The 67,728-nt window shown below is 61.8% G+C and overlaps 2 protein-coding genes and 1 long non-coding RNA gene across 5 annotated transcripts; 1 reads left to right on the top strand and 2 right to left on the bottom strand.

The window, feature by feature from the left end:
- Nucleotides 1-12,639: 12,639 nt before the first annotated feature.
- Nucleotides 12,640-15,892, bottom strand: LOC113936902. Of its 2 annotated transcripts, XR_003524410.2 has the most exons (4): nt 15,791-15,892; nt 15,588-15,652; nt 15,434-15,506; nt 12,640-13,038 (listed from the first exon to the last, which is right to left on the bottom strand). It is a non-coding gene; the product is annotated as an uncharacterized LOC113936902 (long non-coding RNA). The 2 variants fall into 2 exon arrangements; XR_003524409.2 differs by having other exon boundaries at nt 15,434-15,652.
- A 3,469-nt stretch (nt 15,893-19,361) lies between these two features.
- On the top strand, nt 19,362-31,552 carry CHRNA4 (cholinergic receptor nicotinic alpha 4 subunit). Of its 2 annotated transcripts, XM_027620394.2 has the most exons (6): nt 19,362-19,717; nt 21,047-21,198; nt 22,738-22,782; nt 22,882-22,991; nt 27,029-28,397; nt 31,116-31,552. In XM_027620394.2, exons 1-6 carry the CDS (start codon nt 19,630-19,632, stop codon nt 31,239-31,241), a joined length of 1,890 nt encoding a protein of 629 aa, XP_027476195.1. In that variant the 5' UTR covers nt 19,362-19,629; the 3' UTR covers nt 31,242-31,552. The 2 variants fall into 2 exon arrangements, with proteins under 2 accessions (XP_027476195.1, XP_027476196.1); XM_027620395.2 differs by lacking the exons at nt 19,362-19,717; nt 21,047-21,198; nt 22,738-22,782 and having other exon boundaries at nt 22,883-22,991; nt 27,165-28,397; nt 31,116-31,547.
- Nucleotides 31,553-39,803: 8,251 nt separating this feature from the next.
- On the bottom strand, nt 39,804-67,496 carry COL20A1 (collagen type XX alpha 1 chain). Its single transcript, XM_027620393.2, has 36 exons — nt 67,422-67,496; nt 66,331-66,422; nt 64,253-64,363; nt 60,093-60,236; nt 59,800-59,943; nt 58,403-58,561; nt 57,956-58,075; nt 57,310-57,474; nt 56,409-56,567; nt 55,997-56,166; nt 55,546-55,675; nt 54,663-54,808; nt 54,447-54,570; nt 54,146-54,285; nt 53,555-53,684; nt 52,930-53,072; nt 52,635-52,767; nt 52,173-52,315; nt 51,841-51,970; nt 50,444-50,479; nt 49,598-49,736; nt 47,600-47,742; nt 47,262-47,371; nt 46,623-46,781; nt 46,457-46,534; nt 45,800-45,892; nt 45,146-45,199; nt 43,769-43,822; nt 43,597-43,650; nt 43,274-43,327; nt 42,441-42,512; nt 41,784-41,819; nt 41,624-41,672; nt 41,241-41,387; nt 40,404-40,481; nt 39,804-39,960 (listed from the first exon to the last, which is right to left on the bottom strand). The coding sequence occupies exons 2-36, from the start codon at nt 66,410-66,412 to the stop codon at nt 39,935-39,937; spliced, it is 3,855 nt and encodes a 1,284-aa protein (XP_027476194.2). The 5' UTR covers nt 66,413-66,422; nt 67,422-67,496; the 3' UTR covers nt 39,804-39,934.
- Between the last annotated feature and the right edge of the window lie 232 nt (nt 67,497-67,728).

Raw genomic sequence — 67,728 nt, 5'->3', positions numbered from 1 at the left:
AGCTCAGGTCCCTTCATGGAAACCTCTCTTCTCTAACAGAAGCATCGGACTGTAACTTCCCCCGAGCACGGCTCTACTTGCCTCCCACAAAGTTTGAGAGGTTTTTTTTCATTTTCATTTTAGTTCAAAATAGTTCCAAATTTCCCTCGAGACTTCCTCTTTCCTGGATTATTTTGGAGTGTGGGAATATTTGGGGGAGGGTTTCAACATATCATTCTGTCCCTGACTTCTCCTTCGATGCCCTCATGTTCTCAGACGGCACTTTGTATGGTTCGTATGATTGCTCTGCTTTTCAGTTTGCTGGGGTTTGTGTTATGACCCAGATACAATGAGTCTCCGCGGACGCCCAGAATACAGTGTGTCTCGTGTCCGCATGCTGCTGCTGGTCCAGAAGCGTCATCGGATCAGGTCAGTTGATGGTGCTGTGCGGGCCATCCGGGCAATCTCGCGGTCACCGTGGGCGGGCCGTGGGGCGGACAGAGGATGCTCAACAAGCTGCTGAATGGTGGGCAGCCTCCTCACTGTCTCCAACAGCACCGAACACCCGTCAGGTGCTCAAACACTTACCACGAACCCTGGGCCTGGCTTCCAGTAAAGATGGCAGCAGCAGGAGGTCGACACACACAGGCCAGCCTGGGGCCCCTGTGTCCCCTGGTCCAGCACCTCTGGGGACGGGCCTCCCCTCACGGTTCCTCCTGCAACTTGGCATCTGTGAGTTCTGGGGTGTACTTGGTGTTCCCAGCGCTGGGGTGGAGACGGGCTTCCAGACAGTTAAGGGCGGTCCAGGTGCTGGGGGAGGGGCCCCCAGACTTGGATCTCCTTGACCCCGAAGTCAGACAAGAACGCGCGCCTCAGAGCCTGGTCCCAAGAACGGGCTCAGAGCCGCAGGGAAGATTCAAGGTCACCACTGCTACCTCTGGCAAGTTCCCCACCTCTCAGGGGAGGAGAAGTGTCCAGGTGTGAGGCCCAGGCTGCAGCTTGCCCCCTTTGTGCCTCTCGGCTGCAGTCCCTGCCTGGGGCGTCTCACGAGATCATGGTCCCCTGCATGTGTGTGGGGAGCTGGGCTGTCCTAGGGAGACGGGCTTCCCCAGCCCTAGGCTGCAAGGAGGCTGATGAGGGCTGGCCTGGGGGCAGGCAAGGGCTACACTGTGCCCAGGGCTTTCCCAGGGCTGCACCAGCAGAAGCAAGGAGGCTGAGTGGGGACACCGCTCGCCCAGGCAAGCAGCAGGGGCCAGGGGCCCCATGCTCCCTGCACTTGGCACCCCTAGCTCTGCACTCCCAGCCGCAGGAGACCGGGGGTGGAGGCAGGCTCGCCCGCCAGGAGCAGATGGTGGGACGTGGCCGGCAGGAGCAGTTGGAGAGAATTTCCAACCCCACTGCTCTGTGGAAATGGTCACAGGCATGAAATGCTGGTTTTGTAATTTAAAAACACCAAACAAATCTTCAGTCATTTCACCACCGAGGAAGCAGAATGGAAGAACAAGGCAGTCAAGGCTGGGGCCCCTGGCCAGGCAAGCGTCTGGGGGGCAGGGTGGCCAGAAGGGCCCCCCGCAGGCCTCAGTCCTCACTGGCTGGCTGGCCGTCACCTCCCCAAGCGGGAGGGACTGCAGCCGCTGAGGATGTGACTCCGTTATATTCTTCAGGCAGCAAGAAATGGTCTCGTCAATATTTTACGTCCCTTTTAAGAAAATTGGGCTGAGAGAGGCCTCCGTCTGTCCCACAGGCTACAGGCAGCGGCAAGGCCAGCAATGTAGACGTCTCCAGGGGGAGGGCGCCTGGCCATCCTGGGTGGCTTGGGCCGGGGAGGGGGTGCCGTTGGCTGCAGGAGCCTTCATGTGAAAGGAGGGGGTTAGGTCAAGGGCGGACAGGACTGCCCCTTTGGGAGAGGCCCAGCCCAGGTGACAGGTCCACACAGTGATCGTGGGCAGGGGTCCAGCTGCAGAACGCACAGGCAGACGGGGGATTCTTGGTTCTGCCCAGCCCATCTGCCTCCAATGCCACCAGGGCCAGCAGGGCCGTGCTGCCCTCCCCCGTGGGCAGGGCCTGAGCTAGGTGAGCGCCCCAGTCCCAGGACGGCAGCCCTTCCCCGTGGGCAGGGCCTGAGCTAGGTGAGCGCCCCAGTCCCAGGACGGCAGCCCTTCTGTCTTGGTAAGGCCAAGGGGGTCCCCACGCTCCAGCTTATCCATTTTTCCTCCCAACAGTCCTACCGCCTCTGTCCAACACACGCTCTTCAGCACAAGGGCACAGCCCTTGACAGTGGTGAGCAGTCAGGATCCATAAACAGCCAGCAGCGAGTCCAGGGTCCTGTGGTGACCCGGGCCCCGGACTGCTGCCTGGCTCCAAGCTCCCCCTCCCAGGGGTGCTGCGGGGGCATGGGCCCTCTGAGCCACGTGGGGGCCTGGAGCCAGCGGTGGGGGGTGTGCGGTGGGGGGCTGGCTTCTGCTGAGTCAGGAGCTCCCACCAGCAGCCTGGGGTGGGACCTCGGTGCTTCTCCAGAGTGAACCGTCTGCATCTGCCTTGTCCAGCAAGGAGGCCAAGTATTAAGGGCCTAGAGGGATAGCCCATCTCCCTCCTATACTTGAAACTGGCTTCTACTTAAAAATGTCCAATTTGGGCCAAATCAGCAACTGAGGAAGCAGATGACAAGGGCCTCCCTTTGGAAGGAGATTTCCAGGTCAGCCTGCTCCTCCTGAAGCCCCCTCCACACTCTGCTCCATCTAGGAAGAGCCCCATCCCAACCTGGCCTCACAGAGGAAACAAGGGTCCCTTCCTTCCCGGCTCCCTAGATGCAAGAACAAAAAGACAGGGGTAGAGGCTGTAATAGGACGGAAGCTGGTGCTTGAGCAGATGCCCCTGGAGTCGAGCAGGAAGCAAAGCTGGGGGCTGGGAGGATGTGGAGGTGGGCAGTGGAGCCCACAGCTTGCTCACTGTTTCTCTGAGTTGAATGTTAAGTGGGGGCCAGGTAAGGCCAGACGCTCCGACTCCTGGGTTCACAAATATACGTCTAGTTTTTCCTTCTTTCTCTGATAAATGTCGAAGACCACTGGGGAAATGAGGCTGACCCCAAGATTCAGATGAGCTTGAACTTTAGCTCAGGGTGACCCAAGAATATGGTACTTCACACCCGACCACCGGTCCATCTGTTCCCATGTGCTCGTGTTTCAACCTCCCTTCAGGTGGACTGCAGACCCCTCACGACAGATCCCTACTGCCACCCTCCCCAGGGGTACCCCTGTGCATATCCCAGCTGCCCCCGTACGACTGTGGGGCTGAGTAAACTGGTCTGCAGTGAGTAGGCCGGCCTGGAGGTCCGTGGACTGGTCGGGAGCTGAGCGGGCTGGGGAAAGGCGGACATTGTCTGTGTGTGGTTATCGGCCTCTCAGAGTGCCACAGGGAGCACAGGTGGCCTGGCCCCCCTAGGAGGCTTCCCCTATGGGGCTGACCCCTGGTGCTTTCCCACTCCCGCCACCTGGCCTTCACTGTCAGGCACCCTGTCCTGGTTACAGGTCAGCCCCACGTTCCCGTCTCCCTCCCTGGGGGAGCAGACGGGGTCAGCACCGAGGACAGCGCCACCACACCGCGGGCCGCGGGCCGGGAGCTCCAGGCCTTCAGGCCCCTGCCCTCCCTCGCAGCCTCAAGTTCCTTCTCCAAGCCGGGAGATCCAAGTCAGAGCCCCGTGCCCCACAGCCCAAGATGTCTTCGGAGCACCAAGATGCCCCACGCACTTTGCCCCATACCAGCTGGAAGGTGGATGGGGGCAGGAGCGAGGGCGTGGCGATGGAGGGAAGAATGGGGGGGCGGGCTGGAACGGCCCTGGGGTCATGGAAGGACAGATGGCTCCGTTTTTGTTCAGCCAAATTCCAGCAGTGTCTGAGGGTTGAGAAATTTGCCTCAGAAATAATGATTTTACAATCAGAAACGGAAACGTAGGCCCGTGTGTGTCTGAAATACTAGTTATGCCTCGCCCCGGGGAAAGAACATCCAGGAACCGACAGAAGCCTTTTCCGCTTGCTCAGCATGGGGAAGCCCACCGGCTGGAGCAGGGCTGTGCCCGTCACCCCCGGGGCTGGGCCTTGCGGCCATCTGATCCCCGGCATGGAGTCAGCCCCTCCCCACAATGCCCCAGATAGTTCCAAGGTAGACGCGGGGATGCCAGAGAGCCTTGCTTTGAGAGGGACGCCCAGCACGCAGGAAAGCAGCTGCTGCAGAAATGTCGCTGCCCTAGGAGGGCTGATGCTGCCGCCCAGCCCGAGCAGAGAAGCCAGCTCCACGGAGGGTGCTCTGGGTGCGGAGGCAAGGGAAGAGCAGGGCCCGCCCCACACCCCCACTCAGAGGGCCTGTCGCTGGTCCATTTTCCTAGGAGGGGGTGTGGATGTTGCTGGGCAGAACCATCTCCTCGTATGGCTGCTGCATGGGAAGTCCCTCCTCCGTGCCTCAGTTTCCCTGTTTTCAGGCTGTCCTCCGGAATGAATGAGGTCATGGGCATGCGGCTCAGAGCCCAAGCTCCCTGGACCCCCATCCCCCATGTGATCCAGGTGGGTCCCCGCCTTCAAAGAGCTCACGCTGGGAGGCATGTGCAGGTTGCCACGGAAACACGCAGAGCCTGTGGGCTGGAGGGTGGGTCCCAGAGGGTCTCGGGTGAGGTCTGGAAAGATGGAGTTTCTGAGGAGAGCAGGTCGCGGAGGAGGAGGGGTGGGGACACATGACCTTCTGGGACACCAGAGGCAACCTCACACACGCCGTTAACGAACCTGGGTCCACACAAGGCTCCCGGTGACTGCTCACTTAAACCTGTCGAGCAGAACCGGCCGCGGGGCTCCAGCCAGTGTCCTCACATGTAACCTCTATCCGCCAGGCCTGGTCACTTAGGTCAGGGGTAGCTCTGGCCTGGAGAGGCAAGGGCGCCCTGTGGTCAGCCAGGCCAAGCCCCAAATCCTGAGTGCTTCTTGCCCCTCCCCCCCCCCACCAGGGACTGCTTGGTACTCAGCTTCCCTGGGCCCCCGAGGTCACCGTGCCAGGGCCTGTTGGGTGGGCTTGTGCACTGGGCACATGAGGTCCCTGCTCTGCGTCTGCTCTCACGGTGCTGACTTCCTGCTATGTGGCTCTGGCCAGCTCATCCCGGATTGCAGTGGGATGGGGTCCTTCCCAGGCACAGCTCGGTGGTGTGTCCGAGCGTGGCCCCTGGCAGATGCGTGGGGAGCAGATGGCCATTCTGCTGGGGCTGTGGCCCAGGGGGAATTCTGCAAGGTGAGGGGTCTCACCTCGGGCCCGACATCAGGGTCCCTCCAGGGGCTGCTGTCTGTCACTGCTCCCTGGGTGAGGTTTGCTCAAAGGTCGTTGATCAAGACCGAGGAGTGTTCTCTTGTCCCCACGAAAGCCCTGACTCTGACCTTCGCATATTTCCTTTCCCTCTGCCCTGACACATCATCTTTTAAGTCATCGGATTTCTCAGGAGGCCTGAGTGGGCAAGGTCGCCCAGGGCACCTCCTCCGGGCAGGACGCGAGCAGCTGGGGCCTCACCGTCTGTGGCTGGCTTGGTAGCTCTTGCCCGAGGTCCTGGGTGTCAGGAGGGTTGGGGTGCTCTGCAAGGGGAGCAGGGGACGCCGGGCTGAGATGGGCCAGCTCAGCTCCCAGGCCCTCACCACCTCTTCTGCTAGCTCCTCCCTGTTGCCTAACCCTTGCAGAGCACACGGGGAAGCTGGAAGGGCAGAGCGGGGTGGCCGAGGGCACAATGTGGGGGTTGACGGGAGCTGAGCTGGCACCACGGACCCTGACCGCACCTTGGGCCTCTGGCCTCCAGGTCCCCCTGGAGCCGACAATGCATCTCCTGGGCCCCAGAGCAGAGCCAGACCCCCCTGTCCATCACAACCCTGGGGTCCGGCCTTTCCCAGAAGGCACCCCGAGAGGCCTCCAGACGGCTCCGCATTCATATCAACACGGTCAGTGATGTCCCCCGGACCACCCCCACCTCCAAGGAGCCACAGGAGTATTAGTCCCGTGCGGGCTTTGAGAAGTTGGGCGGCAAAAAGGGGCTGAGTAATCAGTTTCCTTTAACCGGGGTCCACAAACGTATTTGATCAGAAGTCACTTGTCCCGAGTGGTCCCTCTAAGTGCCACGTGTGCATGGCTCATGTGGTGGGAAGAGCACCAGGGCCAGCTCAGATGCAGGACTGCTGCCGAGACCCCATACAGGACGGCACGGGGAGGGGCCCCATCACCTTTAGTCTCATGGTGACCCGAGACAAGCATGCCTTTCAGGGGCCAATGAGGACACAGAGCCTGAGGCTGGGTCACCGTCCGCCCCCGGACAGTCCGGCCCTGGTACCACAGGACCACTCTGGGCATTATCTTTACCTCTAGATCTCCGGGGCTCCCCCTCTGGCCCATGAGTGGTCTGTGGGATGAGGCTCAGGAGCGGGCCTTTCCTTCCCGTCTGTCTGAGCTGGGCTGGGCAGCGGGGGGCCCCAGAGGGCAGGCGGGTGGGGACTGTGCCTAGTCAAGCTATTCCTGAGAAGCCAGGAAGGGTGAGGCTACGGCTGGGGGTGACCTGGAGTGGATGCCAGGTGTGTCTGGGCCCTGGTGAGGGGTATGCTCTGCCCAGACTCTGGGTGTGTCCTGAGGCCAGGGGCAGCCTGACCCTGTGCCCTTGCCTGGGCACTAGCTCTGGGCCAGCAGGGAGGTGGGGGCGGCAAGGCCGGGGGGCACGACGCTGCCTGGGGACCTGTCCCTCCTCCTGGGAGGCCTCATCCAGCAAGGACAGCTGCGGGCATAGAAATCCCATTAAAATCTCTGCTCCGTGGGTTGGTAATCTCTCGCACAGATCACCACACCTGCCCAGCTGGTGAGTGGAGTGTCCGCTGGATCCTGAGCTGGGAGATAAGGATCCACATGCCCTGGCTGCTTGAGCTCAGCCTTGGGCGTCTCTGGATAGGGCGGGAGAGAGCTCCCTGTGAGCAGAGGGGGCAGCTAGTTAGCGGGAAGGAGAAGAGTGGGGACCTCCATTAGCCGCAGCTCCCCCACCTGCGGGCGCCTCGCCCAAGTTTCACCATTAGCAGCAGCTCCCCTCACCTGCGGGCGCCTCGCCCAAGGTTCTGGGAGGCGCTCTGTTGGCACAAGTGTGGTTTGGGTGAGGGTGTGCGCTGGAGGCAGGAGAGCATCCTGGCAGCCTGGCCCCAAAGCCCCTCCTGGGGAGCTGGGTCGGGCCCCTTCCTTCCTACTTGAGGTCTGCTCCTGGGATGCTGGGGGCAGTCCATTTCCCTTCGGGTGCGCAGCCCGGGAATTTAGCACCCCGAAATCCAGGGAAAGCAGAGAACAGATCCTTGGAGCGCCCCTCCTCTGGACCTACATTTTAAAAGGTTATCTGTCCACTCCTTGGGGTGCTGGGGTTTTTCTAGAATCTGGAGTGCACACCCCTGCTGGTGGCTGGCCGCCTGAGGTGGCGCCCTGACTGGGAGCTAACAGGATTGGCCTGGAGGTGGGGAGGGCATGCCTGGGGACACTCTCCCTGATCCCAATGCCTCGGGGTGGCCTCTCCCTGGCTGGGCCTCCCGTCGTGTCCCCCACTTACCTGGCCCATCCCCCTTGGCTGGTGTCTGCCGGCGCAGGGCCTGGGGTCACTCTCAGGCCTTGGTCCTGAAGATGGGCTCTTTTCAATAGTGCACCTGCTAGGCAGGGCATGATTGAGTACCGGGTGGGGCCACCAAACGGGGTAGCCGCAGGAGGGGTCTGTGTGGGGGCCTCGCGAGAGCAGGCCCTCGCAGGCCCAGTCAGCGGCTGCAGTGAGCCCGGCAGGTCCTCTGGCAGAACGGATGAGGCAGGAGGCAGCTCTGTGGGCAGCACTCCCCCACGGCCTGCGGGACAGGCTTTGGGGGAAGGACTCAGGGGGATGCCCCCCGAGCTGCTGGAGCTGCTCACACAGGGAGAGTGGCCAGGTATGGGGCGGAAAGAGGCTGAAGGGGTGTCTGTGCTCTGGGGGTCCCGGATCCTGGGCTGATTCTGGGGAGGCGGCCGTGGCCAGCTTGCCCATGTCCTCCAAGGCAGGCATGCCCCTCTCAGCCCAAGCAGGTCTGCCGAGATAGCCAGGCAGCAGGGCGCAGCCGGGGCCTGTGAGGGGAGCTGGAGGAGAGACCATCTGGCCAGTGGGGCCAGAGCCCTCTGGGCTCATGTCACCGTGAGTCTCGCTCTCCTGGTCACTTTGTGAAGGTGACCATCCAGAAAGAGGACAAACTTGTCACACAGGGAAAGTGAAGGGTTGCCGGGTAAGGTCTCAGAATCAAGATGAAGGGCCTGGAGGCCGCCCCCGGGCCCTGATTGACGGCGGCTGTCTGACCACCCCCTCCTGGGATGGAAGAGCCCAGGCCCAAGGCGACCCGCTGTGACCGGGGCTTCAAGGAGTCCCATTCCCCTGCAGCCCAACAGCACAGGCCACCCCTGCCCACTGAGGCTCTGGCCCCTCCATCCACGGGCACCACCTGGGCCTTCAAAGAGACATCAGGCGCCCAAGGCCCTCGGCCGCCCCGGGGGCTCTGCCTGCCCCACGTGTGCTCAGAGGGGGCCTGAGGCACCAGCAGCCCGACGGATCAGTGAGGGCCAGAGCAGTGTGGGGGGCACCTGTGCCCAGCCGCGCATCCCTCCCCACACAGCGCCAACCCTCCTGATACCCCGCAGGTCTCCTCCCGGGGGCTTTGCTACAAAGGGCGGCTGTTCCAGGAGCTGCGGCTGCTCAGCTCACCGCCCCGGCCCTCCCTGCGGCCGCGCGTCCACCCCCAGCACAGCCCGGAGCCTCTCAGGTGAAAGCCAAGCCAAGGACACTCTTGGGACACCCGCACAATGGTGGGGAGCGCCCAGGTTGTGACGAGCCCAGCTTCTCAGCTCCCACCCCCCTGTCTGCCTGGATCCCAGGCCCCCATCCCGTGGCAGAGTGGGTGGCCGGGCTCCGTGTGGAAGCACAGGAACAGCCCCCTTCTCGGGCCAGCACGGGCCACGTGGGGGTGTCTGGGCCCTGGGCGGGGCATGACGCCCCCCAACCAGCAGGTTCTGAGAACAAGGTGCCACCGCGTGTGTGTCTGCACTGAGTCCATGCTGGTTGCCTGATAGAGACACCCAGCCCCTCAGTGGCGGAAGCACCATCCCGGATGAGATGAGCCCAGGAACGGACTCACGCCACCCTCCACAGCTCCCATAGCCAGATCTGTCGCCAGTCCCAAGAAAACTCTGCAAATGGATGTCAGGGTAATTTTCTCCTCCCAGGACTGGGACAAGGGCCAGGGTCTCCTTGAGAACAGGCCAGGGACTTGTCAAGTGCTTTGGAGAGAGACCGTGGGCTGGAGCGGGGTGCTGGCACGGGGACAGCCCAAATGCTGCTGACCCCACCCCGGAGCAGAGAGGGAGGTCCCCGTTTGCCACCACCCCTGGCGCCCGAAGGAGGTGAGAGGCTGGGGAGGGACTGAGGGTCAGAGGGACTGGAGCCTGCACAGAAGCTCAGCTGGCTTAATTCACGCTAATTAGGAGGGTTCATGAATATTCATGAGCTGGCAGCCTTGCCCAGGTAGCTGAGGTGGGGCTGGCCCTGGGGCCGCTGCCACCAGCTCCTGTCTCTTGGGATTTGGAGCCACGAGGAGCTATTTGCAGACACGTCTTTGTGAACAGGATGCAGAGCTGGACCTATGAGCTCTCCTGAGCAGTCAGCTCTGGGCGCAGCTCAGGGAGGACGTTGGGGAGGGGGCCCCGGTCTGGGAAGCTTTGGGCATCGAGGCGCTGTGATGCTGGAGGTGGCCAGGTGACCTCAGCTTTGTCATCACAAAGGCAACAGAACAGTCATGTGGCCCCAGATGCGGGGACAAATGTTAGAACGTGCCGGAAATCAAGAGTACTCCATGCTGCAGATGAGCACCCTTTTCTTTTCCTCTCCCACTCCCCAAGTGTTACCAATGAGCTCCGAAACGCAAAGGCAGGTGCAGCGGGACTCCTGGCCGCTTGGCAGAGCGACAGGTACCTGTGCCTGGTTCGGGATGTGGCCAGCTGGGTCCCAATCAATACACTAATTGGTAAGGACTGATCAATAACTCCGTTTCCTCCCATGGGCGTCTTCAGCAGTCCTGGCTCCTGGCTCCCCGTGTGGAGGCACAACCTCCGGCATCTCTTCCAGAAAGGCACTGAGGCCTCGGCAGGGAGGGCTGCGCCTTGGGGTCCTGCGAGGCCCCAGGACCTGGCCTGAGGACACAGCAACCACCAGAGCGCGGTTTTTGTTTTTGTGCGTGTGTGTTTTTTACATTTTATTATTATGTTTCTAGCTTTACTGAGCTAGAATTCACGTGTAACATTGTGTCAGTCTAAGGTGTACAACGTGTTGATTTGATACAACTTTTTTTTCAAATGTAAGCCCTATGCCCAACATGGGGCTTGAACTCACCATCCTGAGCCAGCCAGGTGCCCCTCAGAGCTTGCCTCTTGCTCTCCGGGGCTTCCGCCTCCAGGCTGCCCTCAGCAGCCCTGCCCACCTCGACCTGAGCCTGGGGTTCCTCACCAAAGCACCTGGGGACCCAGAGCTGGCAGGTCTCACTTCATCCCACCTGCCCCGCCGCAGAGCTCCAGCCTCGGAGCCCCTGTAAGAGGCGCGTCCATCCAGGGCGTCCCACAGAGGGCGGGATCAGCAGCCTCCACTGGGGTGGGGGGCCCGCGTCCCGGTTTGCTGCCAGTTCCTGAGCTGTTTCAGACACCCTGGGCACCCGGAGCTGCTGGACAAGAACAGGACGCGGAGGGTGGGGCCCTGCCCCTGCCCTTGCCGCACCTCCAGAGGAATGTGCTGGTTTGAAAGTCCAATCGCCTGGCCAAGGAGCCTCTGCTTGGTTACGACATCCCGCTCTCAAAGCCTGGGGAGTGAGGGGCAGCACCCTATTTTATGGGAGGGAGGCCGAGGTGGGGAAAGGGATTGCCTAAGTCCCTCTGCCAGGAGGCGGCAGGATCAGGCCTGGGCCTAGGTCTCCTGACTTGGGGTCCCAAGGCTCACACGTGCCTCTCCAAAAGTGGGGTCCCAGGCCACGTGCCCAGGGGTGGGAGTGACAAGCTGGGGAGGGTCTTTAGCTCTGCCCCAGATCTGCAGGGAGCAGAGCCCTCCTCCCATGTCCACGGGCCAATGGGAGTGTGAACTAGGCCTCCTCTCCCTTCCCCTGGCAGATGGGGCCAGTTTTTGAGGCTCACGTCTCAGTTTCCAACTTCAGGAGGTGCTTCTCCCTCCCTTGGAGGTCCCTGGGCCTGCCCAGTGGGGCTTTGTGGGCAGTGACCAAGCCTGGTCCAGGCAGGATGCGCCTCTGGCCCGCCCGGCCCCTCCTCTAGGATGGGCTGGCAGCCACCCACCTCGAGGGTCTCAGGGTCTGGTGGGGAAGAGGGATACCCACAATCAGCAATTTTGGTCTCTTGTGGATCAGGAGGGTTGGGCTAGTCCTGCATCAGCAGAGTTGGGCTAGCCTCAGAACTCGCACACTGCTGTGCTCTCAGCAAGGAAGTACCGCAAGGGGCCTGGGGACACCGGATTGTTGGGTCAGGCTTGGGGCCTCCCCTTGTCCTGATGTGGTGCTTCCGTCGGCCCGGAAGGGGCCAGGCCTTGGGGATCTCACGGCCCCAGGCAGAGCTCCTTCTGGAACCACAGAAGTCTCTTCTCTGCCCTGTGCCAGGTTTGGGGGCCGGGAGAGGGCAAGCTGACTCAGAGGTGAGGGAGACAGAAGAGGCTTTGCGGAGAGGATTAAACATTCTCTCTGAAGGGTCATGGAATCTCCCACTCGGCCGTTCTCCCTCCACACAAAGAGCCATCTAACCTGCGGCCCACCCGCCTGCCCCTCCTCCGGAGCCCCCTCCTCCCAGGAGCACAGCCTGGATCCATCCTGAAGGCTCAGGCTAGGAATCAGCAGGCGGCCAGCTGGCTGGGACAAAGGGCTTTTCTGTGCCGACAGCCATCAGGATGCAATTCTTCACACAGAGCTGGACTTACTCCTTCTCCGAAAGTCTGCTCAGGGGCTTCTGCCAGAGGGCTCGATGCATCTGCCAGCTCAAGGGGCAGGCATGCGTCCAGAGGCCCACTGTCTGGGTCCTGGGTTAGGCCACCTGGACAGAGCCCCATCTGGGTGTCCTCAGCCCCTGAGTTGAGCACGAAGCTGCTGGGTTGTTCTGCAGCCCCTGGGGCAGGTGGCAGGGTCCCCAGAGTTAAGGTGCAGGCTCTGAGTCTGTGCTACCATTGGCCCAGCCTGTGAGCTCCATGCCTGGACTCTGCAGGCACTTGAGCTGCGACCCCAGGTCTAGCCCCTTGGCTGTCAGCATAGGGACCCTTCCCTTGAGGAAGAAGAGCCATTTAGCAGTCATTTAGCAGCGGCCCAATTCGGCAGCTGCCAGACCCTGAGCCAGGTCTCACGTGCCCGGCTGTCAGCCTCCCTCCATCCTCACAATGACCCCGTGAGTTGGGGACTGTTGCTGTCCCCACTTAGCAGCGGAGGAAATGGGCTCAGAGAGGCATCGGCCAGGGTCTGAGCCCACGTGTCACCGCCCTGCCGCACAAGCCCCCAATCCCTTTGCTCAGGACAAAAGATCCCTCACGCTGCATTCTTTCACTTGGAGCTGGAGCCTCCTCTGGAATGTGTTTATAGATAATTAACTACTTAGCAGAGAAGCAGGCAGGGCTGGGGCGGGGGGGCGGTGGGGAGAGAGACACTCAGCTGTGAAATTGGAGTCTGGCCAGTCGCGGATCAATATTCTGTCTAAAAAGATCTTGCAGAGTGGTGAGGGCAAGAGCCGGCTCACAGGACACCCAGCTTGCAAGGGTGCTCTTGAAAGTCGGGGAGCAGGGCCAGCCCCACTCATGTTGGCTCTGCAAAGAGACTCAGCTACGGGACGCCAAGGGCGTGGGGGCCCGGGGAACCAGCTAGAGCAGGAGGCCCCAGTCCTGGAGCAGCACAGCTTGTCCATGACTCAGATCCAGAGCTGGGGTGAGAGTCCGTGTCTTGGGGAGGGGTCGGTATTCCTTCCTCTGCTACTGCCCACTCCTCTCCTCTGAGGAAAACATTTGGGTTTAAACTGCAATGCTTAGAAGGAATCGGGGCCTCCCTGCCACCTTCTCCCCTCTGTCCTGCGCATCAGCATCTGTGTGGCCGTCAGGGGACCTGCAACGGTGTCTCTATGAGGGGTCTGGTTGGAAACATCTGCGGTTGGGGACAGAGGAGGGCATTGCCCCTTTGGAGATGAGGGCCCCAGGGAAGCCATCCGCGAGAAGCCGGAGCAGGGAGGCAGGGCCATGGAGCCCTCTGGCCCAGGAGGATTCTTGTCTCCATGTAGCGGTCAGCATGGCCTGGGGGCTGGACACAGCATTCCCTCAAGGCCTCACTGGTAGTGTGTGCTGGACCAGGGCTCCTGCTGGGGGATTCAATCCCAAGGCCAGGCCAGGGTCCTTCTAGTAGCCCCAGGGAAAAAGCAGCCAGGGCCAGCCCAGGGCTCTGGTGGGGCAGGGTCCACTGTGCATCAGGGGAGGGTCCCACGGTCAGGACTGACTGAGAGGAGTGTTTCAGGGGAAGCCAGGGGGCAGGCATGACCCCCGACCTGAGGGAGGGCAGTGTGGCCTTTCCAGGCCCCATGAACTGAGAGCCACTAAATCCGGATTCACTATTGATCCACTCCTGATAGATGACAGAAAAATCAATGAGGTGAAAGGGGTGGCTCTGAACCCTCCCCAGTTCCCAATGTCCTTGCTCCTGTCTGATCATTTCTCCCTCCCAGGTATCACATGCCCAGAAGCCCAGGACCAACCCCAAACACCTGGATCCTCTCAGCCTGAGTGTGCAGGGTCCAGCCTAGAGTGGGGTTGATGGGTGGTGCAACAGGGCCCCATCTGGGCCTGGCTTCCCTTCTGCCCTTTGACAGGTATCCATGAGCCCATCCACCATTCACCTATCCACCACCCACCATCCATCCATCCATCTATCCATCCACCATCCATCCATCCATCCACCATCCATCCATCCACCCACCGACCCATCCATCCATCCATCCACCCATCCATCATCCATCCATCCACACATCCACCCACCATCCATCCACCCATCCATCCACACATCCATCCATCCATCTATCCACCCACCATCCATCCATCCACCATCCATCCATCCATCCACCATCCATCCATCCATCCACCATCCATCTATCCATCCACCATCCATCCATCCATCCATCCATCCATCCATCTATCCATCCACCATCCATCCATCCACCATCCATCCATCCATCCACCATCCATCCATCCACCATCCATCCATTCACCATCCATCCATCCATCCACCATCCATCCATCCATCCATCCACCATCCATCCATCCATCCATCCATCCACCATCCATCCATCCATCCATCCATCCATCCACCATCCATCTATCCATCCATCCATCCATCCATCCACCATCCATCCATCCATCCACCATCCATCCATCCATCCATCCATCCACCATCCATCTATCCATCCATCCATCCATCCATCCATCCACCATCCATCCATCCATCCATCCATCCATCCACCATCCATCTATCCATCCATCCATCCATCCATCCATCCACCATCCATCCATCCATCCATCCATCCACCATCCATCCATCCATCCATCCATCCACCATCCATCTATCCATCCATCCATCCATCCATCCACCATCCATCCATCCATCCATCCATCCACCATCCATCTATCCATCCATCCATCCATCCATCCATCCACCATCCATCCATCCATCCATCCATCCATCCACCATCCATCTATCCATCCATCCATCCATCCATCCATCCATCCATCCATCTATCCATCCACCATCCATCCACCATCCATCCATCCACCATCCATCCATCCACCCATCCATCCATCATCCATCCACCATCCATCATCCACCCATCCATCCATCCATCCATCCATCCATCCATCCACACATCCATCCATCCATCCATCCACCATCCATCCATCCATCCACCATCCATCCATCCATCCATCCATCCATCCACCATCCATCTATCCATCCACCATCCATCCATCCATCCATCCATCCATCTATCCATCCACCATCCATCCATCCACCATCCATCCATCCATCCACCACCCATCCATCCACCATCCATCCACCATCCATCCATCCATCCATCTATCCATCCACCATCCATCCATCCACCAACCATCCATCCATCCATCCACCATCCAATCATCCATCCATCCATCCACCATCCAATCATCCATCCATCCATCCACCATCCAATCATCCATCCATCCACCCACCCATCCACCATCCATCCGTCCACCATCCACCCATCTATCCATTCACCCATTCATTCACTCATCCATGCATTCAACATGTTTACCCAGCTCCTACTAAAAACCAGACACTATGTACAAGACCTACAGCACCCCCTCTGAACTTACTTTGTTGGCAGAGGTGCAGGGTGGGGTGAGACCCATGTACAAGGTACAATAAGCTTTCTGGTGGTGAGAAGTCCTAGGAAGAGAAACAAAGTCTGGCTTTGGGGTAGAGTGTGGGGGAGCACCCTGAAATTTTCTTTTCCAGTGGAGTACTGACCACACTTTTCATGTGCCCCCTTCCTCAGTGGTATTTGGGTTTTGAAGGGCCTGGTGTGGTTGATCCTAGAAAGAATGGAGGGACATCATGTGCAGTGTCGCCTGGGTGAGACAGGGGGTGGGGAGGTCAGGGTGTGGCTAGTGAAATTTGGAGGTCCCCTAGGGTCGTGGGAGTACATACACCCACATCTAGACTGAGCTCACCAGTGCTGCCCCCTCCTCACGGGGCACCCTGGAGCCCCACTGGGTCCTGGTACTGATGGGCCCCTCCTGGCCCCCGCTGCGGGTCCTTGCTGCCTCTTTCTCAGGGCTGATGGGACTGGAGACCCGGCTGAATCTCCCACCTTTAATTCAAATCCCTGTTTATGCCATCAACTGGTTACCATGGAAATGTCCTTGGGACAGGGTGGAGGGTGGAAAGGGCCACGGGAGGGAGGGGCACAGGCTGCTCCTGCAGAGATGACCTTCCACTTTTGCCAGCAGCAATCTTTATTGTTGGCGTGACACTGGCTGGGGGTGCATCTGGCGAGGAGTCTTCGAAGAGCCTGTTCCTTCCTCTCCTTGGCCCCCACCAGGGATCACCCTCAGAAGACACAGCGCTCCTGCCACAAAGGCTGTGGGACTCGGCCCGTGGGGGTGCCCCTCTTCCAAAGCTGGTCTCATTTGTTTGTGAATTGGGGCTTTTCCTTTCCACTGAGACAGCAGTCTGAGGAGCAGTGGAAGGAGGGGCCTGGGGGCCTGGAGTAAGAATCTAATTTAGCAGCAGCTACGGTGATGATTTCTAGGCTCCCGCAAGAGTGCTTTCCAGCTGGGTGCAGGTGGGGGGGGCCTTGCAAATTAATGAGTTAGACCCGATTAATCTTGCTGCGTTAGCAAATCTGCAGGGAAAGCCAAATGAGGTTGGACAGATGTGTATGAGTGTGCACACGCCAGCCACAGGGCTGTGTCCGCCAGAGCCTGGCCCTAGGCACCAGGAGAAACAGGCCTGCTGCCCTCCGCTGGGCTCCCTGGCTGAATTTGCCCATGAGAATGGCCATCAAGGGCTACCATCTTGGCCACTCGAGCTGACCAAAGTGAAGGGAAACAGAAGGTAAAGCTGATTTAGCCTATGAACTGCTGCAGGCTTCTGCCCAGAGCCAAGAGTCTCTTTCCCTGTATAGGTGCGTCACCCCCCACCCCCCCGCCACAGCCGTTCCAGGACCTGCTGCAGGCCAGGACGCCAGGCCGGCTCCAAGCCCTTGCTGGGGGCTCGGAGCCTGGCTGGACCCTCCTCATGAGTCTTTGGGCCTATGTTCTTGTGTGCTCCTTCTTCCAGGAAGCCTTCACGGATTGGCCCAGCCCCCCATGCACTCCCTTCTCATCTGACCCCAGCCTGACAATCGTAGGAGCACCCAACTTTACCAAGGCCCAAGGAATGAACCTAAATGCAGAGGCATGAGGGATCCTCCTCAACCCCAAAGCTGTTGTGTTTGCCGTGGGATAATGGGATGAGGCAAAGGACACTTCACCAGCTAGTGACAAATCTGTTTATGGCTCACCTTCCTAGATGGCCGAATGAGGGTAACGATGACCTCTGCTTCATAGGGATACGCTGAGATAGCTGGAAGAGATTTCCAGAAGGACCCAGAGCATGGCTGGCCTCTGTTACTAATAAAGGAGTACGGAATCGGCTCAAGATTGTCAAGCAAGGCGCTGTTCTATTTGTTCTGGGACAGCACCGAACAGGGGATTTCTCAAGACTGGAGGTAAAAACAGGGGGCCACAGGCGGCTTCTCCAATCCGCCGGCACTCGTCACCCTCCCCGGTCCCCTCTCTGAGAGGGGAGGCTCCAGCAGGTTCTAAGCCTCCTGTGGCCTGTGTCCTGGGGGAGGAGATGGCTTTTGCCTGGTCCAGGTGAGGCACGGGGTCAGCCGAGGTGCCTTCCTCCCTCCTTTGCATCCAGCCAGGGATAAGCCAGGCTGTTCACCGGCTCCTGGGTCAACCCAACTCTCTGATCAGGTTGGTGGGCCTTTTAGTGCTCAGCGCAGAGCTGGCTTGTGGAAGGGGCTAATACCAGAGGAATCCAGGGTCTGGCACTGCTGGGGGGAGGGGAGGCTGGTGGCTGTGAAAAGGAGGAGGGAGGGGTGAGGGGTCCTGCCTGCAGAAACAGGACACCAACGAAACTAGACCAGGCTCTGGGTCTGTGGGGGTGGCCGAAGGAGAGCCCTGTGCTGGGCTGCGCAGTCCAGGTTTCCCAGGGCAGGCTTCCCTCCGCTCCAAGGAATGACAGACCATGTGGTGCTACCAGGAGGCCATCTCAGTAGGGACACACTCTGCTCAAGGACTGAAGGTCTTGAAGCCAGGGGGGCTGGGCTACCCTCTACCAGCTGCATGACCTTGGACATTTGGCCTAACCTCTCTGTGCATCCACCTCCTTTATCCAGATGCAGGGATTACAAGAGCCCACCTGATAGGGGTGTTGTGGGTGACAGCTCATCACTGCTGAGATTGGCCACTGCTCAGGGCTGAGCATTTTGAAATCTCTTGTTTGTAGGCACGTGTAGGCGAGCAGACAGAGGGCTCCGGTGAGAAAAGCCCCTGGAGGTCTCAAAGCAGGTGTGTGAGGTGTAAAGAGCTCAACCTGGAGCCAGAGTGCGGGTGGGCTGGGGAGCAGGGGCAGGAAAGGTGGGGGAGGGGAGACCAGCTTGGAGGGGCTCTGGGGAGACAGGGAGGGGTATGGGTTGAGAGAGATGGGGAGGGGGCAGGAGCCCTTGGGACTGATGTCTGTCACCCAGGAGCATCCCCAGGGTCTGTGTGTGTGGGGGGGGAAGAGGCAGGAGGCTCCTGACAGACATTCTGCCCCTTCAAGGGCGGGCACTAGGCCAGGGAGCTCCGTGAAGTCTGCAGCCTCTTCTCCGCTCCCATCCCTGACCCTCCATCCAGGGATGGCCGTGGGTGCGTGTCTGAGCAGCGTCCGCCCTCTCCTCACTGCAGACTGGGGTTGCCAGCACAAAGCGGCCACTCCCAACCCTCCTCGGAGCACCTGCTGCAGGGTCGGCGGCCACCTTGACCCACCTGGGGCAGAGCCCTTGCCAGGGCACCGAGCATGGTCGCACCAGGCACCTCAGCTGTGGGGCACATTGTTCCAGACCTGTCCGCCAGCCGGGGCTGCTGGGCTGTTCTCCAGTCCCCCAGGCCGAGACCCTCGGCCGCCGCCCCTCAACCACTGTCCACAGACCGTGCTCCAGGCCGGAGCTGAGGCATCAGGGTGGCTGCGCCCGGGCGGGGGCTTTAGGGTTCTCCCCCAGGAGGGCCGGCCGCGACGCCTGAGCTCCCCCACCGGACGCTTTCCGGTCCGCGGGGGACAGGCTGATAGGGGGTGGTCTTTCCTGAACGCCTCGCTGGGGAGGAAGATGAGGGGCTAGTGATTTCTGAACTGCGGAGCGGGGCGCGGGTGATGGAGTTAACCAGGCGCGTGCGGGCCGCCGGGGGCCCCTGGGAGCGCGGCCCCCATCCAGGCAGGCGGTGGGGCGCCAGGACTGGGGACGGGAGTGGAGGTCAGTGTGTCGTGGTCCGGAAACCAGCCCGGCGCCAGGATCCCCCAGTCGCACGCAGTGACTTCGGGCCCCCACCCCTAGCTCGGGCACGTCCCCAGCCCCGGGGAGGACGAGGGAAACTTTACCCAAGCGTCAGCAGAGCTCAGCCTCCGCGCCCCCTCTCAGCTGGCGGTCTGCCCCCCGCCCCACCCACCCTCCTCCCTTCACGTCCCCGCCCGCTTTCCCCCTCCTCTCCTCCCCCCCTCCCCCTCTCCCTCCTCCGTCTCCTCCTCGCCGGCTGGAGGCGGGCAGGTCCGGGCGGGGCCGCGCCGCGGAGCCCACAACCCCGAGCTCCCCTCCCGGGCCGGGTCGCCGCTGCCGCGCCCCGCGGGAGGAGCGGCGGAACCAGGCCCAGTGGACGGAGCGGCCCGCGCGGCGCGGGGGCATGAAGTTGGGCGCGCGCGGGCCTGGGAGCGGGGGCGCGGCGGAGCCGGGAGCCGCCCGCGTCTAGAGCCCGCTCGGTGCGCCATGGAGCTCGGGGGCCCCGGGTCGCCGCCGCCGCCGCCGCCGCTGCTCCCGCCGCTGCTGGTGCTGCTGGGGGCCGGCTTCCTACCCGGTAAGTTTCGGGGCGCCAGACGGGCCCCCTTTCGTCCAGCTCAGGGCGGCCTTGGACCTCCAGAGCCAGAGGAGGGGAGGCTCCTGGCCGCGGGTGCGCGCAGCGGGGCGGCCGCCCAGGCTCCCCCACCCCCAGACGCAAAGGCTGTGCTGCGGTGCGGATTGAGCGGGGCAAGGAAGGAGTTAATTCGCCCGCGAACGCCAGAGAGGGGTTTGGGTGGGGGTGGGGGGCTGCTGTTTTGGGAGCTGGACCCAGAAGCTCCAACTTGGGTAGAGAGAGGCGGGGACGTCTCTCCGTCTTCATCCCTCCGGCCAAATTTCCCTGCAGACACCCCCATGCCTGCTCCTGGTTTGGAGGAGCAGAGGGGTGGCTTCCGTCCTTGGCCGCGCCCCATCCAAGCCTTTTCTGCTCCCCCAAGCTCACTGGGACAGGGGAAGTCCTCGCCCCCTGCGCCCCCCGCCCCATCCCTGGGCAGACCTTGCTATTCATAGTTTGGTGGAGGGAATTTCAGCCCCTGGCCTCCCCAGTGAGGAGTGGGCTGTACTGTCCTGGTGCAAGGGACCAGGAAGAATAAGGCTGGGGGAGGGGGGCCTCTGGACTCAGAGTGAAGGGTCCCCGGGGGTCTAAGACTGGCCCTAGGGTGCTTGTGAATCCCCTCTTAACATCTGGTCTAGGACATACAGGTGAGCAGGATCGAGCTGAGTGCAGGCAGCTGGTACCCTGTTCCCCTCCCCACACCCCCATATGGTGCAGTGACCCCAGTGCAGGTGCCCAGGAGAGACAGAGAGGCCCTCGGACAACAGACTGGTCAGTGGGGCAGGGCTGGATCAGAGTAGCCTCTCCTCAGGAAGCAGAGTGTGTATGTGTGGGGGGTCACCCTTGACTCACAGAAGGCCATCTGTCCAGGAACCCAGGGTGCTGGAGTTGGCAGTGTCTGGTGAGAACTCAGGGCCACCGGCAGCCCCAGGAAGTAGGCTCTCCGTGCCCCCATTTGGGCCTGTCCTGGAGTCCTGCGGTTACCTTCACCTTGTGCTTTGAGCCAGGGTTTCAGCTGAAGATCCAGCCCCTCCTTCCCAGTCAGCACTTACCGTTGTCTTTGTTTGGGGTGCTGTGCAGGGCACCTGAGGGGTCTGGGAAGGCTTCCCTGAGGAAGTTACACTTTTACCCAGAGGGTAGGAGAGAAACTGAGGCCAGGAGCGGGGCAGGATGTGCAAACGTCCTGAGGTGGTTGGAGCTGGAGGAAGCCAGGGCCTAGTGGGAGGTCCGAGGGGCAGCCTGGATGACTGCCATCCTCTGCCACTGAGCTGCACCGATTTCCTGTCCCCATAGTAAGCAGCCACGTGGAGACCCGGGCCCATGCAGAGGAACGGCTGCTGAAGAAACTCTTCTCTGGCTACAACAAGTGGTCCCGGCCCGTGGCCAACATCTCGGACGTGGTTCTTGTCCACTTTGGGCTGTCCATCGCACAGCTCATTGACGTGGTAGGTGCCAAGGGTGGGGAGCGGGGAGCTCTGAGCCTCGGCCCATCACACACAGCCGCGGAGGCTCGTGCTGGAGGGAGCACCCCCCTCCGAGGGGAGGCCGGCCTGGGGGGGGCCGCCATCAGCACTCCACGCAGGCTCTTTGTGTCGGTCCTGCAGGAGCCCCACAAATGTGCCCTTGTGGTGGAGCCCAGAGGACAGGGAGGCCCCCCACATAGGAAAACCCAAATGCCAGATTTTCAGCAGTAGGTCAGGGCCATCTCCCTCAGAAGCAAAGAGCAGAAAATGCCTCTGTGGGGTGGGGGTGGGGGTGGGGGGGCAGGTGCCGAGGCTGCAAGTGGCTGGAGGAGCTTGTGTGCTTTGTGGCAGTGAGTGGGGGTGGGGTGGGCCTTGAGCTGCCCTGGCAGACCTCACCTAGGAGAGCCCCCCTGTCCACTGCTCTGGAATACGGTGTCCCAGCAAGGCCCAGACAGGTTTGGGTGTGTTTACCTCCCTGGTTAGGACCCGAGAAGGCTGCTGGGTTAGGGTGCTGGGGGTCCCGCCTCCAAGTGGCTCTGGAAGGGCTGAGGCATCCGTTGGGGGGCACTAGGTAGTGGGTTCACTGGGGTGGGACCCCAAGTGCCGGGGAGTACGGACTGCAGCCTGTCGAGGAGGGGGCCTCCGGGAGCTCGGTTCGTGCACGTGAGGAGGTCCCAGGCCTGCTGGGTTTCCCACACTAGGATGCAGCCTGCTCTGGTGGCAGGGAGGGCACTGGAGTTCATCCAACTGTGGGGGCCATGGATCTCCCCACATGCCCACCTCGCTCCCCTCCCAGGACCCCAGGCTATGTCAGCTTGTGTGGGGGAGGAAGCTGCTGGTGGAGGGGTGTGACCACACGGTGACCCTGAGACGGAACCAGCCGGGTCTCCCGATTCTACCTCCCCTGCTCCAGCCCCTTACCTGCCCACCTTAGGGTCCTGAGACCCCGGTCCTAGAGGGGCAGTCTGTCCAGGGGCCAGCTTGGTGAGTGAGTGGGACCTGTGCACACCGGGGTTGCCCACCTAGGAGCCTGCAGACGGGCTGCCCTGACCAGCCGGGAGGGCCGATGCAAGCTGGCGGGCGCTCTCCTCTAGCAGCCTGGGAGCCCCCCGCCGCACGTCCCACACATCTGACTGTAGCTGGGGGCGGGCCAGGCGCTGGCCACCTGCCAAGTCAGACAACCCTTGTCCCCACTCTCCTTCTGGAGAAGCTCAGGGGCCTCGTCCCCGCCTCTCTAAGTCCCCTCGGGCTGACCATCCTGGGCTTGGTTGCCTCCAGGGTCAAGGTACTCATTCCTTCCTGGGGTCACCGGCTCCCCATGTTCATCTCAGGCCTGTCTTTGTGGGCGAGGAAACTCAGGGCCGAGAGAGAGGGAGGGACACACACACACGCACACACACGCGCACACACACACGCACACGCACACGCACGCGCACACGCACGCACGCGCACACGCACACACACACGCACACACGTCTGTCCCCCAGGGGGTCACAGCCACCATTCTCCTTTGTGTCCTAGGATGAAAAGAACCAGATGATGACAACCAACGTGTGGGTGAAGCAGGTGAGTGAGTGGGGGACCCCTCCGGCCCTCGTTCCCCCCCACCCCCTCCCCTCCTCGCCCCCCTCACCGGCTGTGCTTCCTTCTCCCGCCCTGGCCCAGGAATGGCATGACTATAAGCTGCGCTGGGACCCCGCTGACTACGAGAACGTCACCTCCATCCGCATTCCCTCTGAGCTCATCTGGCGGCCGGACATCGTCCTCTACAACAAGTGAGCCCCGGGGACGTCGGCGGGCGGGGGGCGGCAGGCACCTGGGTCCAGGTGTGAGTGACGCAGGGGATCCAGGCATGAGCAAGAGGTGGTGACCTGTGTGTGCCCCGCCGTGGCAGCCGGTGCGGAAGCCTCTGGGAGGAAGTGGAGGGGGCCGAGGAGGGGGTGGAGGGTCGGGGGGCGGGCCACCGGTGAGCACAGCAGGGACAGGGGTCCTGGGCGCAGCACGGGTCCAGCCCCACCTGGACTAGCCAGCCCCGCTCTGGCATCAGTCCCCCGCCCCGTGGGGGCAAGGGGACCGCAGGACGCACTGCGGCACTCGTGTTTTCCGGATCACCCCTGGCCGGGCGGTGGTCCTTCCATGCAGGAAGCCCCCAGACTCCCCGCCCCACGCCAGCCCCACCTCTGCCCGCTGCCCCTGGCCTTTGGGTGCCTCTTCGCCTGGGTGCTCGGCCCCTCTCCAGCCCTGAGCAAGCAGCCTGGGGGACAGAATGCTGGATCTGCTCAGTACACCATCGTTCTGTGCCGGCAGCGCAGAGGTGTTTGCCAGGCATGGCCGAGGCAGAGGGTGGGATCCAAACTGTCCTTTGCCAGGACCCTTTCTGGGGCTCCTGAGCCTGGGGCAGCCTGACGTCCGCTTGTGTCCCCAGGTCACTGCTGGGTCGTAGCTGGGCGGTTGATCCTGTCTCAGGCTCGGGCCCGAGCCGCAGCTCCCACGGAGCCTACAGATAAAGCAAATGGAGGCACTGAGCTCCCTGCAGACCCCTGCCCCCCACTGCCAGACCCCGATGGGCTCCGGCACAAAGCCCCTTCCAGGGCCCCGGGCACTGGGCCTGACCTATAAAACGTTGCTATTTGATTAAGAACGATTGGGCTCTTCTTCCAACTTAATTGATTCCAGTAATGGCAGTGGGAAGAGCTTGATGGTTTTCGGGGACGCATTAGGGGGGTCGGCTTCGTGAGCGGGAAGGCAGTGGTGCTGCTCTTCCCGCAGGGCAGGCTCCCTGCTCTCCACAGCCAGCCCCACTGAACCACCAGCCTGGGGTTCTTCAGCCTCCCCGGCCTTCCTGGGGTCTGCACCCAGCTCCCCACACCCCCCGCCCCGGGTCTCAGAGGCCGTTTGACTCAGAGAACATGGTATCCATGTCCTGGGACTCAGGGGAGCATCCGTGCTGTGGGGACAGCTCCGCCCTCCCCAGGCAGGACGGTGCCAGCTGAGGAGCAGCTCTGGGGCCTGAGCGGACCCCCCAGGACTGCGGCCGGGAGATGGGGCTGCCACCTCAAATTGCCTCCTCTCTCTTCTTCCAGGCCCCGAGGGAGGGGGTGGGCCCCCAGCCTGTCTGTGGGGCTGTGGTCGGCATAGAGGTTCTTTCTGGACAGGGCCACGGGGTGGCTGACGCTGGTCAGGCCCGTGTGCACTTGAGTGCGGCCAGGTGACCAGCCGGAGCTACTGGGCGAGGGGAAAGATGGGGGGCAGCTTTTCAGATGGCTTTGGGGAGCCCCCTGCATGGGAGGCTGTGCTGTCCACTTGGGGGCTTCTCTGTGGTGGCCCTTTGGGGAGGAGGGTCTCGCAAGGTCTCTTTCACACAACGCCACACGGATGGGGGTTCGCGGGGCCTGGGCAGGAACCTGGACGGGCCAGGAAGTCTCCTCTGCTCTGCTGGGGCCACAGCTCCACGCAGCGAGGCCAGCACGTGCTCAAGATCTGACCGTTAGGTCCCAGCGTCTGGAGCCCTGTGGCTTCCTGGAGGCACAGTGCTGCTGGGGGCAGGACGTGGGGCCGGAACCTGCTGGCGGGTGCTTCCTCTCCCCTGCACCAGCCCCTTCACAACTGGGGGCCTCGAAGCCAGCATGGGGAGGAGGTTGGACCCCGCCGGGCTGCCTTCTGAGATCCTCTACCTCCTCGAGAAGTGGACCGGTGGAAGTGAGATGCTGCACCACGGGGCCCACGTCTGCCCACAGGTCCAGACCCCACGTCCCGAGGGGGATGCCCTCCTGGGAGGGTCTCCAGGATCTGAGCCAGGTCTGCACTGGGTGAGGACACAGTAGCCCCCCAGGCTGGGGGCATGGGGCGGAGGGATGCACAGCCATGGGGGTCTGCGGGCTGTGCACCAGGAGAAGACTCGGATCCTGTCTGGGCATCAAGACCCCGAGGCCTGGGTGCACATTCCTAGTCCTGGGCTGCTTTCAGTGACCTTCTGGAACATTCCCTTCCCTTCCTGGGGATCAGGGTCCCCCGGGCTCACACCGCTGACTGGAGCCTCTAATCTCCCTGCAGAATGTTTGTGCATTTGCTTTGTGCCTCAGAGGGACAGGCTTTGGGTTTTGGAGCGAGGTTGCGGAGGGAGGACAGTCCACCTCATCGCGCCCCAGAGAGAGCCTCAGCCCCACGCTGGAGTGCAGGCTGTGTGTCCCGCATGCGAAGCCCCTGTCGCTCTTCCTGTGGATGCATCTGCGGGTCTCCGCCAACCGCTGACCTAGACGTCAGCCCAGAAGGGTTCCTGGAGGTCATAGGATCAGATTGGCACCAACTGAGACCGTTGGGACATCTGAGCTCGATGTCTGGGGGCTTCTAGGCCGTGGTGGGTGTGGGCAGGCACGGACGGCCGAGCTCTGAGCCCATGGCGGGGCACCTGACTCATGTCCACAACCTGTGCCGGCAGGTTGTGCAGTGACCCCCCTCCGTGGTGTCAAGGCACGTGGCGCCCACGGGTGCTGTCCTGGGGGGTCCATGGGGCTGTGGGGAGGTTCCCCGTCAGTGCTTCAGAGCCAAGCCACGGGGCCAGCCACTGCCTCCATCCGTTCATGGTCAGAGTGGACAGCCCAGCCCGGGGGGAAACTGAGGCCAGGAGAGCGGTATGCACACAGTTCAGGTTGCACCTGCTGGGGACACTAACCTGCGTCCAGGGGCTTCCAGCTGTGGAGCAGAGCAGGGCCGAGTCCAGGAGCCGATGAGGGCTCGGGGTGGGGCCTGTTAGCAGCTGTCCCTGGCTCCTCACTCCACAAGGCACCAGTGTGGCCCGCCAACTTGTGTGCATCCGTGCGGAGACACTGAGGCGGACGTTGCTGTCTGCGAAGCCCCCGGCCGGGGATAGCGGTCCCCCGTCTGCCACCCACCCGGCCACGGATGGGCACCAACACCCCTGAGGCTGAGGGCAAGTCAGGAGGGTGGATGGCCAGGGGTGGGCCCTGTCCCCTCCTGCTCAGGCAGCCCAGGGTCCTCACCTGTGCAAGAAAGGGGGTCCTCACCTGTAAGTCGTGGGGATAATGGAGAGAAAGGTGCTCAGTGGGGTTGCACACCTGGTCTGTGGCAGGAGATGGTGGCTGGGCAGGACCCCCCCCAAGTTTGGCCGTCCTCCAGTGTGACCTGCAGGGGACTCGGCTCTGTCCCAAGAGCCACTTTCATGTACGTGTCCTCGTCCATAGGGCGTGGATGACCAGGTGCGCAGTGATGGGTCCCAGGAGGGGTTGCTCAGCCCCCACCCCACCTGGATGCAAATCTGCGTGGGAGACGGGTGGGAGCTGAGACCTTCCATCCCCTCTGCCCTGGGCCCAGGGGCAGGAGAGCATGGGGCTCTGTTCTCCAGAGTCAGGCCCCACTTGCCCTCACACCATGGACAGGAGCTCCCTGACCTCGGACCCTTTGCAGGGACGTGACCCCCCCCCCCCCCCCGGCTGCCCGCTCGTTTCCAGCGCAGACAGTTGGTAGCTCCAGGACAGAGATGGACCGTGTGCCTCCTCACCCTGGTGCTAACAGTCCCTGCTCTACCTGCCAAGTAATCGCCACTGTCACCAACAAGCTTGTGTGTCAGGCATGGCGGGGGCCACTTAGATGTCCTCCAAGCCACGTGTCCCTCCTAGGGTAGGGGCGATAAGCTGAGGCAGATGAGGAAAGTGCCCAGGGCCGCCAGCCCAGCTCCACCGAGCCCGGTCCCTTGCCGGGTCCCCCGCCTTTCTTTGCTCACCTGTGAAGCCAGATGCGTGTGAGAGCTGGGCTGCGGTTTGGGTGGGTCTCACGCTCCTCTCTTCCTGCACAGCGCGGACGGGGACTTTGCGGTCACTCACCTGACCAAGGCCCACCTCTTCCACGATGGGCGGGTCCAGTGGACACCCCCCGCCATCTACAAGAGCTCCTGCAGCATTGACGTCACCTTCTTCCCATTCGACCAGCAGAACTGCACCATGAAGTTCGGGTCCTGGACGTACGACAAGGCCAAGATCGACTTGGTGAGCATGCACAGCCGCGTGGACCAGCTGGACCTGTGGGAGAGCGGCGAGTGGGTCATCGTGGACGCTGTGGGCACCTACAACACCCGCAAATATGAGTGCTGCGCCGAGGTCTACCCGGACATCACCTACGCCTTCGTCATCCGGCGCCTGCCGCTCTTCTACACCATCAACCTCATCATCCCCTGCCTGCTCATCTCCTGCCTCACGGTGCTGGTCTTCTACCTGCCGTCCGAGTGCGGCGAGAAGATCACGCTCTGCATCTCCGTGTTGCTCTCGCTCACCGTCTTCCTGCTACTCATCACGGAGATCATCCCCTCCACCTCCCTGGTCATCCCGCTCATCGGCGAGTACCTGCTCTTCACCATGATCTTCGTCACGCTGTCCATCGTCATCACAGTCTTCGTGCTCAATGTGCACCACCGCTCCCCGCGCACACACACCATGCCCACCTGGGTGCGCCGGGTCTTCCTGGATGTGGTGCCCCGCTTGCTCTTCATGAAGCGGCCGTCTGTGGTCAAGGACAACTGCAGGCGGCTCATCGAGTCCATGCATAAGATGGCCAGCGCCCCTGGCTTCTGGCCCGAGCCCGAGGGGGAGCCCAGCTTCGTGGGCGGAGCCCAGAGCCAGGGCCCCTCGCGCTCCCCGTCCTTCTGCAGCCCCCTGGACGAGCCAGCCGAGCCCCAGCCAGCCTGCGAGTCACCCTCAGACCAGGTCCCTGCGTTGCCGCCCTCAGAGGCTGAGAACGGGAGCCCCTGCCCCTCGCCTGACCCCCGCCACCCACCCACCAGTACCCAGGCCCCAGGGCTCACCAAAGCCCGGTCTCTGAGCATCCAGCACATGTCCAGCCCTGCCGAAGCCGCGGAAGTTGGTGTTCGATGCCGGTCTCAGAGCATCCAGTACTGCGTTCCCCAAGATGATGCCGCTTCCCCGGCTGGGGGCCCTGCGGCCGGCTCCCCTGCCTTTCTGAAGGCCGGCTCCGCCGAGCTCCTGCCCCCAGACCAGCCCTCTCCGTGCAAATGCAGGTGCAAGAAGGAGCCATCCCCAAATGCCGTGCTCAAAGCCCGGGGCACCAAAGTGCCCCCCCCGCACCTGCCCCTGTCTCCGGCCCTCACGCGGGCGGTCGAGGGTGTCCAGTACATCGCAGACCATCTGAAGGCCGAAGACACAGACTTCTCGGTAAGTTTCTGCCTGTGGCCGGACAGGCTCTGTCTGCTTCCCTTTCCTCTCTGGAGGAGGGTGTGGCCGGTGAAAAATCCCAAGACCCGGGCCCAGACCCGGGCTACTAAGCTCTGGGGTGCGTGCAGCCCGGCCCCCACCCTGTCCTGTTCTCTCTTCCCCGAGCGTCTGATTCTGGCAGGCGGTCGCTGGGGTGGCTAATGGGAGTGTACTGTGGGGGTGTCCTCTGTGTTGCCCAGGACACGGGGAGCCCGCAGGCTGCAGGGCGGCCTTGCCCGGGAAGTCTGGGCACCGTTGCTGGCCACCGGGAATGTCCCCTCTGGGGCCAGGAGTGGGCCTCTGGGGCGGGACGGGGGGTGGCTGGGCCCTGGTGCAGGGTGGAGGGGTAGCGAGAGGGGCTGAAAGGAGGCCTGATGGGGAGGGGTGGACTGGGGTCTGGGGCACAGCCCTGCCTCTCTGGCCAGCACCCCGCGTGTCAAGCTGGGGAGGAGGAGTTGTGGGTGTAGGGGCAGTAATGCTGGTCCAGCCGCAGGGACCTGGGGACCCAGGACCCCAGGGAGCTGGTCCTCCTGTGGGGGCTCCTCACTCACCAGCAGGGATCAGAGGAGCCCAGACAGTGTCCCCAGTCCCTCTGCCGAGTGTCAGCCCTGAGGGCAGAGACAGGATGCTCCTGTTGTTCCCAGTTCCTGGAGGAGAGGTGACCAGACGAGCCCAGGCCCCCAGCTGGTGGGCAGTGGGTCTGGGGTCTGGCCAGCTCTGCTGACCCCCCACCAGGAAGGGAACGTTCCTCTTTCCTTCTGCTGATATTTGTCCACCTGTCATGGGATTGCGCCGGGGGCCAGGGGTCCCAGCTCAGCCTGGGCTGACACTCAGGACCCCACAGAGCTGGGAGGGAGGGAGGGTGTCTACATGGGCCCAGGTTGGTGGGGAGTCCTCAGGTCAGAGCACGGGCAGAAGTGAGGGGGCCGCCTGCCCTGCTCAGTCTGTGGGGCTGTCACTTGGGGGCAGCCCAGGGAGCCCAGGGTCACGGCCCCAATTGTGTGTTGGATACACACGGGGACCACCTGCCCCGCGGCTGAGCGAGCCCTGGACCCATGCAGCACACCCCTGGGACTGGGACACCCTGCAGAATCTCAAGAGGCTGTGAAGACATTCTGGAGGTTTCCGGAACATTCTGCCTGGGAGAACCTGCTTCTGGGGACCCCATTCTGCTGCCAGCTCTTGAAATAGCAGGCCGCCTCCTGACTCGATGTGCAGTCTGAGCGCCGCTGAGGAGTGACTAATGCCTGTAGAAGTGTGACCAGAATCCTGAGGGGCTCCGGCAGCCGGGCACACCTGTCCGGCCGCGGCCCAGCCCGGCATTTGCCCGCGTGGCACGACGGGCCGCCGCGACCTGGTTCTGGCTTCGGAGCAGCGCCAGGCTCTGGGGAGTGAAGCTGCCTTGACGTGGCTGGACCTCGGATGCTCTGGGCAGCTTTGTCCACGAGGCCTTTCATCCTCAGGATGGGGGACGCGTCCAGCGGGGATCAAAGACAAAGCAGCGGATGAGGCCACGGGCTGCTTCTCAGCCTTCCTGGAACGGAGGGTCCTGGAGGGACTTTTTATTTATAAGTGACCTTGTTTGCTCTCCGGTTTTGGTCTGGTTTAAAACCATCAGGGTGTCTCTGATTACTTGAGAAATCAGAGCAGAAAATGGCAGTGGAGAGCCCTCTGTACCCATGACGCCCCCAAACGGGAGGGCTGAGCCTGCCCCTGCCTCAGCCGTCCTGCCCTCAGTGCCCGGCGGGCCTGAGCCCGGGGGCCGCCTGCTTTCCTGTCCCTCAGGCGCCAGCGGGCTGCCCACCCAGGACGTGCTTGTGGCCACGGCCTCCATCCGCCTCGCGGAGCCTCTGCCCTGGGGGAGGCCGAGGGCTGGGGGCGGGGGCCAGGACCGTGGAGCGGTCGGCCTGGGCTGGGATCTGGGATGCATGAGCGTGGCCGCCCCCAGCCACACTGTGCCGCGGGTCCCCATCGACACACGGACGGTACCACCGCCTTTCTTCAGGTGGATGACCACAGGGGACGTGGCCCACTGCCCGCCCTCCGGCCTCGGTGTGCTGGACCCCACCTCAAGCCAGGGCCTCTCCCCCACCCCCGCTGAGGGGCCCTGTTCTCTTGGGCAGCTCCGCCCCACTTGGAGCCGGCCCGCAGTGCCCAGGTCTGTGTCTACCTCGAGGGGCTTCAGGGGCGGAGCTAAGAGATCCCGTTGACCCAGGAGGGCAGCTGACCTGTGAGCACTGTCCCTGGAGCAGGGTGGGCAGGTGCAGAGGGCAGCTGGGCCTCAACCGTTGCTCTCTGGATGCCGACCACCACGGGGCCCCAGCAGGACGCTCCTGGCCCTGAATAGCCAAGGTGTGGGCGCCCGCTGTCTGGGCCTCACTGTCCTCACCTGCACAGTGGGGGTGCACTGGATGACCTCCATGGTGCCCTTCCCACGCTGCTCTCCCAGTGAGAACAGACGTCCCCAGGAAGCAGCCTAGAACCCCGTATCCCCAAAGGCACTCCCTGTCTCCCCCTCCCTGGCACTCGGGCTCCCTGCCAGCCTCCCGTGGTTACCTTGGTGTCAAGGAGGGGACATGGAGAACCTGCCTCAGGAAGCATCAGGTTCTAGAAGGTATTCGTGGCCTGGAGGCCCAAGGGCGGCAGGCTGGGAGTGACCGTGTGTGTCTGTGTTTGCAGGTGAAGGAGGATTGGAAGTACGTGGCCATGGTCATCGACCGCATCTTCCTCTGGGTGTTCATCATCGTCTGCCTGCTGGGCACCGCGGGCCTCTTCCTGCCACCCTGGCTGGCCGGCATGATTTAGCGGGAAGGGGCCAGGCACCCGCAGGACACCCGCGACGTCTATGGGCAGCTCGCCGGGGCTCTGTGCCTGGCCGTCCAAGGGACTCCTGCATTCTGTGGGGTCACATCATTTGCCAAATTGTCCCCCCATTTTCTGTCGACTGCAAGACGGCCTTGGGAAAGGCCACTGCCCCCAGGGGGGCCGGTGTGGCTCAGCCCTGCTGAGATCTGCCAGGGGGGCGGCCGGGCTCGAAAGGACAGCGGGTGAACGCCTGTTCTTGTCTGGAGGGCGGGGTCACCGCCCACATCTTATTAAAGTTTATCTGGAGCATGGTGACACATTGGCTTCCTGCCCAGGACGCGCGTCTGACCGCTCAGCACGCGGCCCAGCAGTCCCCCTGTCCGAGGGCCACGACCTCGGCCCCCCAGCCCCACACGCCCCTCGTCCCTGGGAGATCCTGGAGGCATCCTCAGGTGGACTCTCTTGGACCCCACAGAGGCCAGGCAGCAGACTCTCAGATCTCATGTGCCAGGGGTGGGTCCAAGCAGGGATTTTCTTGTTTCGTTTTATTCTGGGTAAATTAGTGTCAGCGCAGGTCTTGTGTCTGAGGGGTTTTGGGGAACAGTGTTGGGCCTGGGCCTGCTTGAAGGGGAGTCCAGGGACACATGCCCCACAGCGAGGGCACCCTCTGCCCCCGGGAGTCCGACATCTGGCTTCCTGCGGCCCTGGGAAGTCCTGGGCAAGCATTTGCAGGGGCCTAGTGATGCGGCCAGAGTCCCGGTGGTCACTGGTAGTTTGTGAGGACCCCGGAGCAGTGTCCAGACCAGGGGCTCCGGGCCCTTGTCTGGGCTCTCCCCGACCTCCCGTGGGTCCCCCTCTGTGCACAGCCCCTTGGGACACCCTCTCTAAAGCACAGACGTGGTAGCCACGGTGAGGGGTTGCTGAGGACAGCTCAGCCAGGCTGACTCCGGGGCCCTCTGGAGTGCTGTCCCTGGGGCTGGGTCCCCTGAGAAATGGCATGGGGGGGAGACCAGCACAGTCAAGGAGGCCCGAGGGCCTGGGGGACCTGGTGTCATCCTCTACAAGGTGGCCCCAACAGTATCCCTGTGACCCTGGGAGTGGCATGGGGGTGGGCAGATGCTGCCCCCAGGCTCTCCCTGATTCTTCGGAGCCCTTAGGCCCCGAGTGCCAGGGAAGGGGGGGGTAAGGACGATATTCATAGAGGACAAGGCCCAGGAGGCTAAGAAATCTGGACCCCTACTGATGGCCAAAATCCCACCTGCCCTGACCCCCTTACTTCAGCGGTGCCGCATGGCAGGTGGGAGCTGACCCTGGAGCCCACCTCCCTGCCTGCGAGGTGCCCGGGTCTGGAGAGGGGTGCGGATGGTGACCAAGCATCTGATGGGCCTTGTTGCTGTCAGGGCCGACCGCTGGTCCCCATCAGCAGTGACGCTGGGGTGCACGAGAACCAGGGCGGCAGCCACACCCTCGTCTTCCCCTGGGGCACCTGTGACGCTGGACTCCAACTGAGGCCCGGACGGTCCTTGCGTCCAGAAGTGGGATGCAGAGACCCCAGTGTCTAAGTCCAGGCATTGTTGCTGTTCCAGCCCCCAGGCCCCACTGTGACCTGCAGCTGACTCCCGGGGCGCCGTCTGGGGCGGCCGTCCGCACGTGGTGGGCAGGAGGCACCAGGCCCCCGCAGTGGGGCCCGGACTTGGATTTCAGATGCAAGCGCCTCGGTCCTGACACAAGTGGGCCCAGATGCACCGCGGCAGCGGGGCGGGTCCCTGGCGCTGGGCCCGGCGTGGATGCTCTCTTCTGGGTCGGGAGGGACCACGGGGCATGGGGACTCTCGCCTGTCCCTTTCTTGTTTTTGTTTTTTGTTGTGCTTTTTAAAGACTCAAACACCATGTCAGAAAGTCCACACTCGAAAACTCAGCGCCATGTTCCCATCACACCAGATGAGCCACGATTGCTATCTTGTATTTGCCTCCAGGGTTTTGTTTTTTCCATCGAGGCAACATTTCCTTGTGACAAAGTGCACGATCGTCCGCTGTCCTATCAGTGAGTCTGATGGATGAGACACCGGGACCCAGGACCCCGTTGCACACACGGGACGCCGCGGTCCCCGGGAAGCCCACCCGGCCCGTTCTGGCGGTAAGGGGGGAGGCCTGTGGTGTGGGGCCCTCCCGCCACCCTCCAGCTGGGGCGGCATCACCGAGACCCATCGTGGTCTTGGGTCCACCTGTGAACTTGTAACAGCAGCTGCCGAGAGGCTTCGTAAAGGAGAGCAGACTGGCTTCTGGGTCACCTTCCACAGTCTTTGCTCCCAGTCCCTGGGGCCCTGGCTCAGCGGCCGTGAGCGCTGTGCGGTCTTTGTGTGGAGCGTGTTTTCATTTCCCGTTGTGTTAACCGTGTTTTTACGATCAGTATCTTGTGATGTCAGCACATCTTACAGGCCTTAAGGAAGGGGAAGGACGGCCCCCATGGCAGCAGGGTCCCAGGAGTGGCGGGCATCTGCCTGGAGTGCGCCAGGAGTGTGCCCCCCATCCCACCTGCAGCCGGGCCCCACCACCTGCGTGCCCAGCTCTCCCGCTCCCCAAGCCACTATCCCCTGCCTCACTCACCCGTGGCAGGTGCCGGGGTGGCCCCATGCTCCAAACCAGGCAGTCCTGAGCCGTCTGCCCCGCCCTGCCTTGGAAGCCCCCAGTAAGGCTGTGGCCTGGGCCTTCCCCTCACCCTGCCCTGTCGCCCTGCGGGGCCCGGCGTGGAAATGAAGTCATAGATCCTTCTTTCAATGGCATGGGCCTCTCCGTGGCCTCACCTGGTCACCTGTACGAGTGGAGACGGGCACGGAGGGCTGTTGTCATGCTGCTCGGTCCTGGGACCTGGCCGGCACCCGGGTTCCCGAACTCACTGTGCACCTCTGCTTTCCCTCCACAAGTGTGTTCAGGTCCGGCTGTTCCTCACCCTCAGCGACGCCCAGGCCAGCAGGCCACGCCGGCCACGGCCCACGGAGTTCTGCCTGCACGTGGCCACGCCGGCCGTGGCCCACGGTGGCAGGCCTGGTGCTTCCATGGAGACCTCATGGCCCACAAAGCAGGAGCTGCTTCCCACCTGAGCCCTCACAGGACAGGTTCGTGATCCCAGTGTGCGTTTCTACTGCACTAGCTGCTGACCTGGACGATGGTCCCAGGCTCCAGTTCTTCTAGTCTAGAGTTTTCCCTTTCAGTCTGAATAAAAATGCCGTGTTGGACGGCACCGCACGACACCCGGGATGATGGCGGGGGCCCCTCCTCGACATCCTGCTGGCGCGTCCAGACACCTGCCTGCCTCATGGGCGCGCCGACCAAGGCCATAGCCTGACCGGCTTTCCCTCACAGACCGGCCGTGCCGCAGCCCCGCCCCCGGCCCTCTGCCGGCCTCGCCTGTTCTTGGGTTTCGCAGAGAGGGGAGCACACGGTGGTGCTCGCGCCAGCATCCTGTCCTCAGCTGTGTCCACGCTCCGTCCATTTGCTACATGCAGCCCCAGGCAGTGGGCTCCGGCCGTTCCACAGGATTCCGTGGCGGCCACACCGGCCTTTATCTACCCACCCCTGCCGCTGGGAATCTGAGCCACCTCCAGTTTGGGGCTCTTGGGCGTGAACCCGCTGTGAACATCTCGGGGCATGTTTGGGTGCATCTGTGCATTTCTGCCGGTCCTACCGCCAGGAGCGATTGCTCCAGGGTGGGACGTGGGAACTGCGGCCGGATGGCTGGCGGTTGCGTCCCTTTGCCCCCCCGCCCCCGCCGCACTGAGGCTTCTCGTCTGCGCGGGTCCCGCGAGGACACGGCCGCGTCTCACCCTCGCTGTGCTGCCACCGGCACCTCTGCAGCACACGGGTTCTTACCGTGTGCTCCTCGCCTGCTGCGTAAACCATGCTCCTGTCCTTTCGCCAGCTTCCCAGGGCTCAGCGTGGGCTCCGATTCAGCGCCACTGCCGACAGTTTGATTTTACATTCGTGACGCTTTGGGGGCCAGCATGTGGTTGATCGCAGCCCATGTTCCACATACGCTTGACAGGGTGGTGCGGCTTGCCATGGGGAATGTTCTAGAAATGCCAGCCAGTTCAGGTCAGGGGAGAGGTCTGCCTGGGCGCTGCAGACGGCTGGCCTTCTGTCTACTTTCTGTCCCGGTTCCTAAGCGGCCGCGGGTGTCACCGAGGACCACTGTTGGGTTTGTCGGCTTCTGCTCTCTGTCTGGGTCTACTGTCCTCCTGCCGAGCGGCCCCGTTTACCCTTACGTAACTCCCCTCTTTGTCTCGGGCGGAGTTCTGGGTTTCGAAGTCTACCTTTTCTGACACCTACATAGCCGTTCAGCTTCTTTTTGGGGGTGTTTCCACCTTTAACCACTAACCTGACTCATGTCAGTGTTTACAACGTGGACGACATGTGGATACCACCCAAGTCAATAGACGGAGCATTTCCATCACCCTAGGACACCCCTCCGCTCCCCAGGGAACCACCGCCCTGACCGCCACCGCTATAGAGGCTTCATGTGGTCTAAAACCTCGTGGAAATGGAAGACACTCTTTTGTGGATGGCCGTTCCTCCACAGTTTGTACGAGATCGCTCATGTCCACCAGTACACCACCATGTCTTTATTCACTGATGGACATTTGGGTTGTTCCTTGTTGGCGCTGTGATGGATGATGCTGCTTCGCACACGCACACATGAGTCTTTGTGTGGACGTGTTTTCATTTCTTTGGGGCAAATACCTAGAATTTCGGGGCTGCAGAAGACTGGTGCTTCTGTCTTCATAGGGAGCTGAGAAACTGCCCTGCCATGCTCCCCGCACGCCTGCAGCCACCCTCAGCGACACCTGGGTGTGGGTCACACAGCGGCGGCGATGAGCCGCCCAGGGGAGCCCGCACTTTGGTTCACTTCCCTGAAGACCCGCGGTGTTGAGCGCCATGCTGGGGGCTCACGGGCCAACTGTGTGTCTCGCTCAGTGAAGTGTTGAAATATTTTCTCATTACATACCACTTTCTTTCAACGAGTTGTTAATATTTCTTCCCATCTGTGACTATGTTTTTCATTTTCTTAACGGTGTGTTGAAGAAAAGCTTTTAATTTCGATGAAGTGCGATTTATTACTGTTCCCTTCTATGGTTATTGCTTATGGATCCTTTCTGAGAAACCTGCTTATCCCAAGGTTGTATGTACGTATGTATTTCCTTCCAAAAAGTTTTATTTTAGCTTTTATGTTTCAGTTTACTTTTTTAAAGATTTTATTTATTTGCAAGAGAGGGAGGGAGAGTGAGCATGAAAGAGAGCGAGAGAGAGAGAGAGCAAGAGAGAGCACAAGCACGAAGGAACGGCAGAGGGAGAAGCAGACTTCCCGCTGAGCAGGGAGTCTGAAGCGGGACTCGATCCTGGGACCTGAGATCATGACCTGAGCCAAAGGCAAACGCTTCACCGACTGAGCCCCCCCAGGTGACCCTATGTTTCGGTTTATAACATTTTTCAAATTAGTTTTTGTGCATGGTGTGAGATGAGGGTGGGGGTCACTGCCTTTACCTCGAACCTCCAGTTGTCTCTGCACCATTTGTAGAAAACTCCATCCTTCCGCATCAAAATGCCCAGCACAGCTGCCTCACATGTTCTCCTGGCCTTGGTGGTTCTTGGTCCAATCCTGGCTCCTCCGTCCCGGCTAGAAACAGAAAGCTGGGTCTTGCCTTTCCACGCAATTTGGAGAGCTCATCTTTTGATGAGTTAAACTCACTTATATTTATTGTAATTTCTGCTACATTGGGATATGTTTAAGCTGTTTCTCTTGTTTTTCTGTTTACATGTTCTGTCCCCTCCCATAAAAGAAAACTTGACCTAGTTGGCTAATCTCGAAGGTTTTACGTTCTAATTTTTTCTTCCTCGTGGCTGCTCCCAACTTAAGACCAAGGTTTGTATGTTTTAAGAGTTTAATAAATTGATATCATGCCACCCACCGCCAAATAAAGCAAGCACTTTGGTTGCCTTCAGGAACCTGCCCTCCCACACGCCAGCCACTGTGGAAGGATCTAGAATTGTAGTGATTCGTCCATGTGGAGGGCTTCATTATTCAGTTGGTAGCAAATTTCATTGCCTTTCAGTGACTAGGGGGTTTCCTGTGTATTGGGTCTAATTTCTGGTTATTCTCCCCTTTCTGCAGAAGCCCCCCAGCTGGATTGCCAAAGAGGATCTTGTCTCCCCTTCTGAGATTTGTGGACTCAGAATATGTTTTTACCACATTGATATCAGTGATAATTCCACCGGATGTAAAATTTGAGTATTTTTTCTTCAACACTTCGGGTCATTATGCTCCTGTCTTCTAACACAGAGCTGACACCTAAGGAATATTTCTATTATCTTTGTCGTGTTTTGCATTAAATAATCTAAGGGTGTATTTTTTTTTGAGAGGGGAGGGGGTTCAGAGGGAGAGGACCCCGCGATCCCAGGACCCCGGGATCATGACCTGAGCCAAAGGCAGATGCTTAACGACTGAGCCACCCAGGCGCCCCCCTAAGGGTGTACTCTAAAAATCGATCCCATTTGGTTCTCTAAGCCTTTCAGTGTAAAGGTCTCAGATCTTCTCTAATTTTTTAAAAACGATGTATTTCCGCACTCTGCAGTCCTCATTCACTTGCCGCCCCTTTCCTCTTGGACCCCTGCCATATGGATGTCGACACTCACATTCTCTCTTTTTCATCCCGTTTTGAGTCCCGGGGAGACGTCTTCCGGCTGGTCCCATAACCGCCCCGCCTGCCTTCCTCTTACTTCTCCTTTTGTGTCGTCCACACTGGGCTGCCGATGGTCTTTTCTTTATTCTTGTTAATTCTGGCTTTGTGTCATTACTGTCCATCCTTCCCTCTTTGACGGTGTCGTGATTTTTAGGTTAATGGCATCCGTGTTGGTCTGGTGGAGGCTGTCTGCCCAGGTCAGGTTCTCTGCTCCCCTGAAGCCTTGTTTTCCCGTTACATTGTCTCCCAGACCCGACAGTGGTGCTGCATGTGAACGCGTGTGCGGCGGGTGTACGTTCGGGCACACACGTGTGTACGTGTCCGGGAATGCGTGCATGGGAATGTGAGTGTGCGCGGAGGTGCTGGCCTCTTGTGGACACGTGCAGTCAGCCCCAGGCTGAGGTCAGGAGGGCGGGTGGCAGGGGTGCTGTCTCTCCAGCCCGCCAAGCCGGGTCGGAGGTGGCAGGCAGGGCCGTGGCAGATTGGGGCGGGCAGGGCAGGGAGCCAGTGCCCAGTCCTGCTGGGCTCTCATGCTGGATGGCAACTCCCTCCCCTGCCTCCCCAACCGAACAATCCGGGGCGGGCGCCTTCTGACTGCCCCCCTCTGACGGTGCCCCCCGGGCCGAGCCTGGCCTGCCTTCACACCCAGAGAACCAGCCCCAAGGCTTCCCCTCACTCTGAGACAGCGGCCCCCCCACTTCTGTCCCCATGAGCCCCGGACCCGTCACCCCCTCTGCCCTTGGCTGCCAGGGGGCACCTGGAACCTGTTCGCCCACCCCAGACTGCTCCCCCCAGGGCTCAGCCTCTGCCAGCAGCCCGTCCCGAGCTCCACCTGCCCTCACCATCTCAGAGGACAACGGACGAGGTCCCTGAGCTCTTACCCACAGATCGTGCAAAGCAGACACCAGGTCACATCTGTCCCCTGCTCAGAAGCCCCAGTGGTCTGCTCCTAATTCAAAGTCCAGATCCCAGGCCACCGTGCTGCCCGAGGTCTGGTGGGCTGACCCTGCCCCTGGCCCTAGGCTCAGCTTTCTCTGTCCTCGCCACTCCAGCTTCTGCAGCCTCCTGCCGTTTCTGGGTGGTACCGTGGTCCTGGCCTCCCACGTGCTATGTCCCTGCTAGAGCCTCTCCTGCCTGCCACGCCCCTCTTTGTTTCTGTCTCTGCTCAAATGTCACCTCGGAAGCCTTTGTTGGCCTCCACATCTAAAGGAGGCCCACCCCAAATTCTTCCTAGTCTGGAACATGATGTGGTGTCGACAGGCCATAGCAGATGCGGCCCCAGACCCACAGCTGGTGAGGTTTCTAGGTGAGTGAGTGTGGGGCACGGCCAGGGGGTGCTTACAGCACCAGCTGCACTGTCCAGGCTGCTGGGCGGGAGCAGGGGGGGCACTGGCAGTGACAAGGCATGGTGCCAGCCAGTCAGGGTCCCCACAGGGCCCAAGCACATGGGAGGGGAGCTGGACGATATGACATTAGAGAGGGGGCTGCTACTAGGGAGGTGGGGAGCCCCCTGAGACGGCCCAAACCCAATGCCTGGCTGAGCCCAGGAGGTCAGTGTTTGAGGGAGGGCTGGGCACTGCGTTCAAAGCCCCCGCACCCCCCGGTAGCTCCGAGTGCAGCTGAGAAACCGCATCCTGGGGCACAGAGTCCCGCGGTAACAGGGCGACAGCGGGGTGGGGGTCCTCGAAGCCATGGAAGGATGGTAGCTTCTCTCTGAGGGCCAGGGGTGGGGAGCCTTGGACTCCACTTGGCAGGGATGGACTCTGGGCCCTGGGGACACCCTCCCTGTAGTGAGCAGCCCCCTGCCTTGGCGAGCATGCTGCGGTTTATCTGAGCGTAGAAAACAGTACAAAGGAAAGGCTCCCCACCGCCCTCCTTCCGCTCCCAGGTCCCTCCCGGACTCGCTCCTCCTGCCCGCACAGCCGCTCTCGGTGCCCAAAGTCTGGGGAGGGGTGCAGGGTCACTGTGGGCAGCACGGGAACCGTCCTGGCAGGAGAGAAAGGTGGGCAGGTCTGAGCCAGACTGCAGCAGCCCAGCCCTCCTGGCACCGGGGACCCGAGCCCCCCGGGTCTCAGTGTGTCCAGCAGAGCCATGAGCCTGCTGCTAGCAGGCTTCTCCTCCTCGGGGCGCTGCTCCCACGTGCCTCCTGCCCTGGCCCCTTTACCCACCTGGGTCAGGTGCCCGCGGCGGTGTGCCCCTGGTATCTCCTCCTGACATGCTCGCCCCGGCCGGGGCCTCCCTGGGCTCTCCTGGCTCCCCCACATCTGCCCACGGGCTTGTGAGGTTCCCCCAAGGCCCATGAACCCCCTCATGCCTTCATCCCAACCAGCCAGGAGGCCCTGCTCCTTGGGCACCTGCACTCTCTGTGCTGCACCCCCACCTTGCAGCTGCCCCTTGGGGCTCCCCCTCCCCGCAGGGTGGGGGCTCACCTGTTCCTCCTGGGGGTCCTGGAGGCTCGCTCCCTTTCAGCTGAGGGCTGCCCATGTGACTGAGGGCTCTGGGCTCACCTGAGCAGAAGGAGGGCATGCTCGAACCAAGAGGTACAGAAAGCAATGCTTTCCTTTTCCTTCTCAGGGACCCTGTTCTGACTGATGGGAAGGTGGGTGCCTGAGCCCTAAATAGACACTAGCTATTGGCTCCGTGGCCAAGTCGGGGAGGCTCAGTGGGGGGGGGGGCTCATGACAGCATGTGCCAGCCTTGTCAAAGAGGGGGTACTCACCCCAAAGGCCATGTCTGGGGAACTGTGATGGGCTATGGTGGGCAGGGGGTTCCCATGAGTGAGGCCCTCAATGCATAGCCTGAGGTGTGAGGCAGGACCCCTCCCTGCCCACAGCGCAGTGCTCCAGCCCCACTCCGCCCCTCTCCTTTCTCCCTGATCCAGGCCCACGAGCTCTGTCTCCCCTAATCAGCCTCTCATCCATCTTAGCACCTGAGCCGTGACCAGCACTGCAGCCCCAGTCAGATGGAGGGATGCAGGACAAGGTCGTTAGACCAAGCCTCCTGCTGCATCCGAGCATCGAGCATCAGGCATGTGAGCACGCGGGAAGGAGGGCGGGGGGAGGGACGGCAGAACAGCAAATGGCCCTAATCTTGGGCATCCTGAGAGAATGGGGAAGGGGCCCCTTTGGGGACCCCAGGAAGCCAGGCAGTGTCCAGTCCTGCCCTAAGTGACCTCTGTGTGGGCTCAGGGGCCCGGGGAGGGTGGGGAGCCCAGTACCGGGAGAGGGGCTGCCAGGGCCCCTAGACCCTCCCCATAGGGCCAGTACCTCCGTTCACCGGGCGGGGGCCAACATCTCCCCCTTCTCCAGGGAGCCGGGTCTCACTGAGTGTGCCGGGGTGCCTGGGGGCCTCCCAGATGGGCCTGGGGGGCCTGGCGCTCTCATGGAGAAAGGAGTGGAACTTCAGCACATGAGCTGGGGGTTGGGGTGGAGGGGGCATCAGCAGGGTGAGGCGCAGGGCACAGGGGGCCCCCATGTGCCTTCCCCCCTTGCTCCACGGTGCATGGCCAAGGAGAATGGCCGGGCCAGGCTGGGCCTGCCAGTGACGAGGCGCCCAGGCTGCTGTGAGCACAGAGGCTGCACGGGGGGCATGGGAGGCTCTGGGGTCCTCACGAGGAAGCTACACCACTCACTCTGGATGGCAGACTCGCAGGCCTGGCTCAGGAGCTGGTAGATGGTGGCCAGGGACTGTGGCTCACCCTGCAAGGGAGGATGGGCCAGTGGCCACGTTCCGTGACCAGCGGCACGAGGGCCGGTACCTCCCCCGTGCTCCCCAGGAAGTGCCCGGACCCCAGACAGGGGCCTACTCACCTTCTCTCCTCGCTCCCCTTTGGGTCCTGGCAGCCCCTGGAGTGGAGGAAAAGGGGGGAAATGACAGAGAAGTAAACCAACAGCAGAGGAGATGTGCTTGGACCCCATCCTGGCTCCCCTCTGGGCAGGCGAGGGCTGCATGCCAGGCCTGGGGTTGGGGTCGGCGTCTCCTGACTCTGCTCCCGGTGGGGGTGGGGGCGGGGGTCCCACCCACCTGGCGGGAGGAAGACCAGGGAAGGCAGAGCCTGATCCTAGGGAGCTGGCTGCAGGGAGTCCCCAGTGGACAAAGGGCCTTCCGCTAGCAAGCCAGCCAGCCAGGGAGGCGGGTCCAGGAGCCCGTCAGGCCTGTACGGAGTGCGTCCCCTCCCCTGGGCCTGCCTTCTTCCCTGTCCCCAGCTGGAGCCCCCTCCTTGGCTTGTAGGCCCAGGTCTGGCCCCACACCCTAGAGCCCACAGCCCCACCGTCTGTGCCCCACCTGTCCTGGGTCTGGGGTTCTAGCAGGGGCAGCTCCGGGCTCCTTCTGCTGAGCCCCAAACCCAAGCTCTTTGCAGGCCTGGCTTTACAAAGTGGCCTGATCGGTTGGGAGGGAGGAATTTGCTCACATTTGCCTCCTGTCTCCCCATTCCTGGGGAGGTGGTAGGTGGGAAGCGGACTTACCGTGGGCCCCACGGCCCCCGGGGGTCCTCTCTCCCCTCCAGTGCCCCTGGCCCCCGCCGTGCCCTGGAAGCCCTGCCGAGGTGTGGAGGGGCGGTTGGCTGCAGGCCCCGGACAACGTGGCCCCTCCTCCCTCCCGCCCTGGCTCCCTGTGGTCTGGGTCCCTGCGGCCTTGGACGCACACCAGATCCTTCACTCCTCCCAGCTTCCCGCAGGCTGAGCCTCATCGCCCACCTCAGCGCTGGTCCAGGCCCCCTGTGCAGGGCAGAGCCCTGCCCGCCCCACCCCTCAGCTCCGATTCTTCACTAAAACACCCGCTGGCTCTGTTCCAGCCGTCCTGAGTGTGATCATGGTCCTCCCCTCAGCCCCCACCCCCGCCCCTGCCCTGGCCCCCTGGCGGCCTTTTGCAGGACAGGCACCTGGCCGAGGCCACCTTGGGCGCCCCCACTCAGAGCAGCAAGGACCCGGCTGGCTGGGGAGGGCGGGTGCTTCTGAGTGAGGCAGCCGAGAGGGAGAAGGAGGCCCGGGTCACGTGCTGTAGCCAGCCTCAACCCCACCCTCCCCAGGCAGCCCCGGCAGCCCGGGCACTTTCCTGCCACATGGATCTTGCACAGGGGTGCCTGGGGCTGTCCAACCTGCCCGGGGGAGGCAGGAAAGACCCTTGCACAGTGTGCGGCAGGGTCCTGGGCACAGGGCACCCGTACGCCCGGCGGAGCTCTGCACGGTCCCAGCCCAGGAGGAGAGGCCTCCCCGGGTCACCTCCTCCCGCTGTGGCCTGTGTTGTGTTCAGCCCTGAGGAGATGGTGGGAGACCCTCGAAGGGCAGGTGGTGCCTACCCTCGGGCCTGGAGGTCCAGGCAGGCCAGTGCTCCCCTCCAGGCCTCGCATTCCCTGAGGGCAAAGGGAGGGGCAGGCTGGGGTGGGGAGGGGGCCCGGCACCCCTACACGCCCTCCCGTGGATGCCCATGTGGCCGCCACAAGCGGACACACAGTGACCCGTCCCTGTGAACCTGTGCGGCACTCTGAGAGCCCATGAGGCCAGCCCAGCTCAGGGCCCGCCTCCCCGCCCCGGGCAGTGACCACAGCCCCCTCCCCACTGGCCAGGCCACCACCCCCTCAGCCTCTGTCCAAGACCCTCCCGCCGCTGGCTTCTCTCCCACCTTTGGTCCCTGGAGGCCGACCTTCCCAGGGGCTCCCTGGTGACCGGGATGGCCCTAGAAGGGAACAGAGATGGCTGGCCAGGCCGAGGCCAAGGTCTGAAGCAGAGGAGACCCATGGCCCCGCCCATGCCCTCCCTGCCCACGTGCCCTGAGTGGGGTCTGATCCTACTACCTGCAAGCCCGGGAGCCCATGGTCCCCTTTCTCTCCTTTGACCCCTGGCGGACCCTGGAGAGGAAAGAGACTCAGCGGCTAGTCTGTCCCGGAGGAAGGGGGCGGGGCAGCACAGAGGAGGGTGAGGGGGGGAAGCACCTACCACAGGTCCCTGCACGGTTCGGCCCTGGGTCCCTGGGGACCCCTGCTGCCCTCCAGGACCCTCAGGCCCCATCTGTCCGGGTGGCCCAGGCTCCCCCTGCAGACGCAGGCGGGGGAGGGGCTGAGAGGGTCTGGGGCCCCCCCTGCAGCCCCTCCCTCTGCCCTGTCAGTGACCCTCCCGGGCCTCCGGCTGACTTTGGTACCAGACCCGGGCTTGTGCAGAGGCATCTTCACCCTCACTGCCCACTCTGGGAGGGGTCCTGCTGAGACCCTCTCGACCGCCAGGAACAGACCGCGCCGCGGCCGCAGGTCTCGGAGCCCGGGGACCTGCTCTCCCTTCCCGACCCAGAGGTGTGCAGAAACCAGCTTGGCAGAGCCGGCCCGGGCAGGCCCGTCACAGACTCAGCCCTCCTGGAGCGTTCTCCCAAATCGCTAAGGGACAGGGGGCACCCGCTATTTCCACCGCTTGGGATTGCGGGGCGCGGGGGGCTGAGAGAATGCCTTCAGGTAATCTTTGTGAATTAAGCATATCAATGTACCAAACTCCGTAAAGAAAACTGAAGCTATTCTCATGTGTGACTATCGGCGAGAAAGTCCTCAGGACGACATCGGCAGGCAGAGCCCAGCCGCACATCACGTGGGTGGGAAGTACCCAGTTTATGCAGTTCAGGATTCAGGAAGACACCAAGATCATTCACCAAACTAACAGCTCCAGGAAGAAAAATTATTTGGCTGTGTCCAAAGCAGCAAATCTTACTTAATATCCACACTTGAGTTTTTAAATCTAATAAGGTAAGAACACACGGACGTGATAATCACACAACCCAACGCATCCATCTCTGCTCCCGAGCCTGCTCTGCACAAACACTGGTGTGTGGCAAACGTGGTCACAACTCACACGTGTGGCTGATTTCCATAAAGTATACTGCGCTCCCAAGAATTAGTAAGAAAAGTACCCATGGAAAGCGTTCAAAGGACATTTGTCCAACAAGAAAATTCCAGCAACTTCCACAGGGTGTTGGAGCTGCTTTAGGAGAAAAGCCAGTTAAAACGGTGTCAACACAGTTCACCCGTCAGAGTGCTCAAGGTCAGAGACGAGATGAGATTTGCGATTTCTGGGGTGGGGTGGGAAGCTGGCCGCTCCCTGGGGAGGGCACCTTGCTTCCAGTTGTGGGGCTGACTCCTGCATTCTCATGAAAGGTAGGGTCCAGCCCCACAGGACTCCCTCCTACTCACCCTGGGCCCTGGGAAACCCTGCTCTCCTGGGGTTCCGTTCCTTCCAGGGAGGCCCTGCAAGGGCAGGGTCAGGGCTCAGCGCCGTCCACCCGAGGGCCCCACAGCATTGCCCTGGACTGCAGTCCCCAAGTTTCGGTGGAGAAGGGGAAGGGTCTTTCGGGGCAAGAGAATCCTAGCCCATCCTTCCCTCCCACAGCCTCTTGGTAGAGCAGACTCCGGTTCCAGCAGGTCCTGGTTCAAATCCTGGCCCCCGTCTGGCGTGGACCGCTGAGCAGAGCCAGTGCCTGATGACCGACATTCCAACCGCAGGCCCCGCCTCATGGGGGGTCCAGGGCCTGGAGAGCCACCTCCCAGGCCCCACAGTGAGTACCCAGGACAGAGGCCACCCACGTGGCTATGACTCGCCACGCCACCACCAGCACAGGGCCGCACTCCCACGGGGAAACTGGGGTTATGCTGGATCCCCAGACAGGGGTCAGCCCAGGGGAGGGCAGCTGCGGGGTGGGGGGAAGGAGAGGCTGGGTGGACGAGGCAGCTGGGGGACGCAGGAGCACGTCCCCTCTTGGAGGCAGGCTGGGACAGCTGCTCGGTGCTGTGGCAGCAGGACGTTGCCGAGAGCCCTGGTCAGCCCAGGGGAGGAGAGGATGGACTCACCGGAGGTCCCTGGGGCCCCGGGGGCCCAGGGGTCTGTGAGGAACAGGTGCAGGTGGAGGCAGATGGGAAGGCAGGGCAGGTCTCTCCATCCTTCTGGGGGAAAGGAGATCCCACTCACTAAGTGGCCCCCTAGCTGTTGTCATCTGACCTCGAGCTCTGAGGAGCCACAGACACCTGGGTTCCAGGACGCCTGGGAGGCTGGGAATGAGGGCAGGGACCCCACCCTGGGCGCCACCCCCCAGGCTGCCCCGCCCGGGCTGTCTCCCAGTCCCTCCCAAGTCCTGAGCGTGGCCAAGCCCGGTGTGGGTACAGCGTGAGGAACCCTGCCCACACCCGCAAGGTGCGGAGGCCACCCGAGTCTCTGGCAGTCCCTCTGGCTTCGCCGGATGAGCGTCTTCCTGGCCCGCTGGGTGCACCCTAGCTGTGCCCACAGAAAAAGGCAGTGCCACCCCTGCCGCTGGGACTTCCTGACACGCTCCAGCCTGCCTGGCCCCCAGGGCCTCCGGGACACTTGCATCCAGCTGCCCAGGGCTCTGGCTCTGGCCCAGAGGCCACCTCCTCCAGGAAGCCTGTCCTGATCTCTGCCAGCACCGTGATGGTGGACATGCCGTCCACCCCCAGACTCTGGGACCCTTGGCGGGCGCTAGGCCCCCGTACCGCCGCAGGGAGCTCGCAGCACATGTCTTCCTCCGCCCAGGACTCGCTGCACACGATCTGCAGCATCTGGAGCTGGAACTATGACACAGAGCAGGGTCGACCAGACGAGGCTGCGGTTCCGCGGCCCCGCTCCGGCCCAGCCCAGCAGGACAAGGTCCATGCTCACTGTGGCTGAGCTGCTCCGGGGGCCCCGGGCCTTGGCCAACCTCCCCAGCATCACGAAGCCCGCGGCAGGTGGGCTGCCCGCCTCCCCGATGGGCCTCTCGGCCACCTTCCGGCAGTCCACGTAGAGCCTGACCTTGGAGCGGCCCACGGCCACATGCACCTGCCGGACACCAGAAAGGTTCCCCTGCAGCCCCAGCCAGGGTGGGCACCCGCCTGTGCCCGCAAGGCCAGGCCAGACAGCAGGGCCCAGCACCTGGGGGTCAGGATCCTAACTCCACCCCAGGTCTCACGAGGCCTCAGTTTCCCCTTTATAGAGTAGACCAAATCACACTTGTTGCAGACCCCTCCCAGGGATCTGTGGGACCCAGAAAGGGCTGGATGCTCTCTGACCCAAATGAAGACATCTGTCTAGAGGGGACCGTGGGGCAGAGGCTCGGACAGGCCAACGTGACTTTCAAGGAAAATGGGGGGGAGTGGGGGTGGGGCGGGGCGGGGAGAGCCTGTGTGTGATGGGCAGCCTGCAGTTGGGAGGCAAGCACGTCTTGCGGGTCCTGTGTGGGGGGGGGCCTGCTCCAGAACTTGGGGAGCAGGGGCGGGTCTCGGGGAGGCGCACTTTAGTCTTTCAGGAACCTTCCAGGACCTTGTGGAAGCTTCCAAAGAATATCCTCCTCACTTCGGGCAGGTCAAAGGTGACCTCTTGCAAGGTGGCCCTGGGATCGTGGTTGAAGTAGGTCAGAGACTTCCTGCCAGCTGCAGGGGAAGGGTGGGAGCACGTGAGACCCCCAGAGGAGAACGGGGCGGCCCCACGGTCGGGCAGCATGCAAACGCACCCCAAGCCTCAGGGGCCCAAGCTGTGGATGTGGCTCCTATGGGAAGCTCCGGCCTCCCGCTGAGCCTGGGGCATCCCTGGCCTGGCCCGGACGCAGACCTCCTCAGGACCCACGGACCTGGGCCCACCAACCCTCCCTGTGGACTGACCATCCAGCAGGACCCCCAGGATGGGCTGGAAGTCCTCGGCTGTCATCTGCCATAACGCGAAGCTCTCGCGGGGGGTCTCAGGCAGCACGCGCAGCAGGAAGACCACCGTGTGCTCTGGTGGGGGGGCAGCCAGCTGGAGGCCACTGTTGGAGCACAGGTGGGGGGTGACTGCAGGCCTGGTTGGAGGTGGGGTCCCGCCACCCCGCAGACCCACGGGACTGCAGGGTGGGGGTCCACGACCAAGCTGGGCCTCTCCTGCCTCCATTCCCCAGTAGTAACATCAGGTATGTGAGGGACAGAAGCGCCCCCAGGCTGGTGCGGGTTCAGTGAGACACGCCCTGTGGCTTGGACCACAGCAAGTGTTCAGGGCACTCCTGGGCAGGGTCCTCCAAGACCCCATCCTCCAGGGGCTCTGCGGGGGCGGAAGGGGTTAGGTCATGGGGGCCTGGCAGGAGGGTCTCTGGGCCTGTGTCCTGGGGTCAGGAGCCCACAAGCCCACAGGCAGCTCTGCCCTCAGGAGTTGCTTCCACGGACCCGAGCTTGCTGGAGTGCTCAGAGTGGGCAGGCGAGGGGGGGGGGGGTCTGTGCCAGTGCCCACTGGGGCGTGCTGAAGGGTGGGAAGGGCAGGGAACAGGGTGTTAGGTCACCCAATAACATTGTTCCTAAAGGCCTACAGCCTCGCTCTTTGCCCTTCATTTGCTCTTAGGATAACCAAGAGCCCAAAAGACCCAGATCTGCCCATTCCTGTGGTTCTCCAAGCAAACTGACCCCAGGGCCTTGGCCGGCCTGCTCCTTCTTCCTCAGTGCCCTTCCCTTTCCCTATTGTCTCCCTGGTGGCCCTTACTTGTCTGCCACTTCCCTGGGGAGCCTTTCTGACCCCAACACAGGGAGGGACCCCTTCTGCTCTTAGCAACCTAGAACCCCTCTTGTGGCAGCTATGATGGTGGGGGGACACCTGTGCTGGGTGGCCTCGCCTGGGGTGGCTGATCGCATCTGGAGTGGGGGCCACACCAGCAGAACCGTCGACAGCGAGGGCCTGGGAAAGTCTGCACTTGCAGAAAAGGGACAAGCATGGCAGAGCCGCCATTGTGGGGCCGCCATCCAGGGAGGGTAGACCTTGGGGCCCTAGACGCTCAGAGCAGCCTGCCCCGATAAAGAACCGCAGATTCAAGCTTGGCCGGGAGGAAGGGGCCACCGGGAAAGGGACCGGCTTCAGCCACCCACACGCACAGGGAGACCCATCACCACCTGTCACGTTAACGTAGGAGCAGGCTGGGCTGGGCTGGAGGAAGAGGACCGTGGAGGAGGAGCTATGAGCTCAGATGGGAGCAGAGGGCACCTCCCGTGGCCACGCCCACCCGCGGCGCCCGCCACGCCCACGCTGGGGAGAAAGGCCTGAATCCTAGCAGCTTGTGGGAGTGTTGTGCAATGGTCTGCTTCGTATTTTTCAAACTTCCAGCACAAAGCATATGACGGTGCTGATAACGTGCAGCATCTTCACTCTTCACAAGAAGGGTTCACAAGAACCCTTCACAAGGAAGGGTTATGCAGTGCGTATCACAGTTCCCGTTTGATTCAGGATCTCTCCACAAACAAGGCCGGGCGCTTGTGAGCTTACGGGAGCCACTCAGCCTTGCTCACGGCGGGTCATGGGGTGGCCCCTGCAGAGCCCCCGGCTGCTTGCAGATTTGCCTGATCCACGCCCACCGGGACGCGGGAGTTCTCAAGGGACACAAGCTTCTGTGCAGAAGTCTGCAAGTCTGATCAATGCCGGGGCCAAGCGGGAAAAGGACCCGCCCGCGGCCTTGTTCCACCCATGAGAGATTTATTCATCTGTAAAACCCCACCTGCTCAGGGGAGTCCCTGGTCGGCTCTGGGGGCTTGAACCCGCCACAGCCTCCCCAGAGGGGCTGGGGGGACATCACAGGGAGGATGCGGCCACCCACCCCGGCTCTGCACCTGCCCCCTCTGGGGCCCAGTCCACCCCCAGCCCCCTACCTGGCCCGGCGGGTCAGTTGAGCATCCTTGAAGAGCGTGAAGGTCCTGGCACAGCTGAACGCCGCGCGCTCCATGGCAACACCACGGATGGAAGAGTACTCCTTCTCCACCAGGCCGAAGGCCGCCATGAGGTCGAAGCCTGCGTGGCCACGGCAGCAACGAAGGGGTGATCAGAGACTTGGGGTGAGGGAGGGAGGGAGGGGCAGGAGCAGGAGCCGTACAGGACGCGCAGATGCGAAGACAGTGACCGTGAAGACTGCCGACGGACGCACACTCAGAACCTGCAGGTGGGTGGGGGTCGGGCGCCCGGGGCCCCCCACTGCACTCCACGGGTGACCCCACACCCAGTAGCAGCCAGGGTGCCCAGCAGCCGGCCACACCACCCGCCCTGACTCGGCGGGTTCAAGGCGTTTGCACCTCCTCTGACGTTAGGGGCACCACCCCCGCTCCGGGCAGATCTCCCACTCACAGGTCAGCCCCATGTCGGGGGGCGTCCCTGTGTGACCCCCGGCCCTGGCCCCTCACCCAGCTCCCGGTTAGCAGATAGCCTGCAGGAGGCCGTACAGGACCCAGGGCCCCAGCCTCGTCTCCGCGTGGCCATGGCCCAGCTGTGACCTCGACAGTGACGTGAGAATAAAGGCCTGGCCAGCCTCATGGGGAACCCCCTGCAAAGGTGAGAGTCCTGCCTGACCGCCTCTACTGACCCCGTGACCCTGGTGCCCTGTCACTGCCCCTTCATGGCGGGTGGGGGTCCCAGGCCGCTTCCCCGGGAGGACGCGACAGGAGGAGGAGGAGGTACAGGTGGGGGATGGGGAGGGAGCTCAGCTGTCACGCGGGGGGTCCTACCTGGGAGGGGGCCATCGGGGCTGAGGGCGGGGCAGGCTGCTGGGAGGCAAAGGGAGTCTGGGTCAGTGGCGAGGGGCCTTGCCTCCACCTGGGGCCCCTCGCGGCCAGGTGGGTGCCTTGCCCTCAAGTCTACGGTGCCTTAGAGCCACGTCCTCACCCACACACGCTTGCGGGTCTCCAGGCTTGCGGTCCCCACACCTCGGATGGGATGGGGAAGCAACAGGGATGGTGTCCTGCTGCCCCGGGGACAGTGCCTGGAGGGTTCTCCCATTGGGTGCTGCACGCCAACACAGGCCACCCAACGTGTTCCAGGCGGCAGGGCCAGGGAGATGCGTGGCTGTGGGGACATGCTATCCTGGGGCGTGTGCTGACCTGGCCTGACCATGCAGGCTTACTCCACGGCCAGGTGCACAGGAGGTGCTCTGAAGCTGTCCGTGGGCCAGTAAAGGCACCACGGAGTAGGGAGGCCCCCATCCTCAGAGGCATTCAAGTGAAAACTAGATGACCCCGTGGAGGGACACAGAGGGAAGCTGGAGTGGCCGAGCTGAATGGCCTCTGAGGGTCCTCTGCTCTGAGCGTCTGTGATTTTCCAAGAAAACCAGCATATAGCCACAAACAGAATCAGCAGGAACCTCTCTGCTGGGCCCTGGCCTGTGGGTGGCCATCCCCCAGGGACCACGGATGTCCTGTCCATGAGCTTGGGGCTCGAGGGAGGCCAGCCTGGGCCCCCCTAAGTAATCTCCCTGTGACCCTCGCCTGCCCTGTCTGCGACCTGCATTCAGCTGGCCCAGGACTCCCGCCGGGCTGGACATCTGCCCTGACCTCCTGGATGCAGATATAGGAGAATTACGAGCCCATTCCGCAGCTCTGAGCCCCTGCAGGCAAAGCTCCAGCCAGGAGCCCCCAGTCGCACCAAACTGCACCCGTTTTATTGGACTAATATGGTCTTAACCCTGGGTTTAGTGGTTGCACTGCTCCATGGGGAAGGTTTCAGTGGAAATCCCAATCCCCTTCTGTTAGCGCCACAGGGCTGGGCCGTGTGCTGAGCATGACAGACAGCACATCCTCCTGGCAGGACTCCAGCTGAATAGGCCCCCAGGTTCTAGGCTTCTGGGTGCCTGGCTGGGTCTGCGGTCCGGCTAGGGTCTGGCTTGGTGTGAGGGTCTGGGGTCCAGCTGGGGTCTGCCTGGGAATGAGGGTCTGGGGGTCTGTCTGGGGTCTGGCTGGGCTCTGGCTGGGAGTAAGGGTCTTGTCTGGCTGGGGCTTGGATGGGTGTGAGGGTCTGGGGGTCTGGCTGGGGTCTGCCTGGCAGTAAGGGTCTGGGGGTCCAGGTGGGGTCTGGCTGGGTATGAGGGTCTGGGGTCTGGCTGGGTCTGGTGGTCTTGGTGCCCACTCACCCGTCTGGCCTGTGGCAGACACTGGCATACTCTCCCCTGCTCCATAGACTGCCGAGACCAGGACCCTGTATTTGGTGGCTGCCAGCAGGTCGGGGAGCGTCACGTGGCTCCTGGGTCCTGGGACAGAGATCTGGGAGGGAGGACACAGTCACCTAAGCCTCCCTCCCCTCGGAGCATCTTTGCTCATTTGGGCATCTCTGCTCTCATTTGTTTGTGTCCTGCCGGGGAAGACCTGCCCCCCTCAGCAGACAGGGTAGGCCGTGCCTCCCCCACCGCGCCCGGGACCTAGGGGCCCATGAGGGGCATGGCCTCCCTGCTCCACCAAGACCCACCGACTTCTCGGGTCCCGAGCCCGAGGCCAGCATGTAGGTGAGCCGGTAGCGGAGGACGTGGCCGCTTGGGGGGGTCCAGCTGACCCGCAGGCTGCTGGGCGACTCAGAAGCCAGGGCCAGGTTGGAGGGTGGGCTCCGGCGTGCTGTGAGGCAGGCAGCACCCGGGGGCTCAGAGAGGGTGGCCAGCATGCCCTCCCACCGCGTCCTGCTGCCCCTAGCCTCGGCACGGACAAGACCACTGGCACAGGTCAGCCCCAGGATAGCCTAGAGGGTAGCCGGTGACGTGAAACCTCGGCCCCCCCTGGGAACACCTGCCAGGAGGGTTCGGGGACAGCCTGCTGACCCAGCGGCCAGGCCATAGGGCCAGGCACTCAGGGAGCTGTCGACGGCTCTGGAGTCTGGGGTCCCTCTGGGCTGTTCCTGCTCCTCCCGCAGCTGAGGGGCGGAGCAGGGGTCACCTACCGGGGCTGTAGCGGAGGGACACTGGGTCGCTGCGGGTCCCGTCCCTGTAGTAGGCCAGGATGGTGATCTCATACTCCAAGTGGCTTTGGAGGCCAGGCAGGACCGCCACGCCCAGGTTCCCTGGGACAGAGATCTGCAGAGGAAAGGGACAGGGGTGCACCCCCCAGACAGGTGTCCTCATGCGGGCCCCGCCTACAGGCCATGGGGAGGCTGGTGCCCCTGGATGAAGCTCCAGGGCCTCAGCTCTCCCGGAGCCGGGGGGCAGGAGGGTGGTCTTCCTCTCCCCACGCCACACCTCACGGGCCTTCCCGTCTCCCAGGGGGGTCCACTTGATCTGGTAGACGAGCACTCCAGAAGCCGCGGCAGCTGCCCACCCCAGCTGGACCTCGTCCCCAGGGAGCTCTGTCACCGAGAGCTGGCTCGGGCTGGGGACCTTCCCTGGAGACAGAGCAGGGACACTGAGGTTGGGGAGGCAGGGCCTGGACAAGCAACAGCCCTGAGGAGGTGGCCGCTGCGCCCCACTGGGGCTCATAGGGGGCCCCACATGCCCCCGCCCTGGGCGACTCACCAGAGATCTGCCCCCATGCGCGGGAAGGAGGTTTCACTGTTGCGGGACCACACTTGGGGATGGCTGCCCATGGGGGGCAGAGGGGACCCCAGACCCCACACAAAAGCCATGCCCATTCCTCCCCTTTCCCAGTGCCCGGCTGCAGGCTGGGCACAGGCCTTGCCTCTTGAGGTGCCCCGGGTCGCGCCCTCCAGGGCCCCATGCCCCACATCACATGTGTCCGGGTACATGTGAGCCCACCTAGCTCAGCACTGCGCATGGCAGTACCTAGGCCGATGTGTTTAGCTTGAACTATCCATCGGGGGAGGGATGAAGCCACCCTGGGGACCCCACCCGAACCTCAGCCCCTCACGTGTGGTCAGGCGGCCGGTCAGTGTGGAGGAACCGCCTGCAGGGTAGAGGCAGGTGAGGCGGACAGAGTACGTGGTGGAAGAGGAGAGAGGGCCCAGAGTGGCCGAGCTGGCGTTCCCAGGGGCCTCCACCTGCAAGGCAGACAGGCCACGTGGGGGCAGGCCTGGAGCCACTCCCCAGACCAGGGAGGGGTCAGCCCCGGCAGGAAGGAGACCCCAGCCTGGGAGGTGCACTGGAGGGGGTACCCACCACACGGGTGGGGCCTCCTGGGCCCTCGCCCGCCCCCACCCCCCCCCAAAGAGCCTGGCTCACAATCCCCCGTGCCCTGCACCCCGCATCACAGATGTCATTTATGTGTATTTGTCTGATTCCTAGCTTCACACCTGCACCTTCCCTGCCCCTGCAGACTGGGGCCCCCAAAGGCCAGGATGGAGTTGGCTCCACAGCAGGCCAAAGCTGGTGCCTGGGGGCTCCGCCAGCACCCAGCAACTGTGAATGCAGCGTGTGGGGGGTGCTGGGGGTACTGGCCCCCTGTGTTCACCTCGTCCCCGCTGGACCCCAGGTCCCCCAGCGGCCCCCCAGGCACTCTCACCTGCCCGGAGTGGCTGCCGTCACTGGAGACAAAGCTGACCCTGAACAGGCGCACGGGCCTCGGGATGCCCTCCCAGAACACGCGGACTGAGTCGTGACTCACATCTGAGAAGCCGAGGTGTCTGGGGGGCACCAGGGTGGCTGTGGAACACATCGTAGCCTCAGGGACCAGCCAGCACCCTCTCCCCAACGGGTTAGGGGCCACCAGAGGGGCCTGGGTTCCCCCACCTAGTGGAAGGCTGAGAGGAGCCAGAGCGGGGCATTTGCCCTGGGGGCAGCAGCCTGTGGGGTGGGGCACTCACCGGTCCTGGCACGGATGCCCCGGGCCTCGCTGGCCTCTGTCCCTTGCAAGCTCTGCACCCAGACATCATAGTCTGTGCCAGGCTCCAGGCCGTCCAGCAGTGCCTCTGGCTGTCCCACCCGCACCTGCAGGGACGTGGCACTCGTGCTGCCCCTTGCCCACCCCATCTGCCTCCCCGATCACCCTCCTCTGCCTCCCCTCCCAACTGGCCTCGAACCTCTCTGCCCTCCTCCTGGCCCGGGGGGAAGGCCGGCGAGCATCGCACCAGGTACTGTGTGGCCCCAGCCGAGGGCTGCCAGGCCAGGCGGATGGTTCTGGGGGTCACGGCAGCCAGGGTCAGGGCCTGGGGCGCAGGCAGAGGCGCTGGGGGAGGGAGGACACTTTAGGAATGCAGCACCTTGCAGAGACTGTGCACACACACCAGGGGGGCCTTGCTCAAATGACAAAGGGCCCAGGTAAGTGCAGACCCTGCGGTGGGTCTCAGTGGAGACAGAGGTGGGAGGGTGGGGGAGGCCCACAAGCCAGTCTGACCCAGCCAGACTTCATTTTGGGCTGGGTTTCCAGCTGACAGCTCTGGGGGAACACAGCCACCTGTGGGTTTCTGTTTAAGGTTACCTGCCCTGAATGGGGGGGGTGCCACGTCCCCAGGTTAGAAACCCCACAGGAAGCCACGTATCGTGTGGCCCAGAAATGGCAAATCCATGCAGACAGACACAGACTGGGGACTGACAGGGGCTGAGGGGCTGGGGGCAGCAGCTCGGGGGTGCAGAGCTTCTCTCCCGGTGAGGATGATACTTGACAGTCGACTGTGGAGACACCCGGGGACTAGACTGGACGGCTGAGTCTCACACTAACGGATGAGTTGCACAACGTGGGGATTATGTCTTAAGAAAGCTGTTGAAGGGGCTCATGGCAGGTCAGAGAGGGCGAGAGCTCCACAAAGGCTTGAGAAGCTCAGAAGAGGACACCGAGGGTCAGAGAGGCCCACAGCAGGTGGGCTGAGACCAGGCCAGCCTTGGCACCACCCCTGCTAGAGGGAGGCTCCAAGGAGGCTACAGATAGGGTAGCCCTGAGCCCCGGCCCGGCTCCACCCCACCCACCTGTGGTCACAAGGCCCCGCAGGCCCTGGCCGACCCCGGCCTTGCCGACAGGGAACACAGACACCAAGTACTCGGTGCCGGCCGTCAGGCTGTGAAGCTCCGCGGACGAGGTGGGCCCCTCCACCACCACCTAGAACATGAGCCACAGCAGAGCCCGCGGGGTGGGCGCAGGGGTGGGGAGTGCAGGGGTGTGGGGTGCAGGGGTGTGGGGTACAGGTGCAGGGGGTGCGGGGTGCAGGGCTGCGGGGCAGGGACAGGATCAGCTCTGCTGGGGCTGAGGTCAGCCCTCGCCTCCCACAGTGACCTTGGCCACCAAGCAGCCACGGAAGGCGGGAGCAGCACACACGCTCCGTCTTTCCCCTCGGCTCGCGGGCCGCGGCCTGTCTGCTAGGCCACCCCCGCTGTGCCCTTCTTCCTCCATGACGCCACGTCGGGAGCAGCCCTGACTCACCTCCCGCGGGGTGCCGCCCCTGGAAGGCCGCCACGTGATCAGATACTTGAGCGGCAGCTGGGGGGCTGGGGTCCAGGACAGCTGGATGCTGGAAGAGGTCACCTGGGTCACGACCAGGCTGCTGGGAGTGCAGGCGGTCTCCGGGGCCGGGGTGCCGGCGGCCGGTGGAACTGTGGGTGCGAAGGAGGACAGTCAGGGGCCCAGCAGGCAGCCTGCATTAGAGGCTCTACCTACTCTCCCCGGCGGCCACTTCCAGAAGGGACAGGTGTCCCCCAGGCTGCAGACACCCTCAGAGCCCTGAGAGCCAAGCGGGGTGGGGTTCAGGGCGTCCCATCCAGGGGCCACAAGCGTCCCCTCCCTTTGCCCAGAGTGGCCGGGCAGGGCCGCAGCCAGCGAGGGTGACCCCGCTCACCGGGGCCCCGGCTCCCGCCCTGCACCTTCTGGCAGATGAGGCGGCTGAGCAAGCCGGCCAAGGTGCCGAGCTGCGGGAAGTCCTGCACGTTGTGGACGGTGATGTCCAGCGGTGGGGACGCCAGGAGCTGCAGCTCAGCCTCATCTGCGTTCTTCACACCTGCTCACGGGGGGGTCTGAGGACGCACCTGACCCCACCCACCCGGCACCGTTGTCCCATCCCACACGCACGACCACGGGCCCCCGGCCTGAGTCACCCAGCCGTCGGCAGGGGCCTTCCCAAGCCCGGTACCCAAGATCCCACGGTCCCCGGAACTGCGTCACCTGACAGGCCCTCCGAGAGACGGCGGCTGGGCGCTGGTACAGGAGGGCTGGGCTCCCAAAGGCCCTTGCAGGCTGTGCAGGGCCTGCCTGGGTCTCTATGGAGTTTGGGGCCGGGGGGAGGCCAGTGTGCTTTCCTCAGAGTCCCACACACCCCCAGACCTACTCGTGAACCCAGGGCCTGGGATAAACCATGATACAATGGGATCTGGGCACCAAGGAGGTACTCTGCCCCCAGGAGCCCCCAAATCTGCAGTTCCTTCCCAAGGGACAGAGATAAGAAGTGACTGGTCAAGGGAGCAGAACGAGATCACAGGGGCGCCAGGCGCCTGTGACACCGTGTGTGGGGCACATGCAGAGGGGAACATCCACACATGGCACCGAGAACTCGGGGCTTTGCTTGGGAACCCCACATCGTGTCCCCCCTCTGAACGCCCATGGGTGCTCAGCTCCTCGGAGCAGGGATGGGTCCTCCCTGTGGCACAGACACCACAGGACCCCCAGCCCCGGGGCAAAGAAGTGGGAGTGCAAACTGCCCCCCATGCCGTGAGAACCCCAGCCGAGGGCCGGGGGCTGCTCACCCACGGCAAAGACGGCAACACCCAGGTCCTTGAGGACGCGGCCAGCAGCACGGGCATCGTCCTGGGATTTGCCGTCCGTCACTAGGATCACCACCTTGGCCGCCTCTGGACGGATCCCCGCTCCGGGCTTCAGGTTCTGCTCCCGCACATGAGTCAGGGCCAGGCCTTGGGCAATCAAGAATCAAGGGCGTGCGGCCCCACGCGCCCCTCCCGGTGCCCTCCCTGCCCAGATGCCACTCCACTGGCCGGGCCCCAGCTCAGGGCCCACTGAGTCAGTCCCGGCCCCGCCAGGCTGGGGGCTCCAGAGGCAGGGACCACCACAAGACCTGGGGCTCTGCCTGCGGGAGATGCTCCTTGGGGGCTGCTTCCACTCGCGGCCCCTCCCGGAAGCTTCTACCCATCGGAGGAGCCACTCGCTTCTAGCAAGCCAGCCTGACGGAAAGCCCTGTTTTCATCAAAGATAATTAAGGGGCGACCTGCTCTTTACGAAGGTGTGAATCAGGCTCAGCACCCACATCACACTCAGCTTGATTTACATACGAGTTTTCAAGTCTGGGAGTCTGACCTGTGGGATGGAGCCAGGGCCTTCGGGACTGAGACCTGGACAAACCCCCCAAGGGCGGGGTCGCTGGGGGCCCAGGCACACCTGTGAACGTGTTTCCCCCCCTGTAGCGGAGGCTGTGGACAGCTGTCACCACCTCCTCCTTGGTGCGGAAGGTGCTGAGGTCCCACTCGGTCTGGGGGTCTCCACTGTACTGAGTCAGGCCTGGGAGGGGGGCAGGTGCTGGGTGCTGAGCCGCCCACCCCACACACAGCCTCACTGGGACACCAGGGAGGGCACATGTTTGCACACGGACAGTCACCAGAACATCCCCCTGCCCCTGTGGGAGCCCCCACCTGCCCGGCCAGGCGGGGAGTCAGTGTGTTGGCGGCCGGTGACACCAATCGGCAGGGCTGTCCTTCGGTTTCCCCAGGAGGCTCCGTGCCTCCTCCCCGACTTGCTGTTTCTCAGAGTTGGGCCTCCCATGGGTTGCTGGTAGGACTAGTGGGGACGCCTGGGGGCAGGGCCGCAGGGCAGGGGGCTGGTACCCACCGACTTGGACTTTATTTGGCCCAATTTCGAAGGGCTCGATGACGCTGGCCAGGAAATCTTTGACCTGCTGGAAATGACCGTGGCCAATACTCCAGGACCCGTCCACCAGGAAGATCATGTCCACGGGTGTGGGGGGTGTGCAGCGGAACTGGGGGCTAGCTGAGTGAGGAGGGAGGGAGGTGAGGAGCTGGGCCCGGCCCACACCACTACAGGAAGCCCCCCAACCGCTTCAGGCTAGGCTCCAAACCCCTGGGTCTCCTTCCCTGGGGTTGGTGGAGGGTGAGGGGCCATGGGGCTCTGCCCTCAAGTGTGGCACGTGGCCACGTCTTGGGGGCTCCCACTGGACTCAGAAAACCTCATGTGAGCCTTGGTTCATTGTGTCAGCCCTCTGAATGCCCCCAGGGAGGGTTAATGAGACTCCCAGCTGCCTCTCCCCTCCAGTGACCTCGGCAGGGCCAGTCCCTGTGTGTGATTGTCAATGTGGGTGCCAGTGGGCAGAGGTTAGCCAAGGGGGTATTGACTGGGGGGGTGGTCAGCATGGTTGGCAGCTCTGGGCTGAGGCCTCACTGGCTGGGGTGGTGGCTTGTCCTGATGACCTAGGAGCTCTTTAGACACAAAGCCACTGCCTGGGTCTGGGGCTCCCCAAGAGTCTATACTGTCAGTGCCTCCGGGCCGAGTCCCAGACCCAGGACAGGCCCCTCGTGAGGACTCCTGGGTAGCGTGAGTGCAAGGAGACCCCCATCTAATGGGGGGCGCAGCCCTGCCCTCAAAGCCTTGTGTTGCTGGGGAGACCATCCTGGCAGACCCCAAGTCCAATGGGGGACAGTGAGGGCGAGAGAGGGGATGTGTCCCTCTGAGGAGGGAGATACCTCTTTCCATCCCAAGTATGATTGATAGGGAGACAAAGTCAGAGACATCCAGGTCTGGGGGAGGAGGCACAGCCGATAGAAATGTCACACCTGTCTGCCCTGCCCTGGGTCATGCAGCCCCCGCCCCAAAAGCCCACAGAGGCTGGTGCCCTCGTGGTTTTACCCAACTTCTCTGTTGTTCCCGCAGAGCCCCGGGCCTGGCTCTGCCTCTCCAGGTTTACGGTGGGCTGAGAAATGGCCTTGCCCCCCGAGCCCCTGGGTGGGCGCTGCTCCTCGCCAAGCAGTCCTGTGGAGGTCACAGTTGTGTCACCTCTCACCTGCCACACTCAGGCTGGGCAGCAAGGGGCACTGGGGCCCAAGCGCACCCCCAGCAGGGGACCTGTCCCTGTAAGCCTGAGTGAATGCAGGAGAGCGGCAGGCATGCTCAAGGAGAAGCTGGAGTGTGAGGTCAGACATGAGGAAGAGCATCCCGGCCGCATGGAGAGCAAACCTTGGAAGGTGACCTACCCTCATCCGACTCTGCACCACCAGGAGTGGGCGGGTCTTGGCTTGGGGACAAGGCAACTCGGGGCTCAGGGTCTGGGCTCCCCACGTGGGAGGGCATGGGCTGCACGGCTGCCTCCAGTGGCATCTGGCCACTCCTGCTCACAGAGTGACTCTTCAAATCCTCAACTGCAGAGAGACGTGAGGGGCTGTCAGGGTCCCCCACCCCTGCGTGGGAGCAGGGCCTGGGGGGCTGCGTGGGGAGGGGGGCCACAGCTCCTTTCCACACACACACAACACTCTGAGGCTGGGTTCCTTGTGCAGGATTATGGACTTACTCACAAACTCCCGCTGTGCCAGCAGGGCCTTCCCTGAGCTGGTGAGCTCGAAGATCTGCACGGTGTAGCCCTTGGAGGGGCTCAAGCCCCCCACCGTGGCCTTGGGGGTCTTGGTAGTCAACATCACCTCCTGTTCCATGTCCCCTGGGGTGGGGGTGGGGAGAGAGATTGAGACCATCAAGGTGGGCAGGTGTGTGTCTATGCACATGCATGTGTGCATGCATGTCACAGAGTGGGTAAATACTCTTGACCTCTAAAATTTAAAAAGATTACCCAGAACTGCTAGTTCAAATTGCCTCTGTCAGAAACAAACACAATTTTTTTCTGAAGTCAGACAATGTCACATAAGGTCATAAATTATTTCCATAAGTTTTCACAACAGCTGGCACTCAATGAAGGGCAACCAGGTGTACAAGGAACAAGAGGAAGTGACAGAAAGTTAAGAGAAACAACAGACAATAGGAAGAGACCCACGGATTTTCCAGACAATGGAGTCAAGGGGCTTTAATTATACTAACTAGTCTGAAGACTTAGAGATAAGCCTATGAATTTGGGTATCAAACTAGAAACAATAAAAAGGAAATTCAAGAATGTAAAAACCAAATGGACATTTTCCAAATGGAAATTCTGGAATGGAAAAACAAAAAACTGAAGTTAGGAATTCAAAGAATGACTTAACATCTTCTTACACATAAATGAAGAGATAAATAGTGGAATACAGGTCAGGATAGAAAACACAGAATTAAGAATGGAGAAATAGGGCGCCTGGGTGGCTCAGTGGTTAAGCGTCTGCCTTCAGCTCAGGTCATGATCCCAGGGTCCTGGGATCGAGCCCCACATTGGGCTCCCTGCTCCACGGGGAGCCTGCTTCTCCCTCTGCCGCTCCCCCTGCTTATGTGCTCTCTCTCCCTCTCTCATTAATAAATAAAATCTTCAAAAAAAATGGAGAAATAAAGGAATTAAAAATATAGAAGAAACAGTCAGAGGCACTGGAACAGGGGGAGGGTCCACATGTGTGTAAGTAGAGTCCCATGAAGAGAAGAGAGAGGAAACAGGGCACAACCCATATTTGAGGAGACATGGCTAAAGAATTTTCCAAAACTGCAAGAGAGTAAGATGCAGACTCAAGAAGCACATGAGTCTGAAGTGAGATAACAAGAGGTGAACACCAAGAATATCAGACTAAACGTGCTAAGAACAAAACAGAAGGAAGCATTGTAGAGCAGTCAAGAGGAGACAGAGCAGCTCATGGCTCATGGAGCAACAACTGGGTTGGTGGCTGAATTCTCAAGAAAAACAACAGAAGCCAGATAACAATAAAAAGATTTTTCAAAGTGCTGAAAGCAAGTGCCAACTCAAGATTCTATACCCAGAAACAGCATCTTTCAAGAACGAAGAATGAAGACATTTTCAGACAAACAAAAAAACAAAACGCCAGAGAACTGGCATCCAGCAGACCCAGACTACAGGAAGCATTATTTTCAGGCAGGAAAAAAAAATCCCAGATTAAGAGACTCTGGAAGAAATAAAGGTAAAGGGTGAATATGTGAGTTGGTCTAAATTAATATTGAATCAATATAACTAAAATAATTAAGATGTGTCTTGAGATTTAATGAAGATGTAGAATCAGCATGCATGGAAAGGAGATAAATGCAACTGTGATGACTGGAAGCCTTGTCTCTACCTGGGGAAGGTGATACAGCTGCTGTGTATCCGACCCGCTGACAATGTCCAGGTGATCACTACATGGTGATGGAACCATAGCTACCAGGCTGACGGAGACATGGAATAAAAAGTGTTCAGTCATCTCATACCTACTCGTAAGACTTCACTGCTCAAAAAAGGAGACACCAGACATTGTGTACCTCCATTTGTGGCACAACAGAAATTGCACAATCACTTATAAAGAAGTCTTGTCAACAAAATATAACCAAACCGGAATCTGACCAACTTCTGGGGTGGAAGTACCCATCTACAGGAGGTACAAGGAGAGAAGAACGATCTGCATGGCACCATGGTGGTGCCGTCAGCAAAACACAGAATTTCAGATGTTCCACAATACCAGCAATCTTTTTCCTTCAACAAACAAACGTCAGATAAAAGGGGAGAGACAAAACCATTTTAAATTGAAGATAACTGGGGCGCCTGGGTGGCTCAGTCAGTGACGTGTCTGCCTTCAGCTCAGGTCATGATCCCGGGGTCCTGGGACTGAGTCCCGCATCGGGCTCCCTGCTCAGTGGGGAGCCTGCTTCTCTCTCTGCCTCTGCTGCTCCCCCTGTTCATGCTCTCTCTCTCTCTCAAATAAATGAAATCTTAAAAAAATAAATTGAAGATTACTTGAGACCTAGGAACCACATAAAGTATGTGGATTCTGTTGGGATCTCAATTCAAAGAAATTAAGTGTAAAAAGTATTTATCAGACAAGTTGGAAGATGAGAACACAACAAAATATTTACTAGTAGCTCTGAAATATTTTCAGTTTTTAGGCATGCTAGTTGTACTGGAGTTATTTCTGAGTCCTTCCCTTTAGAGAAAACTACTAAAATATTTATAGACAGAATTATATGATTATACGACGTCTTGGATTTGCTTTAAAATAATGCAATATATAAAAAGGAGTTGGAGGCTGAGATCACACAATAGTGGCCATATGTTGATAACTGTCAAAGCTACATCATGGGAACATGAAGCTTCATTACACTATGGTCTATTCTTTCGCAGGTGTTTAAATTTTTCCATAAAAATTGAGTTTCAAAGAGGATAAGGAGAGAAAAAAAAAATATATATATAACAAGTATAACAAAAAGAAAACAAATAGGAAAATGATAGATTTAAATCCAAATATGTCAGTAATTTCATGAAATGTAAATGGAAAAAATGTTTCTATTAAAAGGCAAGGATTGTCACATTGGACAGGAACACCACGGATCATGTGCTCCTTGGAAGGTGCACCTATGGTAACAGGTGAGAGGATGCTGAGTAGACGATGTCACGCAGGCACCGCCCAGCGGAGCCAGCAGCCCGACGATGTCACGCAGGCACCGCCCAGCGGAGCCAGCAGCCCGACGATGTCACGCAGGCACCGCCCAGCGGAGCCAGCAGCCCGACGATGTCACGCAGGCACCGCCCAGCGGAGCCAGCAGCCCTGGCCGCAGAGGGGGCATAAGGGAAAGCTGACGAGAGAGAACGGGAGCCCTGCACGGCCAGGCTTCTGTCCAGTAGGAAGGTGGAAAGATCCTAGACTTGCGTGCCCCCGGAACACGGCCTCAACATACAAAGCAAAGTTTGGTGAGACAAGCAGAGGAAGACATTTCCAGCACAGGTGGGGATTTAAGATGTTTCTCTTGGTGACTAATAAGATAAGTAGACCAAAAAAAAATGAACAGAAATAGAAAAGATCTGAAAAATAGGATAAGTAAATTTGGCTTAATCAAAATATCAGAAAACTGCCCCCAAGTCAGAAAGGGGGTTATTCTTGGGGGCAGAGACAGGATGGTGATGGGGAAGGGGCCTGAGCGGGGCTGGAGGTGCACCTTTCCGCTTTGGGAGGGGAGCTCAGGCTCATTGGCTTTCTGCCAATTTCTGCAACTACACACTTCTGTTTGCCGGCTTTTCTGTGGATGTCAAACCTCAATTTTTGAAAAGTTTTCTTTTTCTTTTTATTTGGGGGGGGGAACAGCAGAAGGAGGAGAGAATCTCAAGCAGACTCCACGCCCAGTGAAGCCTGATGTGGGGCTTGAACTCCTGGCCCTGAGATCACGACCTGAGCCAAAATTGAGCTGGATGCTTAGCCGACTGAGTGACCCAGACGCCCCGATTGCTGAAAACTTTTTAAGATGAGCAGCCAGCATCATGCTGGGGGTGCTCGTGGCCTCTCTCCTGTAAAATGTGAGTTAATCCTGCCCATCAGATGCCAGCTCACTGGCGTGCAGAATTCTGAAAGGGATCCAAGCTCGAGAAGGGAGTTCTTGTTTCTTCTAAAGACACTGACAGCGCCGTCGGCATGAGCTGGATGTGGGCATGGACTTCATAGGCCTTATTCTCCTGCTCCCATTCCCGCAGCACTTGCCCACCACTCACAACATGGGTGCTGGGATGGAGGAGCTGGGCACAGACCAGCACGCCGGCCGCCGGCCCCGCCAGTCACACAGACCCCTTACCTGCCCTGGGCTTCACCTGTACCAGGTAGCCGAGGCTGCCCCCTCCTGACTCCCTCCACTTCATCTGCAGCTGGTCCTCGGGCAGCACAGCCAGCCTCAGGCGGCTGCTCGCTGGGGAGACACGACCGGTGGTCAGGACTGGCCCCCGGACAACACCCAGCAGCTGTGGGGGCCCAGCAGGGGGACACGGGAGAACCTAAGGCCCCGTCTGGGGCTGAAGGAGGACCGGGCCCTCCAAGGGTCCCAGGGGCCAGGGCCACTTGGTAGGTCCAGTGAGGAGACTGCCCCCACCCAGGGAGGCTTGCCCGGCTCTGCGAGAGGTGCCCCCCGCCCTGCCAACCGGGGCCCAGGCCAGCATCCAGGATCAGTAGGAGCAGCCCCACTGGCAACCAGCAGCGTGGAGCCCACATGGCCCCTGCCCTGGGGCCTGGAGCCGCCTCATTTCCCCAGCAGCGTCCACACAGCCCTGTGGGGTCCGTGGCCATCCTGGGAGGAAGAGGAGGGGCAGTAGAGGACTGAGCCCTGGGACACAGCCTGGCCTCCCGGGGAAGCTTCCAGGAGCTCCGTGGCAGGGGTGGCTATTTTTGGAAAAGGGGGACAGAGATGGGCTTCTTCTGGCTGCCCCATGAGAGCTGGGGCACAGGAGAAGGGCAGGGGTGGGGGGCGCCCAGGGCAGACACAATGAGCAACAGCTCACAGGGAGAAGCAGCTGGACTGGGCGTCCGGATGTGCCCAGCGGCTCCTGGGAGCCCCAGGCTGAAAGGCAAGAATGTCTGACGGGGGAGCTATGAAAAGCCATTTGTGAGCGCGACCCCCCCAACTCCTGCTCATGAAGGGCCCTCTGTGTCTCACGGTGCCTCTGACATGTTGGGGGAGACATTCCCAGCTGCCTTCGGGATCTGCATGTCAGGGGTCCTTGGTGGGGCATGGGGCAGACAGTGGGGGAGCCTGCCGGTGGGAAACCCCCCAGGAGCACCCCCTCACCAGGGTCACCCCCGGGGCAGGCAGCCCGGACATGCGGGCCCACACCCACCCTGCCCTCCTCGAGACCGGGAGACCCAGGTCTGCTCAGAGTCTGCAGGGACCCTGCCGAGTGCGGAGCTCAGTGTGTCCGTGGACTCACTAGTGACTTGGCCCCACTGTGGCATGATCCTGTCAGGGCCACAGGGACCCAGGGACACGCCTGATGACCGCGGCCAGTCTGCATGACAAACCAGCACTGAGGAAGAGTGCTCAGCAGACCCGTGCCTCCCTCCACACGAGGTGTGGCCACGTGGCATGCCCCTCCACCGTGCACGCGTTCTCAACAGAGACCATGAGTCAAACACAGCGAGACTCGGGCAGTCGCCCAGGAGGGGCAGCTTCAAACAGTGAGGAGGCAGGTCTCCTGCCCTCACAGGACTTGCCGGGAGCCCCCGGGTCGGCAGCTGCAGACTGGCCTTCCCAGAATCAGTCCGAGCCGGCCCCCCTCGTAGGGAGCTTGGCAAGGACATCCACCACGTTCCACACTGCGTCCCTTCTGGGGTATTCCAAAGACACGGAGATGAGGGTCATTCCCAAAGGGAAGTGATCAGACTGGGTCACAAGACGCTGCTGGGCAGCCTTGTGTTCTCCCTGTGCCTGAAAGTGAGCAGGGAAAGGGCCAGAAGCAGGAGCAGAAGGTAGCGAACGGTGCTCTCCTTGGGGGGACAGGAGGGAAAGCGGGTTTCCCTCCTTACTCTAGACTTGTGCTGTTTGGAAGTTTTACATTGTAGAGGTGTCCTGAAATAATTCAAAATAAAGCATGAATGTAAGACAGAGCTCAGGGCCAAGCGTGTCAATAATTGTCAGAAAGCACACAACAGCATCCCCACGCTGGGCTGACAGCAAGGCCAAAGGTCCCGCAAAAAGCCGCGGGTGGTGCTTTGGGCAGAGGACACAGGTGGCCTCTGGTGTCCTGTCTTTCCTCCTCAAGCACGCCTTCAACTCGAACAGCTCCTGGTGGAGTGTCAGGAGCGGAGGCAGAGGCCCCTCCTGAGTGGGTGGGGTTGGGCACGGACTGGCGCCACATTCCTAGGAAGCACCCCCCGTGTCCTTACCTTGTCCCCGGCCGAGTCCCAGGGCAACACCCAGCCACAGCCAGAGCCAGAGCCCGAGGAGGGGGCACACGGGGGTGCTCATGGTGCACCGCCTGTGGGAAGAGAGGCCATCCGTCCATCCGTCCATCCAACCACTCCTGAGCTGCTCCACCCACACCGGGCACCCCACATGCAGTGACCCCATAGCTGCTGCATGCCCTGTCTACAGTGGACCTGTGTCCTGCAAGGTGGGGCAGGTGCTTCTCTGGGTGAGAGGCCAGCTGCCCTTCCCCTGCCCAGCCCCGGGTGCGTCTGGCCCAGCCACAGCCTCTGGTCCTGCATCCTGCCCTCAGGACATTCTCACAGGCCAGCACAGGGCCCTGACTGCTGGCCTGGTCACTCACTCATCATTAGAACAGACTGGGACAGCTGCTGCCGGGGCCAAGGGGCCTGGGGAGGGAACGAAGCCAGGAAGGGGCAAGCCCTGTCTGCAGCCAAGGGGCATCAGAGCTGGGACCCCATCTGAGCACAACCCCTGGGGGTCACGCAGCTGCCCTCTGCCGGACCCAGGAGGGTGTGTCCTGGTTGAGGACTGGCCCCAGTCAGCCTCTCCGCAGGGCTGAGAGGTCCTTGGAAGTAGGGTTGGGGTCCTAAGGGAGCCCTGTGGGGTCACCCTTCCATCCCCAAGCTGCACACAGCCTGGGGGGCTGCCTCTGCGGACAGTGCAGAAGGGACACACAGCACAGACCCTCGGGACCCCAGCCACCCCCAGGGAGGTGGTGGCCAGCCCCGCGGTGCAGAGCTGCTGAGCTCGCCAGCGTCCTCGGGGCTGGAGGGCAGTGCCCGGGCTCTGGACCTTCCAGGCCCCCCGAGTCCCCCCCTGATCCACATTCTGAAGCCAGACCCCTTCGCTCCCCAGAAACCAGACTCGGGGGGACCCCTCCCAGGGCACAGAGGTCATGGCTGTGAACCAGCACCCTCTGCACAGTCTGCCCTCAATGCCCCAGGCCTCTTTGAAAAGGCAAGATCATCCTCTGATCACAGACCTAGGCAGACCCCTGGTGGCCCTCCCCAGCCCCCCAGCCCCCCAAGACCAGAGGCGAGTCACTAACCTGGACGAGGGTGGCGTCCCCGGGTCCCCACTCGCCCCGCTCTGGTCCTGCCGCAGCCCCGAGAGGCGAGGGCTTATGAAGGTCCTTATCCCTCCAACGTCACTGCCTCAGCCCACCCCCTGGCCCAGCCCTGGCCTCCTCCCCTCCCCAGGCTCTCCCCCCTTCCCAGCTACAGCCCAAGAGTGGGGGCAGAGAGTCCCAGCACGAAGGACCCCGTCGCCGCAGGGCAGGGATCCCACGGCGCCAAACACCTTTATCCCTCACTCCTCTGGGTTGGCCCCAAAGCAGCGATCACGGGACAGGCATC

This window comes from Zalophus californianus, chromosome 8 (genome assembly GCF_009762305.2).
Source record: "Zalophus californianus isolate mZalCal1 chromosome 8, mZalCal1.pri.v2, whole genome shotgun sequence".
Classification (NCBI taxonomy): domain Eukaryota; kingdom Metazoa; phylum Chordata; class Mammalia; order Carnivora; family Otariidae; genus Zalophus; species Zalophus californianus.
The sequence above is the reverse complement of the archived record's forward strand: the minus strand, read 5'-3'. Positions and strand labels throughout refer to the sequence as shown.

Excerpts from the sequence above, each read along its gene's own strand:
- CHRNA4 (XM_027620394.2), top strand. The coding sequence starts at position 19,630 with ATGGAGCTCGGGGGCCCCGGGTCGCCGCCGCCGCCGCCGCCGCTGCTC. Across the intron at positions 22,783-22,881 it reads CCAACGTGTGGGTGAAGCAG|GAATGGCATGACTATAAGCT; the intron begins GTGAGTGAGTGG and ends GCCCTGGCCCAG. Across the intron at positions 22,992-27,028 it reads GACATCGTCCTCTACAACAA|CGCGGACGGGGACTTTGCGG; the intron begins GTGAGCCCCGGG and ends CTTCCTGCACAG.
- COL20A1 (XM_027620393.2), bottom strand. The coding sequence starts at position 66,412 with ATGAGCACCCCCGTGTGCCCCCTCCTCGGGCTCTGGCTCTGGCTGTGG. Across the intron at positions 49,737-50,443 it reads CCCCGATGGCCCCCTCCCAG|GCTTCGACCTCATGGCGGCC; the intron begins GTAGGACCCCCC and ends GTGGCCACGCAG. Across the intron at positions 41,673-41,783 it reads AAGGGGAGCGAGGAGAGAAG|GGTGAGCCACAGTCCCTGGC; the intron begins GTGAGTAGGCCC and ends CCTCCCTTGCAG.